The sequence below is a fragment of the Microcaecilia unicolor genome, chromosome 3 (genome assembly GCF_901765095.1).
Source record: "Microcaecilia unicolor chromosome 3, aMicUni1.1, whole genome shotgun sequence".
Taxonomy (NCBI): Eukaryota; Metazoa; Chordata; class Amphibia; order Gymnophiona; family Siphonopidae; genus Microcaecilia; species Microcaecilia unicolor.
In genome coordinates this window covers 409,963,851-410,035,939 of record NC_044033.1, presented here as the reverse complement: position 1 = coordinate 410,035,939, position 72,089 = coordinate 409,963,851, and positions in this window count along the sequence as shown.

Here is a 72,089-nt window from a genome sequence, read left to right as displayed (position 1 = left end):
TTTTTTTTTTGTTACATTTGTACCCCACGCTTTCCCACTCATGGCAGGCTCAATGTGGCTTACATGGGGCAATTGAGGGTTAAGTGACTTGCCCAGAGTCACAAGGAGCTGCCTGTGCCTGAAGTGGGAATTGAACTCAGTTCCTCAGGACCAAAGTCCACCACCTTAACCACTAGGCCATTCCTCCACTCTGTATTGCTTGTGCATTGGTGGGGTTGCTTTGTCTTCTTTCTTCTGGGGTGAGTGTATCTTACATAGCACATATTTTACAGGTGGGCATACACATAGGCAAACTGCTCTGTTGGCCATTGCTGGGATATAGCTGCTTGAAAGAATACTACTGCCATGCCAAAAGTCATTGAGAAATCCAAGGGGATGAACAATCACTCCCTGTGACTCATTTCAGTCTGAAATGTATCAGATATGGATAACAGAGCATGTAGAATTGCTAAGGATGGTCTGATTTCTCAGCTTATTAGCATTCTTGCACATATGCAAACTCATCAAATAACATATCCTATTTTTCACAAATGCATATTTGTGAATCCATTTAGGCAATAATATGTTGGGATCCTAGTCACATATAGGTTTATAAAGGAGTTTTAGAAAACAGTGTCCAATGTCTCTTCAGTGAAAAAATAATAATCTTCTCAAGGCATGGTAATCTTCCTCAGAATCAAACAAGGGACACACATTCTAGACATTCAGAAAGTAACAAATATACATTCAATCATCTGATTTTCACTCAGCTAGCTGTCTTCCTTAATTTCTCTTTTTAAATTTTTGCCTCTGTTGCTGGGAAACAACCTTCTCACCTCACATTTTTTTAAGTCCTAAAGCAGCCATTCTGCTGCTTTTTGTTTTCTTCTAAAGAATCTGCCCCTCCCTCCTTTTATATTCAGGTTTTCATCTCTTTCCTTAGTATTGCAGGTCATTGTGTGTTTCATTTCCACATTAAAGAGGCCTTGTCCTCACAGATCTCCATTTCATGCTTTCTTGGGGTTTTTTTTCCTTGTTTTTTTAACCACTCTCTGTGATATAGGAAGGCCTCTTAAAACATATTATATAGTTCCTTACTTCTGTCTTTGCAGGTTGTGATATATTTTGTTGATCCAATATAGGAATCAGAATCAGGATAATGCAGCTTTCTTCAAGCCAAATATGGCTGCTAGAATGATCCAGTCCCTGTGCAATTAAGAGTTTTGCCAAAAATGTAAAAAAAAAGAGTAAAATCCCCTTAGAAAAAAAAGCTGAAGAATCCCCAAGCCAGCATGAATACATCTTTTTGCAAGGTAAGATGCAATTTGGGGAATATGTATCTCCAGCTATTTGGTTGCTTATGTAGAATTCAGGCCATTGTTGTTTTACTCAATTAATAGGTACATGTAGAATAGATTACTAGGAGTGTACAGAGAGGCTACACCCTGGGATTGGTAGCAAGGAATGTTCTACTATTTGGATTTCTGCTAGGTACTTGTGACCTGGATTGGTCACAGTTGGAAGCAGGATACTGGGCTAGATGGACCATTAGTCTGACCCAGTATGGCTATTCTTATGTTCTTATTTAACTTTGGCCATTTAAATTGTCAAACAGTCAAGGTTTTCCATGTTAAAATGGGCCATGGTTTGGAGTGAGCTTGGGATGGTGTTAATTGTTGTCCTTTCAGCAGTAGAATTCAGCCTCTGAAAGAATAAGACATTGGTGTACAAACACATAAATAGCAGGTTTAACTTGAAAGTTACATGTGAATTTCCAGTAGTGCCGTCCGACACTTAGCTGAAAATCCACATAACTTTATTTATTTATTTAATTTATTTATAACATTTGTATCCCACATTTTCCCTCCTGTTTGCAGGCTCAATGTGGCTTACATTGTTCCGTAAGTGGTGATTACCAGTTCCGGAGAGGAGAAATACATAGTTGAGGAAGAGGAGACAGAATGCATTAGGTTATAGGAAGGAAAAGTTTGACTTGTGATAAGAACTGAAAGGTTTTAGGTTAAGCTTCATTCGTGACAGATTAACTTGATCAAATTAGGAATATTAAACTATAAATCCAGATAATTTAGGATAAACAATTAAAACACAAAGAATACATTTTGTATGGGTACGTTTTGTTAGTTGGCATTTAGGATGAATTGTTAATGTATGCTTTCTTAAATAGATAGGTTTTCATTAGTTTATGGAAGTTTACTGTGTCGTGGGTTATTTTTATAGATTTTGGTAATTCATTCCAGATTTGCATGCATATGTAGGAGAAGTTAGATGCATACGTTTGTCCTATCTTTTTAAAGATGTGAAGTTCATGAGCCACTCAAAAATTACTCTTTAAAAAGAATCCCCTGAATTCTATATAGGTCGCCAAATTTGGGAGCCAAAATTTGAGGGTGGATACCAGATCTGCGCACCAACAAATAATGAGTTCTTAATAATTAATGTTAATTGGCACTCATTTGGGTTTATGTGCAGATCTTCCCTGCACCCTATTTTGTAACATTTGCACATAATTTTTATAGCGTGTTACTCAAAAGGGGTGTGGCCATGGAAGGGGTATGGGCAGATCAAGGAGCATTCCCAGATTTAGGCACAATATTATAGAATAGAGTCATTTAAACACCCAACTGCCATTAGTTGTGCACCCCTAGAAGAAAAAGATAGAAATAACATCTATGATAAGTACAACACAGTCCAAGGAGGTAGAGGGGGACACGTGATTTCCACACATGTTTGGAGAACAGAAAGAATTATTTTAAGGCTTAAATAAAGACTTTCTGTTCTGCAAACACGTGTGGAAGTCATTTGTTCCCCTCTACTTCCTTGGACATTAGTTGTGGCCAACATTTACACCAGGCTTCAGCAGGCATAAGTGCAGTGCCCAAAGTTAGGTACGAGATCTACACTAAGCATGCACCCTTTGCCGAAAAGTTTCTTAGCATTGATCTTCCCAGTACCTTATTTTGGGTGCCATTTATAGAATTCCCCCCAATGCCCATATCCCATAAAATTATGTATGAAACATTGAGTCAAAATGGCATTTTGAAGATAAGTTTACAGGGTTCTCATGTGCAGGGCAATTCTGTAAAGTACATGCTAACAGTACACACTGATTGTGCACGTAATTCATTAAAATAATGGCATATACATACAAATATGTGGCCATACGTGTATAAATGTCAACATTCTGCTTAAACACTATTCTGTAAATTTTGCTTATATATTACATAGTGCATATTGGACAGGTGGGCATGTAAATAGACAGTCTGGGCAGGACTCACACTTATATAACCAGGCCCTGCCCAACCATTAGGCAAGGCTAGGCAGTTCCCTAAGGTAGTATTTTCTTCAGGGCAGCAAAGAGCAGCTGCAATCAAAGCAGGTCCTGACAGCCAAAAAAATTCAAAGAATGATTAGCGCCTTCTTTAATCTGAATTTCTATAGGATTTTTATGTGATGATTAATTATGATTGTTGAGTTCTGCAGTCTAGGTTCTTGAAAGTTAATTGAAGGGGGTTTAAGGCTTAAGGTTCACTTAGAGCAGCTGGCACCTTTACTACTACTACTTATTATTATTATTTTTATAGTGCTACTAGACATAAGCAACGCTGTACACTAAACATCCCTGCTTGACGAAGCTTACAAGACGGACAAACAGGACAAATAAGGGATAAGGGAATTATTTCAAATGGGAATGATAAAACAGACATGGGTACTGTACAATCGAATAGGAGTTAGGAGTTAAAACAGACTCAAAAAGTGGGCTTTTAGCCTAGATTTGAAGACGGCCAGAGCTGTATTTTGATGTACTGATTCAGGAAGTCTATTCTAGGCATATGGTGCAGCAAGATAAAAGGAATGGAGTCTGGAGTTGGCAGTGGAGGTGAAGGGCTCTATATAACAGAATGCTGTATGTTAGGTGGGTATCTGCAGCACTTAGGCACCCATGCTAGCCATAGAGCTGGTTTAAGTGTAAGTGCTCACCAAATTCTGTTATATAAAGGAAAGTAAGTACTCTTGGGTTGCATCTAGGTTTTCAGAATACCCACAATGAACATGGATGAGACAGATTTGCATAGAATGGAGGTAATGCATGCAAATGTATCTACTGCATATTCATTGTGGATATCCTGAAAACCTGACTGGCTAGGTGTGCCCTGAGGATTGGGTTGAGAATCCCTACTTTGTAGAATAGGATCCTATCAGGTCCCCTCCGAGCACCTATTTAAAGGTACCCAGTTTTAGAACTGCCCCCTTAAAATGCTGTTAAATGTACCTATTGTATAAAGAAAAGTAGGCACTCATTTTTCTTTATAAAGTTCTAGCTGCAGTGCATGGTCAAAAATGCACCTTAATTTAAGGTGTAATCATTTACACTAGCCCTATAGCTGCTATAAATGCCCACACCCACATGTGGGCCAGAACATACATATATGTATAGAACCTTACTAATCCACTGCTGAAAACCTACTGTTCACTATACCTAATAAACGCCTCCCTTCTACTCTCTACTTCTCCCTTAACTAACCTCTGTACTACAATAATTGTACCTGACATCCAAGAATAATTGTGTTACAAAACTATGTAAGCCACTTTGAGCCTGCAAATAGGTGGGAAAAGGTGGGATAGAAATGCAATAAATAAATAAATATATTATGGCATTTTCTAATTGAAGTATGTACATTTGGGCTCTGCCCATGCTCTGCTCAAACTCCACCAATGCAAGTACTCACTGGCAAATTGAACACCATCACATCATAGAGCGCACTTTCCTGCTAGTTGGTATTTTATGAAAAGTCATTTATACACATAATCTAAGCATCCACATTTATTTATTTATTTATTTATTAGGATTTATTTACTGCCTTTTTGAAGGAATTCACGCAAGGCGGTATACAGTAAGAATAAATCAAACATAAGCAACAGACAATTACAGCAGTAAAAATATTCAAATAACAATACAAACAATATGGCATATTATATACTACTTACAATGTTAACACAATATATAATAAAACATTTTCATAGACGGCGTAGGATATAAGCAAAGATAGAACAAATAGATAGGTAAGAGAGTAAGAGGAGTTAGAAAATAAGGGGACTAGTTTAAAGAAAGTTACACTTGAGCTCAGAGAGGTGATTAAATATTATCTCAGCTAGGGTAGGAGTGGATAAACATATCGTGCTGCAGTATGTGCAGTCCATGTACATTTATGCACCCCTTGTCCATTGTGTACTAGATTTGATAAGTGGCAGTGAAAAAATGAGTGCTGAGTGCTATTCTATAAATGGCATTCCGAGTTGGGCACTGTTTATAGACTAGCGCTTAGTACCGGGAGGTGTGGGTATTTACACAAACTGAAACCTGGTGTAAATCCTTCTACTTAAATTAGGGGAGGATCCCCAAAATTCTGTAATACTGCATGCAAAGTTAGTGAAAGCCCTTCTGCCTAAATTAGGTGAGGATTCCCCTAAATTCTGTAGTACTGCAAACAAAGTTAGTGAAAGCCCTCCATGGCCATGCCTTCTTTTTAATTGCACGCTAAAAACTTTATGTGAGCACCTAGCAAGATGTGCATGTAAATTTAAATTGTTGCCAATTAACACCAACAATTGATTCTTACTCATTACTCAATGAAATTGTATGCACACATTGAGAGCGCGCTCACATTTGCATGCACAGTTTTGAGCACCATTTATAGAATTGGGGAGTAAATGTTTGAACACTAGCATGTATGCATGTAGTTATACTCACCTGCGAATGTACAAGCTGGGCAATTCAGTTTACCTATAACGCATGTAGATATGATCATGGGCATCTCTCCTGTGTAAACAACAATGGCTGCCAATACAAACTGTCCTATAGTCACATAACTTTTGTTTCCTCATAAAATTTGCCGCAATTACTGAGCCAACCGACTTGGTGGGCACACAATGTGTTTGTAATCTTCCTCATTATCCGCTAGCCATTAACTGGCAATATTCAGTGGGGGATAGCCGGCCATCCCTCGCTGAATATTGCCGATAGCAGGTTATGGTGCCAGTTGATCCTGGCCAGTTAAATTCTTTTGAATATCGGGGGGGGGGGGGGGGGGATAGAATATTAGCATTTGTGCATGTATGTGTGCACATACCCATGTAAATGCCAACAGAATGCCTAGATGCTAGTCTGGAAATATTCTCTTAATTTACATAATATGTATTTGCAAGGGCGCTGTATACACAGGTGGAGCACAGAAACATATAGGCCTCGAAACATATGCCTCAGAATACAGTTGTGCAGCTCCATTCCTTTCTATGCAAACAATTGTTTTAACTTTCCCCCCTAAAACAGGCCTCAAAATATATTTTTTTTCAATATCAGAGTCTTTTCCATTCAACATTTTAATGGCCTCTGTTTTGCCACAGAATCCTCATTTTGTTTTTAATGGTCTTTTCACATAAAAACATAAGAATAACCATATTGGATAAGATCAATGGTCCATCTAGCCCAGTATCCTGCTTCCAACAGTGACGAATCAAGGTCACAAGTACCTGGTAATAGAAATATTCCATGCTACAAATCCTGGAGCATGCAGTGGCTTTCCCTATGTCCATCTCAATAACAGACTATGGACTTTTCCTCCAAGAACTTGTCCAAACCTTTTTGAAACCCAGATACACTAACCGCTGTTACCACATCCTCTGGCAGCAAGTTCCAGAGCTTATCTATCCATTGTGTGAACAAATATTTTCTCCTATTTGTTTTAAAATTATTTCCATGTAATTCCATTGATTGTCCCCTAGTCTTTGTATTTTTCGAAAGATCGAAAAATCGATTCATTTCTACCCGTCCTACACAACTCAGGATTTTATAGACCTCAATCATGTCTGTTTTCCAAGCTGAAGAGCCCTAACCCCTTTAGCCTTTCCTCATATTGGAGGAGTTGTATCCCTTTTATCATTTTGGTTGCTCTTCTTTGAACCTTTTCTAATTCTGATATATCTTTTTTGAGATACGGTGACCAGAATTGAGCGCAATACTCAAGGTGAGGTTACACCGTGGAGCGATACAGAGGCAGTATAATATTCCTGGTCTTATTTTGCATCCCTTTCCTAATAATTCCTAGCATCCTGTTTGCGTTTTTGGTCGTCGCCGCACACTGAGCATAAGATTTCAGTGTATTGTCTACAATGACACCTAGATCTTTTTCTTGTGTGCTGACTCCCAGGGCCGCCGAGAAGGGGGGACAGGGGGGACAAAAGTCCCCGGGCCTCCGGAGAGGGCCTAGCGCCACCGCAGTACGGCCCTCCCGCCCTCCGTCGCTCCCGGAACTAACCTTAAATGCCTCCTTTCACCACCTTCGCAGCAAGCAGCAGCAGGGCAGGCCACTCCTTCCTTCCGTGTCCTGCCTCGCCTGACATAACGTCCGTGAGGGCGGGGCATGGAAGGAAGGAGAGGTCTGCCCTGCTGCTGCTTGCTGCGAAGGTGGTGAATGTAGGCGTTTAAGGTTAGTTCCAGGCCCGGCCCGGTAGCGGGTGGAGGGGGGCCCGGCAGCGACGACGACGACCTCGGGTGGGGGGGGGGCCTGGGGGCGGCCTTGTCCAGGGCCCGGCTCTGGTTCTCGGTGGCCCTGCTGACTCCTTAGGTGGACCCTAGCATCACCTAAAGGATTTTCTCCTGAGGGCTTGCTATCTTATCATTCTATACCATTTGCATATCTATAAATAGTAGTGTTCTCATTTTCATGCAGCCCATACTTGGGGGGCTTCAACTTATTTGACATACTTTTGAAAGGCCTTATTTTAATGTGCATTCTTGGGAAACAAGCATAGATGAAATTTTGAAATCTTAATAAAGCTAGTTATGCAGTGAGGAAAACATTGCTTAGACAATGTCCATTGTAATGTTAATTAAATGATGTTCTTTCATGCAATCGAGATTCAAAATCATCTGTTAAACACTGCACATATAGTATTACTACTAATCATTTCTATTGTGCTACTAGATGTATGCAGTGCTGTACATATTATATGCAAGCACTTCCTCTGTCCCTAGTGGGCTCACAATCTAAGTTTTTGTACCTGGGGTAATGGAGGGTCAAGTTACTTGCCCAGGATCACAAGGAGCTGCAGTGGGAATTGAACCCAGTTCCCCAGGATCTCAGTCTGTGGCACTAATCATTACCATTAGGCTACCCCTCCACATATAGTTCAAAAGAGACCAGATTTGTGATGAGAATGTTGTGGATCTGATTTTCAAAGGACAGACAGGAAAGTGGTAAATGGAGTTCAGTCTGAGGGTAGGGGCATTACCAGTGGTGTGCCACAGGGATTGGTTTGTGATCCAATTGATTTCAACATTTTTGTAAGTGATATTGCAGAAGAGCTATTGGAACAGGTTTGTCTTTTTGTAGATGATACTAAATCTGCAACAGAGTAGTCATCTTGGAAGATGTGGATAACATGAGGAAGGATCTAGTGAAGGAATGGTTTAGAGTATGGCAACTAAAATTCAGCTAAAAAAACATAGGGCCATGCATTTGGGCTGCAAGAACCACAGGAAGCAGTACAATATATGGGGTGAACTAGTAAAAAAGGCCCGTTTCTGACACAAATGAAACGGGCGCTAGCAAGGTTTTCCTCGGAGTGTGTATGTTTAAGAGAGTGTGTGTGAGAGTGACTGTGCGAGAGAGAGTGAATGTGCAAGTGTGTGTATGTGACAGAGAGAGAGTGAGACTGGGTGCGAGTGTGTGTGTGTGAGCATGAGAGTGTGTGCCAGGGCCCCCTCCCTCCCAGTTCCAGGGTCCCCCTCCCTCCTGCCCTCTGAGTTCCAGGGTCGTCCCCCCTCCCTCCCTCCCTCCGAGTTCCAGGGTTGTTGTCCCCCTCCCTCCCTCTGAGTTCTAGAGTCGTCCCCTCCTTCCCTCCGAGTTCCAGGGTCACCCCCTCCCTGCCTCCCTCCGAGTTTCAGGGTCCCCTCCCTCCCCTGCATTATGCTCTCTCCCTTGCATTCATCCATATGCAGGCAACGTCCTCTCCATCCATCCATGTGCAGCATCTCTCCCCTGCCCCTCCCCCTCTGAGTTCCAGTGTCCCCCTCCCTCCCTCCCAGTTCCAGGGTCCCATGGAACTGGGAGGGAGGGGGGACGGAGAACGTTGGAGGAGTGATGTCAGCAGGTGGTTACAATCCCAGTGAGACACATTGGAATGTTGGAGGAGCAAATTATTATATTAGATAGCCCTTTGCTGCTGCCAGACATCCTGAGCACAGTCCAGTAGAGAAAGGGCATTAGTCTTCTAGACAATGTATCAGCTTCTGAATTGCTGTAAGTGTATTCTCTGATTCTATGTCTTTCTGTTATGGGGAACTAGCAGAAAATATCTTACAAGTAGTATGCACCTGATCATGCCACCTTACTTTTAGCACTGTCCAAGGTAAAGATACATTAGCATGGCTTACCAGATACTGAGTGGATGAAGGAAGGCTGAACATTAGGTATTGCTGGTATGGATCACACTTAAGTGAACATTAGTAATATGCCACAACAAATACATTCAGTGGAACAGCCAACCAATGAGGTTGAACAAAGACAAAGGGAAGGTGTGCAGCAATAGGCTTGCCACATGCCAATCTGGAGCTACCACCAATCTGGAGCCCGGCAGTAGTTCCCACCCCCAACACGCGCCATTTTTGGCGCTACAAAACTTTTTTTATTTTTGTAGTGCTGGTGCTTACCCAGTACTAATTGCTGCCTGGTTACCGCGGGGTTAGTATGGGAGCCCATACCACCACCTCAATGTGTGGTGGTAAGTGCTCCCCCCAGAAATGGCTGCATAGTAAGTGGTTCACTTACCTCACAGCCATTTTGTTTCCAGGAAAAAGGCAGCCTTTTACCTGCTATGGTAAAAGGGGGCCTCAGCGTGTGCCAAAAACACAAGCTGACGCTAGCGCAGGCCCCCTTATACCGCAACTTAATAAAAACACCCCTATCAGGCTTATTTTCGAAAGTGATCACCGGCGATCTTCTGACATAAATCGGGAGATGGGCGGCGATTTCGCAAAAGCGGCAAAATCGGTATAATCGAAAGCGGCATTTTTTACACCATCGCTGCTTTCCCATTCCTGCGCCAGCGAAAGTGCAAGGGGGCATGTCGGTGGCAAAGCGAAGGCGGGACCTGAACGGGCATGGGCGTGGCTACCAGATGGCCGGCTTTCACGGATAATGGAAAAAAAAGCGGCGTTCATCAGTATTTCGCCGGGTTTACTTAGTCCTTTAATTTTCACGACCAAGCCTCAAAAAGGTGCCCCAATTGACCAGATGACTACTGGAGGGAATGGGGATAACCTCCCCAAACTCCCCCAGTGGTCACCAACCCCCTCCCACACTAAAAAATTACAAATAAAAACCTTTTTTTACCAGTCTGTATGCCAGCCTCAAATGTCATACCCAGCTCCCTGACAGCAGTATGCAGGTCCCTGGAGCAGTTTTTAATGGGTGCAGTGCACTTCAGACAGGCAGACCCAGGTCCATCCCCCCCCCCCTACCTGTTACACTTGTGGTGCTAAGTGTTGAGCCCTCCAACCTCCCCCCCCAAAACCCACTGTACCCACATGTAGGTGCCCCCCTTCGCCCATAAGGGCTATGGTAATGGTGTAGAGTTGTGGGGAGTGGGTTTGGGGGGGATTTGGGGGGCTCAGCACCCAAGGTAAGGGAGCTATGGACCTAGGAGCTATTTGTATATATTTTTTTTAATTTTTAGAAGTGCCCCCTAGGGTACCCGGATGGTGTCCTGGCATGTCAGGGGGACCAGTGCACTACAAATGCTGGCTCCTCCCACGACCAAATGCCTTGGATTTCGCCGGGTTTGAGATGGTTGGCATTTTTTTACATTATCGCTGAAAAACAAAACCAGCGATCTCAAACCTGGCGAAATCCAAGGCATTTGGCCGGGCTAAACCATATTATCGAAAAAAAAAGATGGTTGGCCATCTTTTTTGAAAATACGGTTCCGGCCAGCTGTTGCACCGCTGCCAAAATAGATCGCCGGCGACCTATTTCGCTGGCGACGTTCGATTATGCCCCTCCACATGATTTAAGAAAATCTTCTATAAAATCAATACAAATTAAATATTAGATAAATTAAAGGAACCCTCAGAAGAATATATAACTTAATATCACTTATATCAATGTACAGGTGGCATGCAAAGGTGAATGATGAGCTATCTTTCATAGGGTACCTCTATAACACCCCAACATAAATTGTTCTTGGTACTCATAAATTAGAAAAGAATATCTACAACCAGGCAACCTCCCTGGGAGGCTGTTTTTAAAGATAGGTATGAAAAGAAAATGATCATGTACTACCTGCAAACCACACACATTGCCTAGAAAACAAAAAACAAATATCTTTGTTATAGAAAGGATTTGCTCTAGCAGATTCTGACTGTGAAAATAAGCAATGCAATATATTTACTGTGGGTTCTCTGAGTGCAGTTTGCTACAACCAAGGCTTGTGATCAATGTGTGTATTATAAAACAGCACCATTGTACTAGAGCATGTCCTTGAAAAAACTGCTGTTAGTGGATAAAGGAAATATGGAAAGTGATGTGATTCACCTACTGTTAAATTCTGTTAAAATAGCATAAGACCATTGCAATTCTGTTTTCATCTCTTTCCTCTGTCCAGAATATTTCATATTGCCTGTAAACTGAATTAATTTTTACAATGTGTTTGATATGCCATACAGTAATCAATCTATCACAGTGACAGGGCATTAATTTGTAGGTCACAACTGTAAAGGTAAGGTAGCGTTCAATTCTAGGGAATTTGATTTTCGTTTTACCTGCAGAATTCCTCCTCAGAGATTGTGGTTAAGATAAATGTAATCAAAATGCTTTGGGACAACTGAAAAAAAAGTGAATTTAAAGGATTGCTTGACTGGAATCTAAAGGCAAAGAAGGAAATAAAAATTTAATGTTATATTATTTTGATGAACAGATTTTATCTGCTTGTATAATCAAATTGTGGAGGCAATTTTAGAAGGGTTTACATGTGTAAAAAGTCAAGTAAAAAGCAATTTTAGAAGAACCACTGCATACATGTGTACGGCAGCATGGATTGATTTCCACAAGACAAGTTCTGGGCTTACTTTGGAGACATTGCATATGTGTATTCCATATTTTACAATGGAGGAGTAACATAATGGTTAGTGCAGGGGCCTGACAACTTAGGGAGCTGGGTTTGATTCCCACTGTAGTTCCTTGTAACACCTAGAGGGGCATAATCGAAAGTGGGTGCCCATCAACGTGGGCGGCCATGCGAAGGGGCGGGACAAACCGTATTTTCAAAAAAAGATGGGCGCCCATCTTTGTTGTGCGGGGCAATTGCCTAGGATTTGGGCATTTTTGAGCTGGGTGCTATCGGTTTTCAGCTATAATGGAAACCGAAGGCGCCCAGCTCAAAAACGAACAAATCAAAGGCATTGGGTCATGGGAGGGGCCAGGATTCGTAGTGCACTGGTCCCCCTCACATGCCAGGACACCAACTGGGCACCCTAGGGAGCACTTTTACAAATTAAAAAAAAAAATTAAAATAGCTCCCAGGTGCATAGCACCCTTCCCTTGTGTTCTGAGCCCCCCAAAACCCACTGCCTACAAGTCTACACCATTACCATAGCCCTAAGGGGTGCAGGGGGGCACCTACATGTGGGTACAGTGAGTTTTGGGGAGTTTTGGAGGACTCAGCATTAACCAGCACAAATGGAACAGGTGGGGGGGATGGGCCTGGGTCCGCCTGCCAGTATGCAGGTCCACTGCACCCACTAACAACTGCTCCAAGGGACCTGCATACTGCTGTCAGGGAGCTGAGGATGACATTTGAGGCTCGCATACAGGCTGTCAAAAAAAGTTTTTAAAATTCTTTTTTTGTGGTGGGAGGGGGTTAGTGACCACTGGGGGCGTCAGGGGAGGTCATCTCTGATTCCCTCCGGTGGTCATCTGGCCAGTTGGGGCACTTTTTTGGGACTTGGGTCGTGAAAAAAAGGGTCCAGCAAAAGCGACCCAAATTCTCGCTTCTGCCGTCCTTTTTTTTCAATTATCGGCTGAAGGCGCCCATCTCTCCTCGGCCGATAAACACGCCCCAGTCCCGCCTTCACCACGCCTGCAACATACCCCCATCAACTTTGTTCGTTCCCGCAATGGAGTGCAGTTGAAAACGCCCAAAATCGGCTTTCGATTATACCGATTTGGGCGCCTTTGTGAGGTGGGCGCCCATCTCCCGATTTGGGTCGAAATATTCTGCATTTTTGTGACACAGAGAAATATAGTTAGAACACATTACTGTTACACAAGGTTTGCTTAAGTGTTTCCCTTTAGAATTCAGATTCGCTTTATGCATCAAAGCAAAACTGCCTCAGCTATCAGGAAAACAAACCAAATACTGAGTGTAATCAGAGAAAAAAGCAAAGATTTCAAAATTGATGTGCTAATAATCCTGGGGACATAGGGGCCCTTTTACTAAGCTGCGTAGGCGCCTACATGCACCCAACGCACGCCAATTCGGAGCTACTGCCCAACTATTGCATGGCCTGTGCTGTAATTTCAGTTTTTATGCACGTCTGCTAAGCATGCCAGAAAATATATTTTATTTTCTGGTGCGCAGCAAAAATCAGGCGGTAACTCCGACTTGATGTGTGTAGGCGATTATCACACAGTTAACGCAAGAAATCTTACCGCTAAGTCAATGGCTGGCAGTAAGGTCTCAGACCCAAAATGGACACACAATTTTTTATTTTGCTGGGCGCCCATCACTTTCAAAATAAGGCTGCTAGTGAGTCACTTAACCCTCCATTGCCCCAGGTACTAAAACAAATAAACAAGAATTAAACTGTGAGTCCACTGTATATAATATGTAAACTGCTTTTATTGTAACCACAGGAAAACAGTATATTAAATCCTTTCTCTACTAATACATGTACCTCTGGAAAAACTTCCCCATCAGCATTTATACCTCCTCCAAATCACACATAAGTGTGAGTTAGCTGCTTGCTTTGCAGGAATCCTTGAGGGGAGAATTGTGCTTCCCTCTCAGGGTTACAAATCACCTCAAAATGAAAAAAAAACCTTTGCAATTTGGAGCTTAGTTTCTTAATTGGCTCCCATTGTAAGTGTAATATAGCCAATCAAGTGTGTAAGTGGTGGCATTTATATTTATAGTAAGCCCAAATGAGTGTTCTTACATGTAAATGCAACTACTTATATGTGTAAAGCCCCAGGTGATACTGCTCTTTCATTATATGTGTGTTGCTTGTTTTTTTAAAATGTAAAATGGCCATTCCCACTGTGTAAAGTTTGCATTCCACTCAGAATGGTTTTAGACTGCAGCATAGCACTGAGACCTTGCTGCTAACTTTGACATCTGAAGTTAGAAGTTGTTTGATCAAAGGACAGCAGGTTGCCTTCTTCAGTTTGATATTTTGGCACTGTTGTGTGCTGTTGATCATCTAAAATTACTGTACAGAATTAGGGCTCTATTTACTAAGCCACACTAGTGTTTTTAGCATGCGCTAAAATTTGCATGTGCTAAACGCTAGAGTCACCCATATGTTCCTATGAGCAACTTAGCGTTTAACATAGTAACATAGTAAATGATGACAGATAAAGACCTGAACGGTCCATCCAGTCTGCCCAACAAGATAAAGTCATTTACATGGTATGTGATACTTTATATGTATACCTGAGTTTGGTTTGTCCTTGCCTTTCTCAGGGCACAGACCATAGAAGTCTACCAGTACTAAGTTCTGAAGTTAACGTCGAGGCCCCTTAAAATTTACACTCCAGCCCATCCCTATCTATTCAGTCACAATCAGGGCGTAGACCATAGAAGTCTGCCCAGCTCCCATTTTGTTTTCCAATTACCAGCGTCGACACCCAATCTTCGTAAAGATTCCGCAGAACCATTCCTTCTAAACAGGATTCCTTTGTATTTATCCCACGCATGTTTGAATTCCATTACCGTTTTCATCTCCACCACCTCCCGTGGGAGGGCATTCCACATATCCACCACCCTCTCCGTGAAAAAATACTTCCAGACATTAGTCCTGAGTCTGCCCCCCCTTCAACCTCAATTCATGCCCTCTAATTCTACTGCCTTCCCGTCTCCAAAAAAAGGTTCATTTGCGGATTAATACCTTTCAAATATTTGAACGTCTGTAACATGTCACCCCTGTTTCTTTTTTCCTCTAAGGTATACATGTTCAGGTCAGCAAGTGTCTCCTCGTACGGTTTGCAATGCAAATCCCATACCATTTTTGTAGCTTTTCTTTGCACCACTTCCAGTCTTTTTACATCTTTAGCAAGATACGGCCTCCAAAACTGAACACAATACTCCAAGTGGGGCCTCACCAATGACTTGTAGAGGGGCATCAACACCTCCTTTTTTCTGCTGGTTATGCCCCTCTCTACGCAGCCTAGCATCCTTCTGGCCACAGCCGTCGCCTTGTCACATTGTTTCCTCACCTTTAGATCTTCAGACACCAACACCCCAAGGTCTCTCTACTGAGTCGAGCTTACTAATCTCTCCCCTCCTATTCGGTATCTCTTTCAGGTTTCTGCACCCCAAGTGCATCACTCTACGCTTCTTGGCATTAAATTTTAACTTTTTATTATGCAGTGCTCAGTGTGTTAGAGTGCCAAATTCTAGGTTCCACTGAACTGGCTTAAAGCACTACTAATAGTATATACATCATTGCATTGGGTCCTGCCTCCCTTCCACTGTGCTGATTCTTATGTATATGTCTTTATAAATCAGTTAAGACTTTCTTATCTTATCTTATCTTGTCCTATCGCAGGTCCTGGTGCTCTGTCTCTCTGTTAGTGCTGCAGGTGCTTTATATGAATCGGTGCTCAATCTGTGCTCTAAAATTCTGCTGAAAGGATCATGTTGTCAGTGGTTAAACTGATCTCTTATCTGGTCTCTACACGGTGCCATGTTTCGCCTCGTAGGCGTCCTCAGGAGAACATACTCTATAAATACAAGTAATCATTAACAAAATCTTAGTACGTAGACTTATCCACACTGTCCTATTATTATCATGCCATACCTTTATTCTGTTTTACCTTATGTGTGTGCTAACTGCTTCCTCTCGGTCTGCCCGTGGGAGTCTTGATGTTCAACCTCCTCCCTGTTCCTGAGATGCCGGCGCATGCTCAGAGATGCTGTATTTAAAAGTCTGCTTAATTAAACTGCCCTGCTCTCATTGGTTCTACCCCTTTTGTACTCAAATGAGCCACTCAATTTCTTTATTAAGCCCATTAGGGTAAATGGTCTCCCACTCATATATGAACCTTTGTTCCCTTTGTGTTAGAATTTTGGATATAACTCCTCCTCTTGGTAAATGTATATGCATCAGCACTACATATTTCAGATCCTGATAATTGTGTGCATATTGGGTCCAATGATCCTTTAGTGGGACATTGCGCTTTTGAATCCGTAGATTGCTCATATTCTCCGCTAAGCGTTGCTTTATTTTTCGTTTTGTTTCTCCTATATACCACTTGCGGCAAGGACATTGTATTGCATACACTACTTGTGAGGTGTTACAGTCTGTGTATTTGTCTGTTTGGAGAACCATATAGGCTTCCTGCTTCTCTTGTTTTTGTTTACTTTCCTCACAAAAAGATCAGTCGCCATATTAGAGCAGCCTTTAGCTTCCACCACTGTTTTTCCACATCTTCTGCACCTTCCCATGCCAAAGTCTGCACTCCGCCTTCGCTCTTATTTCAAACCATACGGTGTGATGATCACTATTACATAGGTGGGCACCCACCCGGATATTGGAAACACTACCCCCCATTTTTGAGCTCTAGATCCAACATCAATCCTTCCCTCGTGGGTTCCGTCACCATTTGTCTGAGCAAGGCACATATTGTCTGAATTTCTCTCCAAGAATCCTTTTTCCCATCACAGAAAGATGTAGCCCATCATTACAGTACAGCCTGTTAGTTTTGCATGTATTACCCCATGCTCCTATGTATCTAAAACCTTCTTCTTTACACCCTCAAGCCACTTATTGAATTCCTCTGTTTTGCGTAGCCTTTCCTCTCCCCTCCCCTAAGTAGGAATTACCTCAGAAAAAGCCACAGTCTGAACCAAAGATTTCAGGTTTTTTTGTTGCAATCTACTTAGAATTTTTAAATGAAAGAAATGGAGTATAAGACTATAGATAATATAACATGGGATAGTACAAGTTTACACAATGACAAGCGTGCATGCACTTGCACAAGACATTGGTGTAGGTATGTTCTGGGGAGAGTTTGGGTGATGCATGGATAGAATCACAATTTACGCATGTAATTTATAAAATTAGCATGTGCACGTATTGTACATGAGTACATTTATACCTGCTCTTCAGCTTGTGTAAATGTTCACAGGTTCATTTTACCCCCCCCCCCCCCCCCCCCACTTTATGCAGGATTTGTGCTGTTATTTTATAAAGACACAAAGAGGGGCATTTTTGATATGATGTCTAAGTCCGACTTTGGACGTTTTGCAAAAAATGTCCAAAATCTGAATAGGAAAGAAGATAATTTTCAAATAACGTTTTCGAAAATACTGTTTTGAACAATGTTTTGTGATTTGGACATTTTGTTTTTTGGTCCCTTTTCAAACAAAAAAATGTCCAAGTGCAAAACGCACAAAATCAAGCCATTGGGATGTAGGAGGAGCCATCATTTTTAGTAGACTGGTCCCTTAGACATCCCAGGAAAGCAATAGGGTACCCTAGGGGTCACTGCAGTGGACTTCATAAAATGCACCCAGGTACACATCTCACCATTGCTCCCTTATCTTGTCTGCTGAGCCCCCCAAAACCCAACACCCCAAACTATACACCACTACCATAGCCCTTACGGGTGAAGGGGGCACCTATATGTGGGTACAGTGGGTTTCTGGTGAGTTTTGGAGGGTTCACAGTTTCCTCCACAAGTGTAACAGGTAGGGAGAGGTATGAGCCTGGGTCCACCTGTCTACAGTGCACTGCACCCACCACTAGACTATTCCAGGGACCTGCATGCTGTTCTAATGGACCTGAGTATAACATCTGAGGTTGGCAAGTAATGTTTTTAATCACATTTTTCAGGGATGGGAGGGAGTTAGTTACCACTGGAGGAGTATGGGGAAGTCACCCTTGATTGCCTCCAGTGGTCATCTGGTCGTTTAGGGCACCTATTCGTTATAAAAACAGGTCTAGCTCAAAACATCTTCGTGTGAGTCTTGGACGGTTTTGTTCTGGTCCATTACGGCTGAAAAACGTCCAAGTGTTAGGAAGTGTTTTGGAGGAAACGTATCTTTATTCCTTCCTCCTTTTCTGCCTCCCAACAGCAGGTTGAGTGCTGAGCAGCCAAGGGGGTTCAGGCCTTCAGAACAGTGGATCCCAAGCACTCATCCAGTGTTGGCATAAGTGAAAAAAGAATTATCTAAGGAGGATTCAAGAGTGACATACTATAGCTAAGGACAAGTCCAGTGCAACAAAACCTATCTCATTGTGCTGATAAGGGACCCACTTCTGCAAACTGCCATTGTTCTTAAAAGAGACCCATTAGTAAGTGTTCAACTTTGCTACTTCAAAGTTCATTATGGCAGATGTATTTAAAACTTCACAGGGGATAAATGGAAATGGCCTTCATTTCATGATCTGCATGGTCTGGAATTTAAAGATGTCAAAAATCTGGATAAGGCACGAACACTGAACATTGCATATACGAGTACTGTCCAGCTGTCAAAGATTTCTTGAAAGCAGAGATTTTTTTTAGATAATTCTGCAGTAAGTACCCTGTGCCAGTACCTTCACTGTTAAATATGAATATATAGCAGGAGATTGTGGAACATAGTATAGATTACAAGTTCTTGAGGTGAAACAAATGAATTAATGGTGTTTTATACTTAGAAGGTAATTTTATAACAGGGTGCTTAGGATAAGAGGAGCAAGCAGGTGCCTTATAAAATACTAGCATTAAGTGGCAGGGATTAAACCTTAAATGTAGGCACGGACATTTACACCTGCGCTACGTACACAAATGTTCTTTAAATTATTTTCTATAGGAATATAGCATTTCCCTCCTTGCTGAAGGAAACTCCCAACTTCTTTCTTCTTCTGAGAAATCTTCTCTTGCAGTTTATCTGTCATCCCCAAATGTTTCCTTTGTCCCCTAGATTCAATGGTTTCTGTGACAAGAGAAACTAAGACAAAACAAATGCTATCTTGAAAGTTCCTATTGTTAGTCTACCTTTACTCAACAGCCAGTTCTGCTTCACTGTTACCAGTAGGAAAAATGTGCAATAATGGACCTGAGAAAAATATGATATGTTTTTTTTTCAATTTGATAACTTCTTGCAAATGTATCGTGTGTCTGCTAGGAATTCTTACATTTCACATTTCTTCCACACAGAAGAGTGTCATCCCTAAGGTAAAGGTAAATTCTTACATGCTAGTCATCCTTTCAATGGAATAGAAGCTTTGTCTGGTTGTTTGTGGTTTAGATACTGCTCAGGAATCTGTGAGCAGCTGGGGAGGACTGGGGAAGATGATATACAGTAACTTCTGAATCTAAAGGAAGACAGCCTAGTTACTAATGTGCATTAAGGGAATACCACAGAATTTTTGCCATTTAGGGCCCTATTCTATATATATGACACCTAAAATTAATGCGCATTGGGCAATTACGCCTAAGTGTATTCTAAATACTGCATGTAAATCTACACATGATATTTAGAATATGCTTAGGTGTAGTTCATGCAGCTAAATCTATACACATCGATTTACGCCAACATAGATTTACATGCACTGGCCCATATTTTATAACAATGCATGTAGATTTTGGAATGCCCATGAAACGCCCATTTCCACACCCCCCTAAGCTTGTCCCTTTTTGCCTGTGCACGTTAGAATTTAGGCACAGTATGTTACAGAATACGCTTAGCAATGTGCGTGCATAAACTCTCATTTTTGCCAATTAGTTCTCATTATTGCTTGTTAAGAGCTGTTAACAATGCTTAACAGCTTGTTAAAACATTCTACATGCATAGTTATAGAATACGCGCTTCGCGCATAACTCTAGCACTGTATAGAATCTGGGAGTTAATACATGTTAAATGGTAAAATCATTTATTATTTGCCCTTAACACACGCTGGTTTACTGTAATGTGGGCAACATAATAACGAGATGCAAAGCATCTCATTATTATGCAAATGTAATCACACAGCTTATGTTTAACTTCACCAGCTGAGTTATTTGTTGAAAAATAATGCCAGCTGAGATAAGTCAACAATTTTCTTTGGTTGCAATGTCTCTGTGAGCAGCTTGAACTTTCTAAGATCAGAGCATTTGGAACATTAGCATTTTCTATGGAAACAGAGTTTGCATATTGGACTTTTTTGAAATTTGGAATGATAATATATGGATTTGACATCAAGAATGTAATATTACAAAACACACACACACACTGCGAGGAGGTCTTCTTGACCTGTGGTGTTAACAGCAGCATAAGAGATTGTTATATTCAACTCCCTTTGTCACATTTGAGGTCTTTTTTCCTCTTTTTTAAATAAATTAATGAGAACAAAGAAGTAGAAAAGAAAACCCTTTGTTTTTTTCAATATTATTTTGGTTTGTTTGATTGTTTTTTTTCCTAATAGCAGTTATCACAATCCAAACCTTTTTTGTAGCCTTTATGAAAGAGGCATAAAATAGATGTTTTTGTAACTTTAACAGTGCTCCAAGGTATATAATTACCCTCACTGGGGGAAATTCTATAACTGGGTACCACAATTTAGAAAATCCAGTGCTATGCACTAAGTGCTAATTCTATAATTCTTTGACACCCAGATTCCACTATAGAATATTAACCTAAGTTGACATTAGCACACCTAAATGTAGGCGCTAACAGTTAAGCTATGTCTACAGCAGGTGTAACTGTTGGGACCTAAATGTGGCACTTTACATGTGACTATACTGTAAGTTGCGAGTGTGACTGGGAGACCTACCTATGCCCCAACCATATGTATGCTCCCTTGTACTTATGCACTCATTCTGTTAAATCATCTCAAGTTAGGCACCAAGATGATACACTTAATAAGGGCCCCTTTTACTAAGCAGCGGTAAGTCGAATGCAGGCTTAATGGTCGCTAAACAGGAAGTACTGCCAGGCTACTGCAGCAGCCTGGCGGTACTTCCCACCCCTAGTGCACCATCATAACCGGCACTACAAAAATATATTTTTGTAGTGCCGGGGTATACCCTGCGGTAATCCGGTTACCACCAGGTTGATGCGGGAGACCCTACCACCACCCAAGGGCTCCCCCCGAAATGGCCACGCAGAAATTGCTTTATTTGCTGCATGACCATTTCCTACAGTAAAAGAGGGCCTCGGTGCGTGTGAAAGACATGCGCTGTCACCAGCGCAGGCCCCCTTTTGACGCAGCTTGGTAAAAGGGACCCTAAGGACCTTATTCATAAAGGTTATGCTCCTAAATTTATGAGCATAATTTATGCACCTAAGTTTAAGCTCATAAATTTAGAAGCATAATTTAAGCTCCTAAATGCATGCTAAATCAATGAGCATAATAGGACCTAAATTAGGAGCATAAATTTAGGAACATAGATTACACTCATAATTTAGGATTGTAAATTTAGGAGCATAATATTTATAAAGTAAGGCCCTAAACACAAAATCAATAACAGCAGTTGTGCATGCAACTGCCGTTATAAAATACAAGTATAAGTCCGCATTAACACGCATAACTTTAGGTGTGAGCCCTTCCACTAGCTCAATGCCTGTCTTAAATGCTCACAACTAACTGTTGGCAGTTAGGCAGGTAAATCCTAGTATTTAGTAAACCAAACTGTCTGACATGCCTCCAGAGTGCCCATGCCCCTCCCAGATCAATGCGCCCCCCCCCCCCTTGAAGTTGCGTGCTCTGGAGTTTGAGTGTGTTACTTATAGAATACTGACTAAGGGCCAATTAGCACCAATTAGGGCCAATTATAGGCTTTCATTACATATTAACATAAATTATTGGCTCATTATTAAATTACGCATGAAACATGCATGTTAGTAGCAAATTTGGGCGCACTACTTTCTGTAATTAGGGAGTAATCGACTTGTGCACGTAAGTTATAGAATTCTGCCTAGCATTAGATATATTAGATATAAACGATGTTTTATAACGAGTGATAGTGTAAAGAATGCACTGTGAAAATCAATTAGACCGTGCAGCTCTTCCCAAATGGTATTAACATGAAACATTTGAAGAGAGCTATAAAAATTGCCCATGTGGCAGCCCAAATCAAGTTAAAGGAGAAATAACAAAACATGGGGCCCTTTTACAAAGGCACGCTGAAAAATGGCCTGCGGCAGTGTAGATGCATGTTTTGGGCATGTGCGGACTCATTTTTCAGCACACCTATAAATAATGCCTTTTTACAATTTTTCCTGAAAATGGCCGTGTGGCAAAATGAAAATTGCCGTGCATGCATTTTGGGTCTGAGACCTTACTGCCAGCCATTGACCCTGCAGTAAAGTCTCACACTGTAACTGGGCGGTAATGACCTATGCGCATCAAATTCCACTTGGGGTGCATCCAATATGCTTATGCGGTTTAGTGGGGCCCCCATGTGAGGTAAAAGTATAAAAAAGGGGTAATTTGGAGAGATTGCTTACCTGCTGCAAAATAGGAAATGCAAACTCCAGTGTAACAATTTTGTAGTATATGTTCAAATAAATCCGCAGTCAAGCGGAGAACTCGAACGCCCCACGAGAGAACACAGGTATAGAAGAAAGTGGGATGTTTGACCACGGCAAAACAAAACCTGGAGAGATGGATCTTACAAATACTTATTTATTGATGAAATAAAGGACTCAGTAAACAAGTATTTTTAAGATCCATCTCTCCAGGTTTTGTTTTGCAGTGGTCAAACATCCCACTTTCTTCTATAACCATAACAATTTTGTAGCTCACTTGTCTTTTAGCATACATACACCGTGAACCATTCTGCATTCTTCACTTGCATCTTTTTCACATGATACCGCGATATTTTTCTGTACCGACTGAGGGAGCTCAATCACACAATCATACATTCACGCATAGTTTCTCAGGATTGCTGCACTGGCAAAAGGAGTTTCATCATTCATACACATGACCCATATTCTCCACTGTATTCATCTTTTTGTTTTTATCCCATTTCATTCAATAAACTGTTCCATTTTTCATACTGTATCACTGTATCCATCACCATACTCATTAAAATATTATCACACATATCAATGTTCAGGCTTTTTTAATGATGGATGGTACATTCACACATTTCTTAGCAGCACTTTGCATTCTCACTTCTAGTTTGTTTCATTGCACCCACTTTCTACACCACATTATACAATGTATTAAGGAAATTAAGGCCTTATTCTTACTTTTTCTTTTTAGACCAGCTAATGTTTATTTCACAATCATATCTATACTTCTTGTGAAATAAACATTAGCTGTCTTTCGAAGGCAATTACCCAAGAGCCTACAAATAGGTGGGAAAATGTGGGATACAAATGTAACAAACAAATAAATAAAGATAGGAAAACATTATTAGATTCAAGGAAAAGTCGTGATACACCTGACATTGTGTGCACCATGAGATTTTCACAGTACTCTTGCAATATTCAAAAAATAATATTGAAAACTTGGCGTATTTTGAAAGTTCTCCATGTTTTAAAAACATTAAACCAATAATAGCCTATTCTAGGAATAGAAATCTCAGAGAAAAACTCGTGCCCACACCACTACCGGATTTAGAGGCTGTGGACATGATGACTTTTAGCCATTCGAGCTGTGGAAAATGTACAGTTTGCAAGCACAGCCTCACTATTGATAATTTTGAACACCCAAGCGCAAAAGAAACATATACACTGAGACACAACACTGACTGTAATTCGATCAATGACATCTATGTAATAATCTGTCCCTGCAAACTGCTCTATGTCAGAAAAACTAAACGCAAGATCAAGATGAGGATCATGGAACACAGGAGTTGTGTCAGTCGGAATATTCAGTCCGCACCATTAGTAACACATTGGCTAAATTATAATCATACAATTGAAGATATCAAGTTTTTTGTTATAAAACAAATACAGCCAAATGGAGAGGTGGTGACCTTGAAAACACACGTCTTAGAGAGGAACAATGCTTAATTTTTAAAATGAACAGGGTTCAACCCCATTGTTTAAATATTGATCTGGACTTAACACCATTCCTCTAGTTCTAGATTTTAGCATTATACACATTCTTTTATTTATATTTTAGAATTATATGTATTCTTTTTATTTATGTTTGACCATATCATGCGTACTTTTGTCTATTTATAATGTATGATTTTGATACAATGGGCTACATATCCTTTATACTATTTATATACATCAATATGCTTTCAAACATTTTTTAACATCATCTTGGATTTGTATAACACAATTTATATGCAATATTGCACCATCCAATGGCCTGTAGTGCCAAAAAAATAAGTTGATAAATAAAAGACTTATCAACTTATTTTTTGGCACTACAGGCCATATCCTTACAAACACACATACCATGCTACATTTTACTGATTTCACTATGATCATTATATTTTTCATTCTTGATACTACTACTACTAACATTTCTAAAGCGCTACTAGGGTTACGCAGCGCTGTACAATTTAAACATAGAAGGACAGTCCCTGCTCAAAGAGCTTACAATCTAAAAGACAAGAGAACAATCTAAAGACAAGTGAACAGTTAATCTGATAGGGTGGATAGATTGGGGCATTCTATATTTCTCAAGCGGTTAGGCGCCGAAGGCAGCATTGAAGAGGTGAGTTTGATAATTGATATTACACATCCATATCCCTATGCCATGGAACCAGTCTTTATTTCATCATTTTTTTTCATAGAAGTACAATTTTTTATGGTCTTTGAAGACATATGGATATTCTTTTCTATTTTACAGCGGTGCACTTCTCAATGCTGTTTTTAAGTGGACAGCTTTCGGTTTTCCTCTTTGAGTACACCATCATTCTGAATCAGTGACATCACTTACACCAGTAGTGACATTTCATCTACCAATAGTCTTTAAACGTTTGTTTTGTTTTGTGGTTCTTTTCTGTAGTTTCTACTCATCAGAGTCCAAGCGTTTTTTTGAAGTGTCCTCCAGATAAACTACAAGGTATTGTAATCTTGTCATTTTCCTCCTTTCCTCAGCTAGTATACATTTTTTATTTTTATTTTCCCACATTTTATTTTCTGGTGCTTTTACTATTGGTCTATCGGTATACCTGTGACTTTATTTTACTTGTCACTTGTACATCTGCAGGGTCTAACCAATCTTTTTGTTTGTGGGGTTGTGGTCTGTTTTTGAACTTTATTACTCATGCACTGTTCGGCAATTTTTTTTCTATGCCATCGGCCGATTTCTTCTATGCCAGCGGCATACTTAAGTCCCTTTGTTTATCATTATATCCTTGCTTTATCAGACTTTCTATATCTCTTGGTTTTATATGTATTTCCTTGACTAAGCGCAATATAATATGTTTATTTTACCTCTGCAATTTAACACCGTGATGCACACTGTGATTGTCTGATAGACACTGTTTTGCAGTCTCATTCGCCTGGTTTTCACAATTGATTTTTGATTTATTGTGTGCTTAGACACATTTATGCTATTGACTTTTGGTTTAGCTGTTTCGTAATTAAGTAACTTTGTGGAACGTTTTATATACATACTTCCCCCCTTTCCTCTCCCCATATACAGTTTCTTTTTACGTTCATCGGTTGGGTTCTTCTCAGTACATATATTTTATTTTTACACTCATTATATATGCTACTGATGTCTTTCAGTTATCCATATAGTCAATAGAAGTTTGAGACTATCAGCTTTTGGCATGACCAAATTAAGACCAAACGTTACTTTTTACAATTCACACGTATAAACAGACATTGTTTTTATCTGTTTTGCAATGCAGGACTTACCCTTGATTCAGACATTGAGCATAGCTCTAATTTTCTAGTTTCGTCAATACACATCCTAATTCAAGATATGGTTTTGTATATTTGTATTTTTATGCATACCATGGGTTAACTTTTTATTATTTTTTATGTTTGTATTTTCCTTTTACCATGTTATTAATTTATTGTACTTAACTGTTATTTTCTTATGATATACATACTATTATCATTTTTAGCACTTTTATTGTTGTTACTTTTTCATATTCTTAATACACTTTTACTGTGTCTTAGTAATTTGATTTTTATACATGATTTTTATATGTGCTTTTAGTGACTCCTGAGGAAGGCCCTTATGGACCGAAACATGGCTCGTGTCGAGTCCTGGATGTTTAAATAAAATGCAAGTTTTTGGATCATCTGCTGTCCCCCCTTCTTTTCTTTGTCCTTGTTGTGACTGGTGTGTTTGTACGGCTACAAGGGTTTCTGTTCTTTTGTTTACCGGTTGTGCTTAGAATTTAGGCACATCACATTGCAGAATACACTTCGGGCCCTTTTTACTAAGCTTCGTAGACGCGTACACGCTCCCAACATGCTTCAATTTGGAGTTACCGCCTGGCTACCGCAATGCCCGTGCGGTAATATCATTTTTTATGCACGTCCACTACACACGCCAGAAAATATATTTTATTTTCTGGGACATGGTGAAAATCAGGCGGTAACTCTGACTTGATACGTGTAGGCAATTAAAGCACGATTAATGCGAGAGACCATTTCGGCAACAATTTAAAAAGGCATTTTTTACAGGCGTGCTGAAAAATGAATCTGTGCACGCCCACAAAATGTGCCTACACTAGTGCAGCCAATTTTCAGCACACCTTAGTAAAAGGACCCATGTAGAGAATTGTTCACATAAATCTTAATGCCAATTAGTGTTGATCATTGCTTGTTAACCTCCAATTAACAGTGCTGATTAGCTAGTCAACCAATTAACTTGCGTGCATTGTTATAGAATACATTTCGATTTCTGCACAAAAATTAAAGTGCCATATATAAAATCCTGGGGTAACTGGATAACACTTCCATGCTCACTCTGCCTATGACATGCTCCCTCTAAAAAATATTTTTAAAAAATAGCACCACACAGTTTACTGTACGCTAACAGGCAAAATACCTGTTGGTTGTCAAAAATTGTATGTGCAAATTTGGGTTCATGTGCAATTTAATTGAATAATGAGCCAATTAGTGCCAATAATTGGCTTAACAAGCAATTACTGGCACTAATTGAAATCAATTAATATATATGCACATAATTTTATGCATACGATCTGCATCTAAATTTTACATATGTCCTGGAAAAAGGGTGCAGAAATGGGAGGGTCATAAGCATTTTGGGATGGAGCATGGGCTTGTATTTGAGTTATTTGTGCAATCATAGAATAAGGGGGTTCTATGTGTAAATTTAGGCAGGGGCATTTGCACCATGTTTTCATCGGTGCAAATGGACACGCTTAAATTTACACGTGACTCCCTATAAACTGCACCTAACGTTAGGCACATCTTATAGAATAGCACTTTAACGGGGTTTTTCCACACCGATCTATTAGGCATGATTTCTAGAATTCACCCCTAAAGGCTTAACACCCTTTAGTTAAAGGGCCTCTTAATGCATTTCTACCTACAAATTCACACATATTGAGTCAATCAGCATGCATTAAAAAGTTTTAGCAGACACTGCATTTTTTATTAAAATATATGTGTGCATTGAACTGACCGTAAATTGGAGAATAAAATCCAAATGACCTGAAAGTTTTGCCTTGTCTACATCCCTAATGTGCACACTTCCAAAAATAGGCATGTATGCACAGAAATTCACGCAGGAAGTTTGTGCATGCCAGAAAGAAGGTGGCATTTTTTATTTGAAACTTAGCAGGTACCTGCAAATGATACATATGCATATACTATTTGTGCAGTGAAGCAGTAATAAAACTACCCCTTCTTTTGTGCAAGTGATTGATTTCTTTTGATACTGTAGCTGAAAGCATTGTAAGTCCTTACCATATTTCCAGAAGGATATTTGCTGATCTGCAATGAAAATAATGAACAAGGCTCTTTAATCACTGCAGACATTCTTGGCTAGCCACCTGGAAAAAATACTATTCAAGAAGAAGGACTCTTGGTTCTTGGCATTTTCCTTTTACCACAAATTGTGCTGCATTCTAATCAATTCTCATTCACTTGTGTTTAAAATAGAAGAAATATTACCTCCATTTGTTTTTCAAATTGAGGCTTAAATATTGCTAAAAAAAGAACCTGAACCTAGAATTTTCCAATCTAAAACTACGTGGATATGGTCTTTAGTCCACTGATAAAACCATATAACACATTCTCACAGAGCATCATCGCTGCAATTCTATTGCTTATTCAATAGAACAAAAAGATGTGCTGTGTTAGCATTCAGTAATGATCTGGCCTTCAGGGAGATAAATACATAAGCATGTTGGGCATCATTTTATATGCTCAGAGAGTCACTTATAAAATCACAAGGGAGTACATGTGCTTAAAAATAGGCACTCAGAAAACATAGCACCTATTTTTATGTGATATAAGAATAGGTGTTTCTGGGAAAAAAGAATAGGCAGAGTGTGGGTGGGACTGACATATACATGCCCCAAAGTGATGTCTACCAAGGAGCAGATGTAACTTTGTGTGGGAGTGTTTCTAATTCTGCATCTCAAAAAAGATATAGTGGAATTAGAAAAGGTACAGAAAAGGGCAATGAAAATGATAAAGGAGATGGGATGACTTTCCTATGAGGAAAGACTACAGAAGCTAGGGCTCTTCAGCTTAGAGATGAGACGACTGAGGGAAGATATGATAGAGGTCTATAAAATACTGAGTGGAGTTCAAAGGGTAGTCATGAATAGCTTGTTTACTCTTTCCAAAATTACTAGAACTAGGGGGAACACAATGAAGCTGCTGAGTATTAAATTTAAAGTAAACCAGTAAAATATGTCTTCACTCAACAGATATTAAACTCTGGAATTCATTTCCGGAGAATGTGGCAAAAGTAGTTAGCACAGCAGAGTTTTAAAAAGGTTTGGATACATTTCTAAAAGAAAAGTTCATAAAGCATTCTTAAGATGAACTTGGGAAAATCCACTCTTATTCGTGGGATAAGTAGCATCAAATCTATTTTTCTCTTTTGATATCCTGCCAGGTACTTATAACCTGGATTGGCCACTTTTAGAAACAGGATACTGGGGTGATGGACCTTTGGTCTGCCCCACTATGGTGACACTTATGTATTTATCGTATAAAGGCACATAGGTGCACGTACACCTTTCCTGCCTAGGCACCCTCTTATCATACCTTACTTTAATATAGGATGTCCATATGTGAAGTACAAAAAGGTGCCAATTTAAAACTTAGGGGTCCTTTTACTAAGGTGCTCTGAAAAATGGCCTGCGGTACTATAGACGTGTGTTTTGGGTGTGTGCAGAATTATCTTTTTAGTCACCTATAAAATATGCTTTTTTAAAATTTTTGCCGAAAATGGACATGTAGCAAAATGAAAATTGCCACGCACCCATTTTGGGTCTGAGACCTTACCATAAGCCATTGACCTAGTGGTAAGATCTCACACAGTGATCGGGCAGTAATGGTCTATGCGTGTCAAATTCCACATGATGCGCGTAGCTGCCACGTGTTAGTAAATAAAAAATATTTTTCAGACCTGCGAAGCGGACGTGTGCCAAAATTGAAATTACGACACGGGCCACACAGTAACTGGGCGGTAACTCCAATTTGGCATGCTTTGGGCGCACGTAGGCGCCTATCAGGCTTACTTTCGAAAGTGATCGCCAGCCATTTCCCGACATAAATCAGGAGATGGCCGGCGATCTCTCAAAAGCAGCAAAATCGGTATAATTGAAGGCGGCTTTTTTGACAGCATCACCACTTTCCTGTCGCCTCGCCAGCGAAAGTTCAAGGGGGCATGTCGGCGGTGTAGCAAAGGCAGTACATGGGCAGGCATGGGCGTGGCTACCAGATGGCCGGCTTTCGCGGATAATGGAAAAAAAGCGGCATTAAGCAGTATTTTGCCGGGTTTACTTGGTCCTTTTATTTTCACGACCAAGCCTCAAAAAGGTGCCCAATTGACCAGATGACCACCGGAGGGAATGGGGGATGACCTCCCCGTAGTCCCCCAGTGGTCACCAACCCTCTCCCACACTAAAAAATAAAAATAAAAACCTTTTTTTACCAGCCTGTATGCCAGCCTCAAATGTCATACCCAGCTCCCTGACAGCAGTATGCAAGTCCCTGGAGCAGTTTTTAATGGGTGCAGTGCACTTCAGGCAGGCAGACCCAGGTCCATCCCCCCCCCCCCTACCTGTTACACTTGTGGTGGTAAATGTTAAGCCCTCCAAACCCCCCCCCAAACCCACTGTACCCACATGTAGGTGCCCCCCTTCACCCATAAGGGCTATGGTAATGGTGTAGAGTTGTGGGGAGTGGGTTTGGGGGGTGTTTGGGGGGGCTCAGCACCCAAGGTAAGGGAGCTATGCACCTGGGAGCTTTTTTTGTATTTTTTAAACATTTTTAGAAGTGCCCCCCTAGGGTGCCTGGTTGGTGTCCTGGCATGTCAGGGGGACCAGTGCACTACAAATGCTGGCTCCTCCCATGACCAAATGCCTGCCCCGAAGAATTTGATGGCCAAGGTAGGGTCGGTGAGGGACCGGATCGGGAGGGAGGGAGGGAGGGTGGAAGCAGGAGAATTTGCGGAACAAGTCGGGAGGGGGGGGCAGGGGAGAGAAGGGAGCTGCTGGCCATGGGTGGATGGAGGGCAGGGGAGAGAAGGGTCGCTGGCCATGGGTGGATGGAGGGCAGGGGAGAGAAGGGTCGCTGGCCATGGGTGCATGCAGGGCAGGGGAGAGAAGGGTCGCTGGCCATGGGTGCATGCAGTGCAGGGGAGAGGAGGGTCACTGCTGGACATGGGTGGATGGAGGGCAGGGAAGAGAAGGGTCGCTGGCCATGGGTGCATGCAGGGCAGGGGAGAGAAGGGTCGCTGGCCATGGGTAGATGGAGGGCAGGGGAGAGAAGGGTCGCTGGCCATGGGTGGATGGAGAGCAGGGGGAGAGGAGGGGAGAGAGAATAAATGCTGGACATGGATGGAGGGGAGGGAAGAGTGAGGAAGGAGATAAGATAAGGGAAAAGGAAGAGAGGAGAAAAACTGCACATGGATGAAGAAAATAGGCAGAAGCTGAGGACCAGAAATGAAGAAGAAAGGAGGAAAGGAAAGAAATAAATGGAAAGGAAGCCCTGGAAACGGAGTTAAGAGGACAGATAGCAGCAGAATCGGATACTGGGCCAGCATGATCAGAAACAACAGTCACCAAACAACAAAGGTAGAAAAAATCATTTTTTTTTCATTATAGTGTTTGGAATATGTTCCCTTTGAGAATCAGGTGCTCAACATTAAAAGTTCATATTTATTTACTTATTTATGGCATTTTATCCCACATTAAACATGAATTAGATTGGAACCTGGGATCATTTAATTTTTTTTTCCTGGAGAGAGTAATGCATTGCCCCCCCCCCCCCCCCACCCACTGGCTATAGCCAGCTCTGCAATTTTGGGGGGCGCAGAGGTGGACGGGGGGGCGCTGAGGTGGACGGGGGGGGGGGCGCAGTGGTGGACGGGGGGGGGGGGCGCCGAGGTGGACTGGGGAGAGAGCCTGTTGTTAAAAATTTACCAGCACACCACTGCTTCAGACGTTTCCCTTCTGCCAAATTTTGGTAAAAGAAGGTAGCCGTTAAAGTTGTCACAGCAGAACCAATATCGATTAGACAGCGGACCGGGACACCACCGATCCAAACCTCCATTACCGGTTTGGGACCAACTGCATTTTTTCTCAATCCATTCAGAGAGGAAATTTCATCTATAACCACCACCTTAACTCCCCCTCTGGAGGTAGAAGGCCTCAGGGACTCTGCTCTTACTCTCTTCCTTCCAAACCCCCATACACTCTGAAGCGTCCATCACATTTTCCTCTCGGCCCCTTGGCATCTTTCCTTTTCCACTCTTCACTATTCTTTCACTCTGACAGAAGCGGTTAATATGCCCTTGCTCTTGACACTTAAAGCAATTATGTCCTCCTTAGTATTTCTTCTAGATCCCCTCCAATCAGTGGGTCTATAACTTCCGCTCTGGTGGTTATCAATTCCTCTCCATCTGAAGGACTCTCGCCCTGGATCTTCTTCTCTATACCGTATTTCTTGGAGTAGTTCTTGCAGTTGTAAATTCAGGCCTGTACCCATCTTCTCTACAGCTCTAGTGAGCTGTTGAATAGCCAGCAGGGTCTGGTTCTGCTATAGTGGCTCTCACCACACCCTCATTTCTTCGTGGCAAAATCCGTATCCTATCACAATCCCCAACCCTGAAAATTTTCTCCTCCTCAGAACCTTCAATAGCCGCGGCTAGTAATTCCTGAAAAGTAAAATTTGGCTTTTCTTTATTTTTCCTTTTCATCTCACGATGTAGACTGTCACTTTTTAAGCCCATTATTAGTTGGTCCTTATGTGCATCTTTCACATCCAGGATTGCTTGTGGCTTTCTGGCCAAACTTCTATTCATCCTCTCAAAACAGGTCAGAGCCAAAAGTAAGCACCGACTCCCCGGGTAGTTGCTTCCAACCATAAAATTCGTGTTTCCTCAAGTTCAAAGGTGCTCTTTCTCCAAATGCCTTCAATAGACTCTGAAACATATCTTCCACATTTCTCTGGTTCCCCGTGTACAGCTTCATCACATCGCTTGCTGCTCCTTTCAAGTGATCCTGTACCACTTCCCACTGGTCTTCTGATGGCACACTCAGAATTTTTAACGCCGATTTAGTCATTTTAATCCATTCTTCTACTGTTGGTTCTCCCACTTTCAAAGGCTGACCTGAGAAATCCAATATTCGTTTGTCCCGAGGTATATACAAGACAGGGAAACGCATACTTTCTTCTGGACGTGAAATGCTAGATTCTCCTTGACCTCCCTGAAACGTTCGAATTAATTATTATTATTTGTATAGCGCTACCAGACACACACAGCGCTGAACACCTGACATAGAGAAACAGTCCCTGCTCAAAAGAGCTTACAATCTAAATAATACAGACAAGACAATTAAGGGTGAGGGAAGTACTGGGTGAGAAGGAACAAGGGGTGGGGGAGGCAAATGAGTAGTGGCTAGGAGTCAAAAGCAGCAGTGAAAAGGTGGGTTTTCAGCATAGATTTGAAGACATAGATTTGAAGAATTAATTCTGCCTGTTCCCGAGTCAGTCTCTCCTGCTCCACCAAGCGTTGACGCAAGCTCTCCATCTCAGCAACTTCCGCTACCACATCTTCCCCCCCCCCCCCCACTGCCACTGAGGTACCTTGGCTGGCGGGGATCCCCAATCCCCGCCAGCTAAAGCATTTGTCCCATGCTGGTCTCACATTACTTGGTGCCCTGTTCTGTTTTCAGTCACTGTGCATGCTTGTTTTAATGAAACTGAGCATGTGCGAGCATGCCAGGTAATGTGAGACCAGTGCGGGACAAATGCTTTAGCTGGCGGGGGTTGGGGACCCCCACCAGCCAAACCGGGGGCCCCAGAGACAATTTTGGGGGCCCAGGCCCCCGTGGCCCCCCGTAGATATGCCACTGGTTCCACCATGTTCACTATTTCTCCTCCCTCCCTTCTCTGTCCCTTTTTCTTCACACCCCTATTGTCTTCCTGTCCCATCTCTCACCATTCCTGCCCCCCCCCCATAGTCAATCATCTCTCTTCCTCTCTCTTCCCTCCCCTATCCCATATAAGCCAGCATCTCTCCCTACCTCCTCCCCTCCCATTGTTCAACACCTGCCTCTCTCTCCCTTCCTTGCCTGGGTACAACATCTTTCTCTTTCTTCCCAAATGCCCTCCCATCTAGCATCTCTCCCTCCCTCCCCACCACTCCTGAGTCCAACTTATTTCCCTATTTCTTCCTTCCCTCCACCCCATTGACATCTCTCTCTCCTCCTCCCCCTGTTCCCAGACCCATAATTGCTTCTTCACCACCCCCCCTCCTCCAGCTTTAAAATAGCTCCAGGGGGCCCCCACAGTTACCCATCTCTTCCCCTTTCTTTTCACCCCAATCTGAGGTCTCTCTCTCTCTTCCCTGTCTACCTTACAGTGTGGTTTTGTTGACAGGGGATCGTTGGCGGAGAAGCAATTCTGATATGCTTCCAGTGACTGCCCTAGTGCTGTTCCTCTGCTGCCTTTGCTGCATTCCAGACAGGAAGTTGCATCAGAAGGGTGTGGTATGCAGCAGAGGAGCACCACTGGGGCAGTCAAAGGCAGTGTACCAAAATCACTGCTGTGCTGACGATCGGGGGGGAGGGGGGGGAGGGAGGAAGACTTTGGATTGGGGTGGCAAGAAGGGGGAACAGATGGCAGACCGCTGGAGCCCCCTGGAGCTGTGGGGCCCAGGGCAGCTGCCTTGTTTGCTACCCCCCACTAACACCATCCCCCATGCCTAATCTTGTCTAATGGTTGGGCTAGCCCTATATGTGGTACCTTTATTATAAAGGAAAATAGGCACTACTTTCCTTTGCAGAATACTAGCTTAACTGGGTATATATTTAGGCTCCTGCACTTATGCCAGCCTAGGGGTGGACTGACCATTCGGGCAATCAGGCAGTGCCCGAGGGCCCATAGTAGATGGGGGGCCCAGTACCCTCTCCCCACATGACCAACATCTTTTTCCCCTCTGTCCCAAGGTCTGGCACTCCCCTATCTCTCACTCCCTCCGCATTCTGGCATCTCCCCTGTCTCTGACACCTCCCCCCCCCCCCCCACACACACATCCCTGCATTTACCTCAAAAGTTCCTTTCTCCATACAATGTCCCAGCATAGGCTGTCTGCTGCTGACTGGAATCTTTTCTATGCCATTGCCCACCCCTTTCTGTTGTAACTTCCTGCTTCTGCAAAGGTGGGTCGTGGCACAGAGAATGTTCCGGTCAGTGGCAAGGTCAGTGGCACACAGCCTATGGAGAAAGGAACTGTTAAGGTAAATGTGTGTGTGTGTGGGGGGGGGGGGGGTGTAAAGCTGAACCTGGGGACAGAGGGGAGAGAGGGAGATGTTGGACCTGGGGAAGGGAGGGAGGGAGGTAGAGATGGTGGAGCTGGAGGACGAAGAAAGAATGAGAGGGAGAGATGTTCCATCTGGGGTAATGGGGAGAAAGATGTTGGATCTGGTGAGGGGGGGGGGGAGGAGGAGAACTGGAGATGGAGATGTGGGCCCCCGGGGGGGGGGGTCTATGACCCTTATTGTCCAGGGGCCCCAGATCCCTGTCAGTCCGCCCCTGTACCAGCCATAGAGCTGATGTAAGTACTCATGCCTAAATGCTGGAAATATACATGTAACTTATAGTATTCTATAGGTTGTATGCATGCACATCCTGACCAGACTCCACCTGTGTGTGTATGTCTACCTATGAAATATGCACTGTGTAAAACTTGTGGATTTGAGGCATTTGCATGTGTATGTGCACACCTACATAAGTGCATGCCATTATTTTAAACATTTGCACATGTAATTAGCACGTAAATATTAGCACCCACTTTGTAGAATTCCCCCCCTTGATCCTCCCTAGCCAACGCAGGTGTGTGGCAAGATTACACACCAGATATATTTGACTGCACTTATGCTTTAGCTCTATTGAAATTGGCTTGTCTTGGTTTTTTGTTCCTTTTTTACATTTTTATCAGTGGAATAGAGAACAGATACAAGCATTTATAATCCTAATAGCCATGACAACAGAAATAATGCATACATAGAGAATCTAATACGGGTTCCAAAAGAGAGCCATTGTAGCAATGGAACTAGCTTGTCTTTTGCTACTGTTAATACAAATGTTTAGAGCATATACATTAATGTTATAAACTGGAAATGTCAGATACCTAATAGTGCAGTGTATGAACATAGTATATTATTTCATTGATCCAGGTCTCTGAAAAGTAATTCAGAAGAGTAGCTGAAAATAACACATTTCATTAAAGGAGAAAAAGGAACTCATAAAACCCCACACAGCTTCTCAGCTTTATGGGAATTATACAATCATTTGTCCTCAAAACACTCCTTCATATATCACAGCTTTTATATCACTATTTTCACAGTTGGAAGAGAAAATTGGTACAACATTTTCTGAGGCATCTGGTGAGTTGACATTGTGGAAAACCCAGAATGATAAGAGAATTGGAGATGGAAGGGTGCACATAAGGCTTTTATATATAAGTTTTTGTTCATGTTTAATTTAACACAGCACAGTTTAAATGGGAATCTGAAATATGACTCCACCTGTTCACTTCAGTAGGTGGTTTTCTACAATTTTGAATTCATATTTGACTATATACATTTTTATGTGAAGTATTTTTGACCGGTGATTATATGTGAAAGCCTGTAATATTGAAAATGATCAGCTTGTTTTAGCAGGTAATCAGATCTTTTTCTCCACTGTTTTGAAATATATTACTGTGAAACAGTCACTTGTTGAGTAAACAAGAAATCAACAGAATTTATTTCTTTAATAGGAGAGTTCCAGAATAATATGAAATCAGTAATTAAAGAATACTTTCAGTTTAATGATTCTAGTGAATTACCCTTTCATAACGTGGGATGCCTGTAAAGCTATCTTAAGAGATAACCTAATAACAAATTCAGCTAAGCAGCATTAAAAGTGAAAACTTGAAATCGCTTGCAGGTATCCCTCTGTTTACCACATTATTAGAGACTTTTATTAGCAGACAGTTATCCCAATATTGTTGTTTCCTCTCTTCACAGTTTGGATTTAGATCTCAACATAGTACAGAATCTTTACTGTTGACCTTGACCACCGAAGTCAAAAGTTACTTGAGTAGGGGTAAACAGATACTTTTGCACCAGTATCAGCTGCATTTGACTCAGTGGATCATGGCCTGTTGTGTAAATTTAGTGAAATTGGAATGGTTGGTCTAGTCTTGAATTGGTTCAAGGAGTTTTTACTTACCTCCATCTTCATTACCCCACCTGTAGGCATGTAAAATACAAGACTCTTTATGCTTCGTCCTTCACCTAAATCAGCATGCAATCCTGGAATGTCCTGCCACGACAGCTTAAGGAGCTTATTGACCATCAGCAGTTCAAGAAGTCCTTAAAGACCTTCTTATTCGCCAAGGCTTATTCCCCTGGCTACTCCACTGTTTAAGCTCTGCCACTTGTTGGCTCTTCACCCCTATCATTTGCCCGTGTTATCCCGTGTACCTTCCCCTCCTGTCACATTCTGTTTCTGTGCCACTTCTATATTGAATTGTATACTCTTGACTTAATGTAAGCCGCATTGTGCCTGCTTATGTGGGAAAATGTGGGGTAAAAGTGCACCAAATAAATAAATAGAACCTATAGAGCCAGATTCTATATATATGGCACCTAAAAAATACATGTAGAATTAAACATGGTCTATAAAATGTAGGCACTGTGTATAGAATACACTTAGTCAATACCTCCACTGCATGCAAATCTCTTTCATGAATATTCATTGTAGATATCCTGAAAACCTGACTGACTGGGGTGCCTCCAGGACCAGATTTGGGAGCCACTGGCTTAAGTTAAATCCAAATAAAACAAAGTTCTTTGATTTCAGAATCCATCAGAGTCAGTTCCTTCAATGATATCATTGCCTGGTGGTAAAATCCTACAGGTTAGTGATAATTCCAGGGTTCTTGGAGTTAATTTAGATTACACTCTTACTTTTGAATCTCAAATTAACAATGTATGGAAAAGAACTCTCTATCACAGAAGACAGTTAAGTTTGTTTAGACACTATTTGCATGAATCTCATTTTGCTCTTTTGGTCCAACTGCTGGTGTTAACCCATTTGGACTACTGCAATTCTCTATATATTGGGCTGCGTGCTAAATTGTTACATTAATTATAATCGATACAAAACATGGTGGTGCGACTAGTATTTCTAAATATTTTTGGAGACTTCATTGGCTTTTTTTTAAGCATGTATTACTTTTAAAGTTATCTGATCTTTCATATATTGCATGGTAGTTCCTCGGAATTATTAATTCAGTTTTTTTCACATTCTTTTTATTTCTCTACTCGGATTCATGATAGCCTTCTACTAAAATTCTCCAGTCTTAAAGGTTCTATGTTATAGGAGTCAACTGGATTCCATGTTTCCCTTTCAGGCTGTTGCTATCTGGAATACATTTACTTTAAAAATCAGATTAGAGTTAAATCAAATGAGATTGCAAAGGAAGTTGAAAACCTTCTTGTTTCATAAATTTTAATGTGCTTATTTAGTTTTTATCTTCTTATTTTATGTTGATGTAATTCCCCATATTGTTGTTTGGGCTTCTTATGATGTTAACCACTTTGACCCTCTCCTGTGATTTGTGCAGTATAGAAATTCTGTATTAGATTAGATAAGAAAATAAAGGGGGTTGTTTACTAAAGTTTAGCTTGAGTTATCTGCAGCAGGGCCCATTTTGTTCCTATGGGCCCTGCTGCAGATAACTCGAGCTAAGCTTTAGAAAACAAACCCCAAATGTAGTTAGGTTCAAATGGACATACATCCATAAAATGACATATTGCTTAAATTGTGTAAGTTGAAGTTCCAATATAAAGAGCTCTTAAGCCAAAAAACTAGGTAGGAGGTCTTTATTCAAAAGCCAGCGGAGTGGAGGAGTAGCCTAATGGTTAGTGTAGTAGGCTGAGAACCTAGGGAATTGGGTTTGATTCCCACTGTGTCTCCTTGTGTCTCCTGGGAAAGTCATTTAACTCTTCATTGCCTCAGGTACAAAAACAGGGGCCCTTTTACAAAGGCGCGGTAGGTTTTACACGTATGCAGCAAGCGCCAAAATGAGACTACCAGCAGGCTGGCACACCCCCCTGGTGGTAATTTTGAATTTGGCTATTTCCTACTCTGTGCGGCATTTCCCGTGTTAATCAGCAGTTGGCGCATGCCGACTATTCACCATGTATGTAGCGTATGAGTCTTTACCACTAGATCAATAGGTGGCATTAAGGGCTCAGGCCATAAATAGGCACATAGTGGTTTCAATTTTACCACAGGCCCCTTTTCTGTCCATTGAAAAAAAAAGCCCTTTTTCCCAGATGCGGTAAAAATTGGCCCGGAGTGTGTCCAAAACATGCAGACAAACAAAAAAAGCAAACACTGGGCCTTCAGGATTGGGAAAAATGTAATCCTTTATTACAATGAAGACCCGACACGGGCCGTGTTTCGGCATACAAATGCCTGCATCAGGGGTCAAAAAACTCCTATAGGTCAGCTTATGGACTAGTAAGCAAGGATGTGAAAAGAACAATCAGGAAATATTCCCCGTTGTTGAAACAACTTGTATATGGTCAGAAAAACGCCTTCAATGTCGTAAAACATGCACCCACACTACCGCAGGCCACTTTTTGCCGCTCCCTAGATTGTGAATCCACTAGGTAGAGAGGAAAGTACCTATATATAATGTATGTAAACTGCTTTGGATGTAACACACATTTGTCAGTATATTAAATCCATGACCCTTTACTTAAACTACTATGCCTATAGCAACAAATTGGAGAGTACTCTAATGCAGTATTTAAAAGGAATAGACCCAGAATAAATGCCTGAAAGGACAAGAAATTGTTGTTCTGACCCAAGGTGCAGATATGGCTCAGGAGCTCTTGACAAGAGCTTTATACATCAGAATACCTAAGCAGGGATTTCATGACAATGCTAAAAAGGGCCTAAATACTAGGCAAGCACAAAGAGTCACTGGATCAAGCCATTCCTCAACAAGAGATCTTTGATACTATTAGAACTTTGCAGACCTATAAATCCCCGGAATGGGTGGGTATATAGCAGAGACGTTTTAAACATTTGCACCTGATCTATCTCCTAAAGTGCAATACTTATATCTAGAATTCGCAGAGGCAATATCTATGGAGGATTCATTTGGGGAGACCTTAATAATGTTATTGAAGAAGTCTGATTGAGATCCAGCATTGATGCAAATTTAGTGATCCATTTCTTTGATAAATTTGGACTATGAGATCTATGCAAAAATCTTGACCAATAGATTAGCCCTGTCACTAGGTCCAGTGAGTCACCCTGATTAAACAGGCTTTAGACATAATAGGTATTAGTCATATAATACTGGGCTATTCTGCCATCTTGGTGTAGTGGTAAATCTCTAGACTGTCGTGCTTTCTCAGCATCATTAGATGCTTAGGTGCTCATTTTCAAAACTGAAAAACAAAGTGGCAGAAGAACATTTTTCTCGCAAAAACATCTAAGTTGAGATTTTTGAAATTCTGATCTAAGATGTTTTTCTCTGCAGTTCATCCAAATTTCAAGGGGGCATGTTGGAGGTATGTTTTGAGTGGGACTTGGGTGTTTCCAAAAGTTAGACATTTTTCTGCCATAATGGAACAAAATCACAATGTCTGGGGCAAAAATTGAGACGGTTTTGTCTACACTTGTTTCAAAGACAACTAAGGTATAAAAAGGTGCCATAAATGAATTATATGACCACTGGAGAGATTAAGGCATGACCCCCATTTAATCCTCCAGTGGTCAGTGGCGTAGTTAGGGGGGTGCAGAGGGAACGGTTGCTCCCTCAAACAGATTTTCAGAGAAAATGGTGCCTTTGCACCAAAGGCGCCTCATGCAACTAACTTTTCCTCCTGGCTGCTGCCTTCTTCAGTCTGCGGCAGCCTGGAGGAATCATGAGCTTCCCTTCCCTTCCCTTCCCTGCCCCTCATGATGACTGACTCACCCTGCTCCCTCCCTGACTTGGCTGCAACAAAATGAAGCCTTGCACCAGGCCGTAGCCCTATGCGCACCACTGCTGCCTCTGCCGATTTCCCCCTCCACCCATCCAAATGTAATTTCCTGTTTCGAAGGGGGCAGACCGGAAGAAGGAAACTGGCAGAGGCACCAGTGACACGCATAGGGCTATGGCCCATGCACGGCTTAATTTTTGTTGCAGCCAAGTTGGGGAGGCAGCGGTGCGAACAGGCAGGTTGACATCAAAAAGTTGAACAGCACAACAAAGCACAAAGGGGCCCCCAGAACTGGAACAATGGTAAAATCTTTAATAAAATGGACTCGACACGGGCCATGTTTTGGTGCTCAACTGCACCTGCCTCAAGGGTCTAAAAATAAAAATACATAATAAATATAAAATTTATACAAAGTCATCATATCCAATGGTGACATATATATTTGACATATAAAAGATGTATAGATAAAATATCCAGATAAAATACATACATATACTTTTAAAATTAAGGTAGAAAACAAATATCATGCATATGATCATTCTGTGTTTGTGAATGAGTAAATAAATAAGGAAACTAAATCCATGCAAATAAGATCATATGTATGTGTGAAGTAAGTAAGCAATTTTTGAAGTCCATTGCTCGAGTTATCACATGCCCGGTTACTGTCCTGGCATGTGAGGGGGACCAGTGCACTACAAATGCTGGCTCCTCCCATGACCAAAGGGCTTGCTTTTTGCCGGGTTTGAGATGGCCGGGCCCGGTTTCCATTATGGCTGAAATCCGAACCCGGCGATCTCAACATTTGACCTAAATGTTCAGATTTAGCCAGCGCCAACCATATTATCAAAAGAAAAGATGGCCGGCCATCTTTTTCGATAATACGGTTGGCTCCGTCCCTTTACGGCGCCGGCCACATAGTTGGCCGGCCAGCTATTTGGCCAGCGCCGTTCGATTATGCCCCTCCACATGTAATAGAACACAAACGTGCCTTAGGGCATAACTGCAAGGGGGTGCATATGTGAGCAGAGCATGGAAGGGGCACGGGCATGTCTCTAACTTACCCACATAATTTATAGAGTGCCATAAGTTATATGTGCGGCTTGTCACACTTAGGCATGCCTATCTATGCCTGTCATTGACATGGATGAAGCAGGCAGGCCAAAATCTAGGCATACTGATGCCAACTTACTACTACTACTCATCATTTCTATAGCGCTACTAGACGTACGCAGCACTGTACACCTGAACATGAAGAGACAGTCCCTGTTCGACAGAGCTTACAATCTAATTAGAACAAACAGGACAAACAAGAGATAAGGGAATATTAAAGTGTGGATGATGAAATAAGGGTTCTGAACAAGTGAGCAAGGGTCAGGAGTTATAAGCAGCATCAAAAAGGTGGGCTTTTAGCTTAGATTTGAAGACAGCCAGAGATGGAGCTTGACGTACCGGCTCATGAAGTCTATTCCAGGCATATAGTTCAGCAAGATAAAAGGAACGGAGTCTGGAGTTAGCGGTGGAGGAGAAGGGTGCAGATAAGAGAGATTTACCTAGTGAATGGAGTTCCCGGGGAGGAATGTAGGGAGAGATGAGAGTGGAGAGGTACTGAGGAGCTGCAGAGTGAATGCACTTATAAGTCAACAAGAGGAGTTTGAACTGTATGCGGAAACGGATAGGAAGTTAGTGAAGTGACTTGAGGAGAGGGCTAATATGAGCATAACGACACTGGTGGAATATTAGTCGTGCAGCAGAATTTTGAACAGATTGAAGATGAGCGAGATGGCTAAGTGGGAGACCTGTGAGAAGCAAGTTGCAATAGTCTAAGTGAGAGGTGATAAGAGTGTGGATGAGGGTTCTGGTAGTGTGCTCAGAAAGGAAAGGGCGAATTTTGGTGATATTATAGAGAGAGAAACGACAGGTTTTAGCAGTCTGCTGAATACGTGCAGAGAAGGAGAGGGAGGAGTCGAAGATGACCCCAAGGTTACGAGCTGATGAGACAGGAAGGATGAGAGTGTTATCCACAGAAATAGAGAATGAGGGAGGAGGAGAGGTTGGTTTAGGGGGAAAGATAAGAAGCTCAGTCTTGGTCATGCTTAGTTTCAGATGGCGCTGAGACATCCAAGCAGCAATGTCAGACAGGCCAGCTGATACTTTGGCCTGGATTTCGGCTGAGATTTCTGGTGTGGAGAGGTAGATCTGGGAGTCATCAGCGTAAAGATGATACTGAAAACCGTGGGATGAGATCAGAATACCTAGGGAAGAAGTATAGATGGAGAAAAGAAGAGGTCCAAGGACAGATCCCTGAGGTACACCAATTGACAGTGGGATAGAAGTAGAGAAGGATCCACTTATGCTAGTATCCTTTAATGGCATCGTGGCACCCAGATGCTGTTATAGAGTTAGTGCTCAGCACTCAGGTTCAAGGCACCTATATATATTGGTGCCCAGTATAAAATTGGACCCCTAGAGTTTTTCAGGTGTGACCTTTGATTCATACTAGAGTAGGACACAGGAATGGGGACATGCAGTAACAGGAAACTTTTTGGAGGATTTCCAATGGATGCAGGGGCAAAACATTTTACCGCCCCATGGAAATGGTAAAAAACCTTGTTCCTGCAGTAACCCCCACACATGATTACACCTCTCATGGGTCAGGCACCACGCTACCTTCCCTTAGCTCCCACCCCTGTCCTGCAGGCCCATCCACCCTCCCTCCCACTGCCCAACATTGATTCCTACAGGCCTGTTCTGGGGCCCTCCCTCTGCCAGATCCTGCTGCAACTTCTTGTTTCACAAAGGTGGGACCTGGTAGAGAGAAGGCCCCAGAGCAGACCTGTGGGAATCGTTGTTGGGCAATAATGGGAGATAGAAGCACCGGGGGGGGGGGGATTGGAGATAAGGGAGGGAGGTGCTGGACCCATGTAAGTGGGACTGGAGGGAAGGAAGTGCTGGGTCTGCTGAAGGGAAGGCAGAGAGATACTGGACCCGTGAGAGGGAGTTGCTGGAGGGAAGGCAGAGAGCTCCTGGACCCATGGGGGGGGGGGGCTGGAGAAAAGGGACAGAAGTGCTGGACTTGTAGGGGGAGGGAGAGAAGGGAAGAGAAGGAAAAGAGATAAGGCTAACCAAGGGGATGAAAGTCAAATACTGAACACATAGTAGAAGTGAGAAAGTGAGTCAAATGCTTGGGGGGGGGGGGGGGAAGAGAGAGGGAAAGAAACTGGATGGGTGGGGTCAGAGAGGAAAGAGACACTGGTGTGGGGGAGGAAGAACAGGGAGAAACTGGACACAGAGGTATACAGAAACAGAGGGGAGACAATGGGCATGAAGGGCAGCATAGAGACAGGGATACAAAGGAGAGATGCTGAATGGGGATGGCATATGGACACAGAGGGGTAATGCTGGACATGGGAGGGGGTATATGGACACAGAAGGAAGATGTTAGACAGGGGGGAGAACAGGAACACAGAAGGAAGATGCAGGACTTGGGGGGCATTGGGACACAGAGGAGTGATGCTAGACACAGGGGGAGGGGATAGGGATATAAAGTGGTGATAATGGATGTGGGGATATAGACACCAGGAAGATGCTGGGCAGGGATGTATAGAGGACAAAAAGAAGAGAGATGCTGAACAAAGAAGTGGAGGAGTGGCCTAGTGGTTAGGGTGGTGGACTTTGGTCCTGGGGAACTGAGTTCAATTCCCACTTCAGGCACAGGCAGCTCCTTGTGACTCTGGGCAAGTCACTTAACCCTCCATTGCCCCATGTAAGCCACATTGAGCCTGCCATGAGTGGGAAAGCGCGGGGTACAAATGTAACAAAAATAAAAGACTGGGACACAGAGATGGAAGATGCACGGTAAGCATGGAGAGAAAAGAAGTGTCAAATAGACAGGACACCATGGAGAATGAGTTAAGAGAAGACAGAAGAAAACAGAAACCACAGCCTGGGACCAACATGATTTGAAAAATAAAATGACCAGACAACAAAAGGTAGAACGATAGTTTTATTTTCTATTAGAATATATCAGATTTGAAATGTGTATCCTACCAAAGCTGGTGTTAAACATGGATTTGGCCTAAGGCAGAAATTTGAGAAGGGACCCCAAAGCCCACTACCAGGCTGTACCTTCTTCAGTTTCCAGCAGGCGTAGGGCTCTCTCTGGCCAGAGGGTGGTTGCCCTAGTTGCACTCCCCTAACACCATCCCTGGCATATACAATCATTATATTTTGCACAGTAAAGGAGTTAATGCATCTCTTTCTATTTCTTTGGTGCTGTACTATGTGCAAGGTGTGGCTTTTTGTGATTTTGGTTTATGTTTATCATTTTTGGTCTACTAGACTGGCAGTTGTTTTCTGTGTGTGTGACTGAGGTATTCTATTAGTATGAATTTTCTATATAGCATTGTGTAGTAATTTGACTTGTTCAGTTTTTCCGATAGTGGAGGGAAAGTTTGTGAAGGGGAGGTGAGACGGGGGAGGGGTTGTTGATCCTTATTCTTTATTATTGTTTGTGATTTATAAATGACAGTTGTACAAAATATTGTTCCTTTTTTAAATTTAATAAAACGATGTAAATAAAAAAATCATAAATGTTCAAGCCTTGTGTGGATGGGGTAAGACGTGTGGGGACGGGGAAAGAGCTCACTGGGATAGGGCAGGAATAGGGACAGAACTTGTGGGGATGGCAGCAAACTTTGCCCCCTTGTCATTCACTACTTCATATGTATAGTAAAGATTTTATACAGTAATCCTAGGACTAGATTACTTACTAATGGAATATATACACTGTGATTCTGATTAATGAGACATAAAAGACAAGACTACCCATTTTCCCCTCTGCTTTTCAATATAGCTTTAGAACCCTCAGCAATAGCTATCAGGCAGCAACCACAAATGAAGGTTGTTTAGAGAGAACATAAAATTTCTGTTTGTGTAGATGATGTGCTACCAGTACTCTGCGTAACTAATCCTGACACCTCGATTCCTCCTTTGCTGCACATAATTGACCAGTTTGGTAGCTTTCCAGGATATAAAATCAATTGGTCAAAGACTGAAATATTGCCACTAAATATGCATTGTACAAAGGGTTGGTTTGATTTATTTGCTTTTTGATGGTCAGCATTTCACTTGCTCTCGGAATTGGAAAGGTTATGTCTCAAAAGGACCCCACTCAGTCTCTACTGGTGGGAAAGGTTGGAAACTATGAAGATGAACATAACACTTAAGATACTATAAGATATGTTTCCTGTATTTTCCCCACCTCAGTTATATAAGGGAATAAATGCAATTTCCTCTAATTTTTATGATGGAGTAAGATGCCAAGTTTAGCTTTAAGTTAAAGCTATTTAAGGGAGGTAGAGAGTGAGTGTCGCAGATTTTATTTTTTTTATACTCTTTATTCAACAGCCAAAACCAGAGAAGAACTATTGTCTCTTTTATTTTGTGCCCATAGAATATAAATTATCATCACACATATATTTTGAGCCATGTCTGCTTGTGTATGAGAAATATTTAGAAGTTGTCCCCAGCTAATATCAGTCCTTGGTGGATCATGTGCCTTTGTGTCAAATCCCTGAATCAGCTCTTTCTGCTGCTGTAAGACACAACCTGCTTTTCCAATCATCTTTGAAAGCCTATCAAACCTTGGAGAAGACGTTTAACAACGCATAGCCCTACTCTAGTCAGATTGCTCTTTGGTTCAATCTTCTGCTGTGCATTGCTCATCGGAGAATATTTTGGTCCTCTTGGGTGAACAAAGGGATTTTAACTCTGAAGCACGTGATACTGATTAATGACATTTCAGGAACTGAGGGAAACATTTCAAATTCCATTCTTCCAATGTTTAAAGTATAAACATAGAAACATAGAAAATGAAGGCAGATAGAGACCACATGGCCAATCCAGTATGCCCATCTATTTCATCTGCAATCCCTTAGAGATCCTATGTGCTTGTCTCAAGCTTTTTTGAATTCAGATACAGTCTTCATCGCCACCACCTCTACTGGAAGGTTGTTCTATTTATTCACCACCCTTTCCATGAAGAAGTATTTCATTAGGCTACTCCTGAGTTTGTCCTCTTTCACCTTCATCCTATGCCCTTTCATTCCCGAGCTTCCTTTCAATTGAAAGGGACTTGCCTCCTCTGCATTTATGCCACAGAGGTATTTAAGTGTCTGTATCATATATCCCCTCTCCCACCTTTCTTTCAAAGTATACATATTGAGGTCTTTAAGTCTGTCTCTATACAATTTATGACAAAGATCACTGACCATTTTAGTAGCCACCCTCTGGACCGACTTCATCCTGTTTATATATTTTTGAAGGTTTGTTCTCCAGAATTGTATGCAGTACGCTCTAAATGAGTCGACAAACACAGAAGAACAAAAGACCCTTGCACAGGTCAAAGCAAGCAGGCAAACACAGCAAAGGTGACACCAAAGATGATAGAAAAACGAAACATCCAACAGTGAGTTCACATCAGAAGTTTTATTCAGTGCAGTTGCTGCGACTTTGGAAGTGAGTGCTCCTGTGCTGACACATCTGTGATTAGGTGTGTTGTTTTCAGATGTTATAGAGAGCTGAGAAGTTAAATACTTGCACACTACAGGGACTCCTGAGGCAGGCGTCTGTGGCTGAAACACGATTCATGTTGAGTCCATTGCATAGAGTTCGCTGTGTTTGCCTGTGTACTCTAAATGAGGTTTCACCAGAGACTTATACAGAGGAATTATCACTTCTTTATTCCTGCTGGCCATTCCTGCTGGCTCTTGCTGCCAGCTTTTCTACCGGTTTGGCCAGCTTAAGATCATCACATATGATCATTCCCAAGCCCCTCTCTTCTTTCATGCACATAAATGCTTCACCCTCTAAACTATACTCCCTCAGGTGCTTGTAGCTCAAATACATGACCCTGTAGTTTTAAGCATTAAATCTTAGCTGACAAATTCTGGACCAGATTTTGGTATCACCCACAAAGACGAAAACCTTACCAGACAGTCCTTCCACAATATTACTTATAAAAATGTTAAAAAGAAACCAGGCAATTTTCAGCTGGCACTGGGCAGCATGCTGTCCACCTGATGCCAGTACGCAACCCAGATATTCAATGCTGGGCTGTTTCCAGCGACCGATATTGAATATTCAGGGCGTTTTTTGGCCGACTCTAACTTAACCAGTTAAGCGAATATTCAGCATTGGATGGTTAAGTTAATAGCAGACAAAGATAGGATTGCTATTTATGCGGTCTGAATTGCTTGCTAAACTTAGCCAGCTAGCGCTGAATATTTGTGACATAGCCATAGGCGACCGGTATCAGAGGCTTGGGGAGGCTAAGCCTCCCCAGCCGCAGGATCGGATCCTGATGACGTCACCTGTAGTTTCACGCGACGACGCCCACAAGACACAGTTCCACCCGCCCGGGGTTTGCCACTCGTCCCAACTGCCCGCCCTCTTCTCTCCCCCAAGATCCCTTTCCTTTTTTTTCTTTTAAATTTACCTCCACTGTCCGGCAGCGCAGCGACAGCATCAGTGAAAGCGCTCCCAGTAAAAGCGCTTTCCTTCGCTCGGTGTCCTGCCTTCTTCTGACATCATGATGTCAGAAGAAGGCGGGTCACTGTGTGAAGAGAAGCGCTTTCACTAGGAGCACTTTCACTGACGCTGCGCTGCCAGACTTCGGAGGTAAATTTAAAAGAAAAAAAAAGGAAAGGGATCTTGGAGGGGAGAAGAGGGTGGGCAGTTGGGGCAGGGGAGAGAGGGACATGGATGGGATGGCAGGGCTCATGGAGAGAGGGGAATTGCTGGATATGGATGAATGGAGGGAGCAGGGGAGAGAGGAGCATGGATGGACATGGATGGGAGGACTGGGCCCAGGGAGAGAGGAGAAATTGCTGGACATAGAGGGGAGGGGAGGGAAGAGAGAGGAAGGAGATGAGATGAGGGAAAAGGAAAAGAGGAGAAAAACTACACATGGATGGAGAAAATAGGCAGAAGCTGGATCCACTGGACTGTCAAGTCTGCGGAGGACCCAGCTTTTACTTACGGATGTAGGACAAGAAATGAAGAAGAAAGGCGGAAAGTAAAGAAATAAATGGAAAGGAAGCCCTGGAAACGGAGTTAAGAGGACAGATAGCAACAGAATCGGATACTGGGCCAGCATGATCAGAAAAACAAAGTCACCAGACAACAAAGGTATAAAAGATCATTTTATTTCATTATAGTGTTTGGAATATGTCCACTTTGAGAATCAGGTGCTCAGCATTAAAAGTTTATATTTATTTACTTATTTATGGCATTTTATCCCACATTAAACATGAATTAGGGTGTTTTGTGGCTGTACATGAGAATTGTGATATTATGATCCCTTGTTTCATATTGTTGACGGTCTGCATTTTCCGTATGGGTGGTATATTGGTGTATTAGGTTCTGCCCAGTGAAATATTTATGGTACAGTAAGGTTCTGAGTGTGTTTTTGCACAAAGTTGTGCATAGTGTTTTGCAGTTGAGCGATTGTGGTTAATATATGCTTTGAGTAATCACTTTATTCTTTGACATATGATACATATCTAATATCTAAATTTAATAAAAGGTATTAATTGTGACTTTTATTTTTTTTCTGTGTGTTATCAGACAATTATGGATTTAAGTTCCACCCCTGGCCCCACCCATAACCCTGCCCCCTTTAGCCTCCCCAAACAGTTGGGCCACCAACCGCCTATGGACATAGCCAATTAGCAGCTAGCTGCTAACCATGAATATTCAGTGGAGATAACTGGTTAAACACTATTTAAATGGCCAGGAGCTGTTTCTGGCCAGTTAAGTAGCACTGAATAACCGGTTGGATGGGGGAGGGGGGGAACGGGACACAGAAATCAAGAACTGATCCTTGTGGCACATCACTTGTAATATCACTTTCCTCAGAGTGAGTTTCATACAATTACAGTTACAGTTGTTGTGCCTTTTATATAGTGCTAATTCCTGTCAACAGTTCTAAGCAGAGTACAAACTACCCTTTGTTGCCTTCCCCCAAGGGCACTCAGTTTATTTATAAGCTGAACTGTGTCAAGGGCTTTGCTAAAATCTAGCATTCTCCCTCAATCCAATTCTCTGGTCACTAAGTCAAAGTAATTAATCAGATTTGTCTGACAAGACCTGCCTCTGGTAAAAACCATGCTGTCTCAGGTCCTGCAATACACTGGATTCCAGAAACTGCACTATTCTCTATTTTTAGTAACATAGTAAATGATGGCAGATAAAGACCTGAATGGTCCATCCAGTCTGCCCAACAAGATAAACTCATTTTACATGGCATATGATACTTTATATGTATACCCAAGTTTGATTTGTCCTTGCCATTCTCTGGGCACAGAATGTAGAAGTCTGCCCAGCACTGTTCTTGTACTAAAAGTTCTGAAGCTAACATCGAAGCCTCTAAAAATTTATTTTAGAAGTGTTTCCATTAATTTACTTACCACAAAAGTCATAGTAACCAGCCTGTTTTTCCCAACCTCTTTCTTACTTCTGCTTTTGTGGAGAGTTACCATATCTGTCTTCCAGGGCCACCGAGAGGGGGCGGGAAGGGAAGAAGTCCCCAAGGCCAAACCTCCAAGGGGGGCTCGGCGCTGGCATGGCTCTCCTGCTCCTGTGTGCTGCAGAGCAGAGTTATCACGTTATCGGCCCTGGGTCCTGCTGTCCTCCTGTCTTCTAAGACCACTCTGAGTTTAAACAAGCATTGAAAAGGTCAAATAGATAGGGCAAGATGGCTGCGGTCCTGATAAGTTAGCAGGCAGCATTTGTTCTACTCTCTGAAACCTTTCTCTTACCGAGATGCCAAAGAGACGGGGTCGTTCAGCCTCCAATGCCCCACAACGGCAGACTCTTTCTTCTCAAGACATTCGAACTTTGCTTCAGACTGCAATTGTTCCATCAACACCGGTATTAAATATGTCAGAAGGCAGCCCGCTGACTCGCTCCAGAGCAAATGAAGGCCTGGAAGCGTCTCCTGGGCTAGAGCTGACGCTCAGCCCCGACACAAGGGAACCGCCCCCTCAACCAGCGAGTTGCAGCACACCGACAGGGGCGTCTCTGAACTTGCTTCCTGAGAGTGGTGCAAGTGAACAAAGATGGGAGGCTTTAGAGCAGACTGCTGGTGAGCTGGAAGCCTTGATGGGAGCATCGACACCAGTTACAACTAAGATGGGAGAAACTGCTATTCTGATCCGGGAGACAACAATCAAAAAAGAGGTATTACCCACTCAATTCTTTTTTGATATGAATAAACCCACTGAAGTGACGCTAGATTCTCTTTGGACCCTAATAGTGGGCCTTGGGAAATCGCTTTTCCCACAGATACAGAAATTAAATCAAGATATGATGATTCATGAAGAGAATATAAAAACTTTGGACCTCAAAGTAGAAAAATTAGAACAGTCAGATATAAAAATGGAATTGGAAGTGAAAAAAAATGCAAATTTAACAGGAATCTATGATAAAGGACTTGGTTTCACTGAGAAGAAAAACCGAAATCCTTGAGAACTCTGTTAGAAGTAACAATCTTCGTTTTTTGAACTTTCCTAAGCAGCTTACTAAATCTCCTAGGGAGATGTTAAAAAAATACCTTATTGAGGTTCTCGGAGTAAAGGAAGAAATTATTCCTCCCTTTTCTCAGGTCTATTACCTGCCATTTTTAGACCAGAGTGATCAGAAAAAACAAGAATGAGAACAAGCTTTGAATATTTCTGAATTACTTGAACCATCAGATACTGATCCTGTTACTTTAACAACATTAATCGCAACAGTAGCATTGGCTCCAGACAAGTCTTGGCTAATGACAATGTACTTTAAAAATAAAGATAAATTGTTTCTTGGTCAAAAAGTGCAAATATTTCCGGATATTTCTAGGGATACGCAAAAGCGTAGTAAACAATTTCTACTGATGGGGTCCTTCAACTGGGTGCTACTTTTTATCTGAGATACCCATGTAAATGTGTGGTGAAATACCAATCGACTAAATATGTTTATTTATTTATTATTTATTTATTGCATTTGTATCTCACATTTTCCCACCTATTTGCGGGTTCAGTGTGGCTTACAATACATTGTGAATGGTGGAAATACAATTTGTTACAACTCGGTTATGGATTACATTGTGAGGAGTTATGCGAAAACAAAGTCAAATTTCGTTAAGGGAATAGAACAATGGAGAAGAACAATGGAACAATGGAAAGAAACAACGGGAAACTGATAGGGCAACTAAACAATAGTAGGAGAACAATTCGGTATAACATTTTTCTGTGAGTAGAGGTATAAATGTGGTAAAATTACGGGGGATGGGAATTCAGAAGAGAATATATTGTTGCATTACTAACAGTGTGTGTGGGTGGACTTCATGTGTTTTGATCCTTTCAGTAAATTTTATCAAAGAGATGGGTTTTCAATGATTTGCGGAAGTTGGTTAGTTCGTAGATCGTTTTCAGGTTGCGTGGTAGTGTATTCCAGAATTGCGTGCTCATATAAGAAAAGGTTGATGTGTGTAGCGTTTTGTATTTTTTGCCTTTGCAATTAGGGAAGTGAAGGTTGAGGAAAGTTCGGGATGATCTTTTAGCGTTTCTGGGTGGTAGGTCTATTAAGTCAGACATATAAGCTGGGGCTTCACCGTGAATGATTTTGTGGACTAATGTGCATACTTTAAAAGTAATGCGTTCCTTGAGTGGGAGCCAGTGTAGCTTCTCTCGTAAGGGTTTGGCACTTTCGTATTTTGGTTTTCCGAAGATGAGTCTGGCTGCTGTGTTCTGGGCTGTTTGAAGTTTCCTCAGTATTTGATCTTTACAACCTGCATATAGTGAGTTGCAGTAATCCAGATGGCTGAGTACGAGGGATTGCACTAGGCTGCGAAAGACGGATCTTGGGAAGAATGGTCTTATTCTTTTCAGTTTCCACATGCAGTAGAACATTTTCTTGGTTGTGTTGTTTGCATGAGTTTCAAGTGTTAAGTGGCGGTCAATAGTAACTCCAAGGATTTTTAAAGTTTCTGAGATTGGAAGGTTTAGCTTTGGTGTGTTTATAGCGGTAAATTCATTCGTGTTGTACTGGGAGGTGAGTATCAAGCATTGAGTTTTTTCTGCGTTTAGTTTCAATCGAAATGCATCTGCCCAGGAGTTCATGATGTGTAGACTTTGGTTGATTTCATTGAAGACTTCTTTAATGTCTTGTTTGAAAGGGATGTATATTGTTACATCATCGGCGTATATATATGGGTTGAGGTTATGGTTTGATAGAAGTTTTGCCAAGGGGATCATCATTAGGTTGAAAATAGTTGGTGAGAGGGGTGATCCTTGCGCTACTCCACATTCAGGTGTCCATGTAGCAGACGTAGTAGAATTTGATGTGACTTGATAGGAGCGCAGGGTTAGGAACCCCTTGAACCAGTTTAGGACATTTCCTCCGATGCCAAAATATTCATGTATGTGTAATAGGATTCCGTGGTCAACCATATCAAAGGCACTTGACATGTCAAATTGTAGGAGGACTATGTTGTTGCCGGTTGCAATCATTTGTTTAAATTTTGTCATTAGGGTAATTAATACTGTTTCTGTGCTGTGATTCGACCGGAATCCTGATTGGGCATCATGCAGTATTGAGAACTTATTTAGATAGTTTTTGAGTTGTTTTGTTACCATCCCTTCAGTTATTTTGGTTATTAGTGGTATAGATGCTACTGGTCTGTAATTGGTTATTTCACTTGCGCTTTTCTTTGTATCTTTAGGTATTGGGGTGAGTAGAATTTTTCCTTTTTCCTTTGGGAAAAGTCCGTTTTGTAACATGAAGTTTACGTGGTTCGTTAGGTCTATTATGAATTGTTGAGGAGCTAATTTCATGAGGTTGTTTGGGCATATATCTAGTTTACAGTGGGATTTGGCAAATCTTTTGAGTGTTTCAGAGATGAGGTCTTCTGATAGTAATTCGAAATCAGTCCAGGTTCTGTCTGCTGGGTATATTCCGTCTTCTGGGTCTAGACAGTCTAGAAGTGTGGCGTATTCAATAGGGCTGGCGGGTATTTTAAGTCGTAATTGTATAATTTTCTCCTTGAAGTATTTCGCAAGGTTGTCGACACCTGGTATGTCTTTGCTGTTGGTTGTAACTGGTGTGGTGTCTAACAATTTATTCACGAGGTAGAAGAGTTTGTGTGTGTCTTTGTAGTTTGGTCCTATCATTGTTTTGTAATGTAGTCTTTTAGTCTGTTTTATGGTATATTTGTATTTCCTCCAAAGTAGTTTCCAGGCATTTAGTATTTGTTCATCTTTCTTTTTGTTCCATGCGTGTTCTAGTTTCCTGACTTGTGTTTTAAGTTTTTTCAGCTCTTCGGTGAACCATGGATTTGATTTCTTCCTATGTGATGTTCTGGTTTGGATTGGGGCGATTTTATCTAATGTTGTTGTGCATATATCGTCCCATTCTTTGAGGAATTGGATGGTGTCAGCATTTGTTGACCATTCGTTCTGGTAGATCTGTTGCCAGAATATTTGACCCAGCTCAGTTAACAGTATTTCTAGCATCTAGGCAGAATAGGGTGGCTTAAATTGTCACGTTCCCTGTTTAATAGGTAAATAATACTGTATAATGTGACCTGTAAAAATTATCAGACCTAACCTTAAAAATTTGTTGTAATGAATATATACTCCATTTCTTAACACCTTGCACTATATATGTGGACTTGAGCGAGAATTTTCACCCTTTTTTGCTTCTTTAGTTTTGTATTCTTAAAATTAAAATGGGAAATGTATCGCTTTTCAAACAAGTTATGCTTGATTATAATTGTAAAATTGCTATAAATAAATAATAAAAATATAAAAAAAGAAAAGGTCAAATAGCAGAACCATCAGAACTTTCCTAAGTTTCTTCAGTATCCTCAGAAGTATGCCATCTGGCCCCTTTATTTATTTATTTCAGCATTTGTATCCCACATTTTCCAATACAGCAGTTTTCAATGTGGCTTACAATAAAACAAATGAAACGGTTACATCTTGTGTTGCTAACGTGATAGTATGGGCTAACATTAGACTCTACTATGCGTGGAGGGGCATAATCGAAAGGGGCTCCCAAGTTTTCTTGAGTACGTTCTCGCAGGACGTCCCGGCGAAGGGGTGGGGAAACCCGTATTAACGAAACAAGGCGTGTGTCCATCTTTTGTTTGGATAATAAGGTCGGGGACGCCCAAATAGTGAAATTTAGGTCGACCTTAGAGACTTTCAGCCATAATGGAAACCGAGGACGCTCATCTCAGAAATGACCAAATCCAAGCCATTTGGTCATTGGAGGAGCCAGCATTCGTAGTGCACTGGTCCCCCTGACATGCCAGGACACCAACTGAGCACCCTAGGGGGCACTGCAGTGGACTTCACAAATTGCTCCCAGGTGCATAGCTCCCTTACCTTGTGTGCTGAGCCCCCCAAAACCCACTTCCCACAACTGTACACCACTACCATAGCCCTAAGAGGTGAAGGGGCACCTAGATGTGGGTACAGTGGGTTTCGGGTGGGTTTTGAAGGGCTCACATTTACCACCACAAGTGTAACAGGTAGGGGGGGGGATGAGCCTGGGTATGCCTGCCTGAAGTGCACTGCACCCACTAAAAACTGCTCCAAGGACCTGCATACTGCTGTGATGGAGCTGGGTCTGACATTTGAGGCTGGCATAGAGGCTGGCAAAAAAGATTTTAAAAGATTATTTTAAGGGTGGGAGGGAGGTTGGTGACCACTGGGGGAATAAGGGGAGGTCATCCCCGATTCCCTCCGGTGGTCATCTGGTCAGTTCGGGCACCTTTTTGAGACTTGGTCGTAAAAACAAAATGGACCAAGTAAAGTCGCCCAAGTGCTCGTCAGGGATGCCCTTCTTTTTTCCATTATTGGTAGAGGACACCCATGTGTTAGGCATGCCCCAGTCCCACCTTCGTTACACTTTCAACACACCCCCATGAACTTTGGTCATCCCCGCGATGGAAAGCAGTTGAGGACGCCCAAAATCAGCTTTCAATAATGCCGATTTGGGCGACCCTGGGAGAAGGACGCCCATCTTGTGATTTGTGTCGAAAGATGGGCGCCCTTCTCTTTCGAAAATAAGCCTGATAGTGGACTAAGGTAATGAATGGGGTGTTGCTGGTGTAGCTTTGTCACTACAGTTTGTCTTCATAGGAGAACTTCTTTAGAAAGAAGACTTTTAGGTGTTTGAGGAAGATCAAATAGTTGTTTATTCGTCTGATATCATTGGGAAGCATGTTTCAGCTTTTCATGCAGATATATGGGAAACCCGATGTGAGGACTGATTTGTATCTCAGGCCCTGACATTTGTGGTAGTGGAATGTGAAGTAGTTTCTCATTTCTGGGCTTATGTTTCATGTGATAACACCAGTGTTTGGATCAGCATGCAGAATACGTCAACATCATTCAGAACATTTTCAAAGTGACATTGGACGCCTGTTCTTCGAATATCATTGTAACTCTGAGGACTTTCAAATTGTTAGTGATCAGGTAGGTAATCCCTTCGATGTTGATGCTGGGAAAATCATCCTTACAGTAGTTTGATGTCATAACCAGAAATTGTGTTTTCTCCATATTAAGTTTTAGTTTAAACGCAGTGGCCCAGTATTCTAGGATGTTGACCCCCTGGCTTTGATTTCTTCCAGCCTCTTTTCAAACGAGATGTGTATTGACACATCATCAGCGTATATGAATGGGTTGAAGTCACTTTTAGCCAGCAATGTAGCTAGGGGTATCTTCATAATATTGAATATTGCAGGTGAGATTGGGGATTGGGGATCCCTACAGTACTTTGCAGTTGCCCATCTTGACCTGTTATGACCTAGAGGTCAGGAATTCTTCAAACTAGTTAAGCACTTTGCCTCCAATGCCAATCTTGCCCAGTAGCCTTAGTAGAATCTGGTTTAATGAGACAAAGTTAACATGGATTTAGTGAAGGGAAATCTTGCCTCACCAATCTACTACATTTCTTTGAAGGGGTGAAAAAACATGTGGATAAAGGTGAGCCAGTTGATATTGTGTATCTGGATTTTCAGAAGGTGTTTGACAAAGTGCCTCATGAAAGACTCCAGAGGAAATTGGAGAGTCATGGGATAGGAGGTAGTGTTTTATTGTGGATTAAAAACTGGTTAAAAGATAGCAAACAGAGAGTAGGGTTAAATGGTCAGTATTCTCAATGGAGAAGGGTAGTTAGTGGGGTTCCCCAGGGCTCTGTGCTGGGACCGCTGCTTTTTAACATATTTATAAATGACCTAGAGATGGGAGTAACTAGGGAGGTAAATAAATTTGCTGATGACACAAAATTATTCAAAGTTATTAAATCGCGGGAGGATTGTGAAAAATTACAAGAGAACCTTACGAGACTGGGAGACTGGGAGACTGGGCGTCTAAATGGCAGATGATGAGCAAGTGGAAAGTGATGCATGTGGGAAAGAGGAACCCAAATTATAGCTACGTCATGCAAGGTTCCACGTTAGGAGTCACAGACCAAGAAAGGGATCTAGGTGTCGTCGATGATGATACGTTGAAAACTTCTGCTCAGTGTGCTGCTGCAGCTAAGAAAGCAAATAGAATGTTAGGTATTATTAGGAAAGGAATGGAAAACAAAAATTAGGATGTTATAAAACCTTTGTATCGCTCCATGGTGCGACCGCACCTCGAATATTGTGTTGAATTCTGGTCGCCGCATCTCAAAAAAGATATAGTGAAATTAGAAAAGGTGCAGAGAAGGGCGACGAAAATGATAAAGGGGATGGGACGACTTCCCTACGAGGAAAGGCTAAAGTGGCTAGGGCTCTTCAGCTTGAAGAAAAGGCAGCTGAGGGGAGATATGATAGAGGTCTATAAATAATGAGTGGAGTTGAACGGGTAGATGTGAAGCGTCTGTTCACACTTTCCAAAAATACTAGGACTAGGGGGCATACGATGAAGCTATTTAAAACAAATCAGAGAAAATGTTTCTTCACTCAATGTGCAATTAAACTCTGGAATTCGTTGCCAGAGAATGTGGTAAAGGCAGTTAGCTTAGCGGAGTTTAAAAAAAGGTTTGGGTGGCTTCCTAAAGGAAAAGTCCATAGACTGTTATTAAATGGACTTGGGGAAAATTCACTATTTCTGGGATAAGCAGTATAAAATGTTTTGTAAATTTTTGGGATCTTGCCAGGTATTTGTGACCTGGATTGGCCAATGTTGGAAACAGGATGCTGGGCTCAATGGACCTTTGGTCTTTCCCAGTATGGCAATACTTATGTACTTATGAAACATTATTACAAAAATACACATTTAACAGCACTGTAGGTCATCATATAACATAAATATGACAAAGGTCATACAAATACAAATGATACCATAATAGACAGCATAGAAGAATATTCAAATGATATAGAGATAATACAAAATCAGCATAATACCAATGAAACGCCTAATAAACATGCATTAGAACATCCAAATAACATAGATACAATGCCAATGCTGTTTTAGTACAATGAAACATCTTACTATGTAGCAGAGGAGCCAAGTGCAAAAATATAGATAGGGACAAGATGGGTAATACAAAAACAATTGGGATAAATAGATGGGTGACTAAAGTCAAGGTAAGTTATTGATTTCCCATTCTCTCTTTCCAGATTAACCCACAATGTCACTTCCTCTACCCCGTAAGCCCTGCAATTAACATACAACACCACTCCTCCTCCCTATCTTCTTCTTCCTGATCAGATTATAGCTTGGTATAACTATATCCCAGTCATGGTTCTCCATGAAATATGTATCTGTGATCACCACTAAATCTATGACAGCCTCTAGATCCAGAATCTTATTTCTCATACTATGGACATTAGTATGCATGGTTTTCCAGATGTTGCCCCTTTTTCCCATTTCTAGAGCTATCTAATGTTTCACTTACCTGAGGGCTTTTACTTTTCTGGGGGCTTTGATCACCCAACCCCAACAATTCTAATTTAAAGCCATCTTTAATAGGTTAGCCAGTCTGTTCCTGAAGACACTTCTTCTCTTCTTTGATAAATGGACACCATCTCTGCTCAGCAGCCTTTGGAAAGGGTCCAGCTTCCTTATAGATTGAGATGGACTGACATATCTACTTTCAAAGAATAAATCAGATGCGTCTGTTGTATGACTTCGTATCTGTTTTAATGGATGTGTGGTGGCAGACTTCTATAAATGTTGAATGAGCAACTAGACTGGACTAGGTTCTGGCAGAAATATAATATGATATTCATTGTCAGCGTCAGTCATCCAAGGTATGTGTTTTCTGGCATACTGCTCATTATGGACTCCTGTCAAAATACACAGGATTAATAATCCCTAGCATCCTTCTGCTGGTAGTTGTCAGGCAGAGCAGATGGATCATATATTACACCATTGTGCTAAAGTGCGTAATGGCAAAACATTTGGAGTACTGTTTCTCAAATATTGCATTGGTCCTTTCCGATTTCTTTTCCACTCATTGCACAGAAATCATCCTATTCAGATGAGCCATTATCCAAGCATCATAAACTTTTAAACATAGAAACAGAAAAATGAAGGGAGATAAAGACCATATGGCCTATCTCAGTGCTTCCCAAGTCTAGTCGTGGAGTACCCCTTTGCCAGTCAGGTTTTCAGGATATCCACAATGAATATGCATAAAAGAGATTTGCATATAATGGAGGCAGTGTATGCAAATCAAATTCATACATATTCATTGTGGATATTCTGAAAACCTGACTGACAAGAGGTACTCCAGGACTGGACTTGGGAAACACTGGCCTATCAAGTCTGTCCATCCATGTCATCTACTATCCCTTCCTCTCTCTTAGAGATTCTAGGTACTTGCCCCTGCCTTGCTTGAATTTAGATAGCCTTTGTTTCTATCACCTCCTCTGGGAGGCCATTCCATGAATTCAGCACCCTTTCCATGAAGAAGTATTTCCTCGGGTTACTTCTGAGTGTGCCCTCTTTCACCTTCATCCTATGCCCCCTCATTCCAGAGCTTCTTTTTAATTGAAAGAGACTTGCTTCTAGTGTATTTAAATGTGTCTATCATATCTCCCCTCTCCCACCTTTCTTCCAAAGTATCATATTGAGCTCTTTAACTCTGTTCCCAAACTCTTTATGATAAAGATCACTGACCATTTTAGTAGCTGTGCTCTGGACTGACTTCATTCTGTTTTTATTTTGTTGGATATATTCCTCTCTTCATCTTGTCAATGTGTTCTTGGCGCTTGGAAAATTTGTTCGCAGTTAAATCCTTTTTTTTTTTTTTTTTTTACTGGAACTCAATATATGAGATAGTAAAATACAAAAATACTGCAGCAGAATGCAATAATCAAGGTGTGGCTAGGGATCAACTTTGGCAACCTCTATAGGCCTGCTTAAAGACTAATAGTTGTAAAGTGTAGTATATTAGCAAGTCCACCCTAACTTTTCACTGGTTTGCTCTATTTCATTCTTCCCTTTTGTTTTATTAATTTAATTTCTATGTTAAAACAATTTTATTTGTGGAAATGACAATAAAGAGTTTGAAGCTAAAAAAAAAGTCTGCGGCATCAAGTCATCACGTGTACTTATACATGCATATACCATGGTCAGCTTATTAAAAGGCCTTTTTTTTATATATATAAAACAGGTTTTACACACAGAACCACTATTATAAAATTACCCCTTATGTGTCTTTGTTTGAGCTGAGAGAATCTGAATGAATTTTCCCCTTTAAAAATAATGCAACTCTTTAGGCCTCTGACTGATGGCTGCTCCGAAACTCTCCGGCACAGTTTCATGGTTCTACAGCAATTCTTCGGCATGTTTGCGCATAGCTTTACAGCATCTAAAATGCAAGTGGATAGTCATTTTGGAACAGGTCACCTAGGTCAGGTGCTTATGGAGGTCATTTAGATTGTAAGTCCTCCAGGGACAGGAAAATACACAGTGTAGCTGAATGTAACTCACCTTAAGCTACTACTGAAAAAGGTGTGAGAAAAATCAAAATAAATAAATACTTTTAGAAGCATCTAGACATGTAAATGGAAACATTTTCATGTGTAGACTGAATGCACACAGGACCGCAAAGAGACAGAGCAGGGGCAGGGCTGCCACAGCACATTAAAAAATTTTTGTTATATGGCTTTATCTAACATTTTAAGCATTGAGAACCACCTACAAGGGATATGAAATATGAAAATTTAAGATCTATGATTGTGTATGACATCAACAGTATTGAATAGTAATTTGAGAAGATAGTAGTAGTAAATTTTTAAGAGTCTGCAGCAGCGTATAATTTGAAAGGAAAGGAGGGACTGGTTCTCTGATGCAATGGCGGCACAATTGGAGTGCATTGAATGACTTTTATGCCTTCATTCAGTGAAAGATCAATGCAAGAAAAGAAATCCGTGGGAGAGACACTAGTCAAAATCTATATCAAATCAAGTCAATCCCTCAAAAAGGTTACAGGGGCATTCACCAAAATACTTATAAAGCAGGCTACACCGTATAAAATACAACAAATAATTTGTGTGGGGGTACACAGAGAGTTCAGTATAGGCTGTTCCCACAGCCGAGTTATTTCTCAGTGAGTCTAGCAACAAAGCAGCTCAGTACCAAGTTCTATACATCATATTTTACTCCCTATAAATGTTTCCCTCGTTTTATGTGAATACGCCCTTAAGTGAATTTAAAGTGAATAAATTAAATAATGCTGCAAGTTTTTTTTGTGAGTGCTCTTGTAAAATAACTGGACCCACTCATAAGGGGAAAATGAACAAACTTTACACCCCTGTATATTATAGCTAAAAATGCTGTAGCCTATCACAGAAACAAATAAATGCACTGGAAAAATAAAGACTGCCAGGAGCAAACTTATCTGAATCTAAAATTCAGTTGCTATTTCCTGAGAAGTCCACGTCCTTTACAGAAATTTCCATTTCAAATAGTCTTCATCAGGGATGCCAGTGCTACTGAATATCAGAGGTCCCTATGAATTATGCTATGAGTTTATCTTGTGGGGCAGACTGGATGGACCGCACGGGTTTTTATCTGCTGTCATCAACTATGTTACTATGTAAGATGGAATAAATGTTCAGGAAGATCTATGGACAGAGTCACAGAAACCAGTTCTGTGGGAGTATGGGTGCATGAGCACCCCCAATATTGAGCAAACTTCTTGATTATGTCCATGGAGGGGTTATTTCTGTTGGGTTTAGCACACCTAATCATTTTGAAACGTTGGCTCCTATGAACAGAGTAAATGCATGCTGAAGATGAATTGGTGTTTAGGATGATCTGTGGACAGAATGAAGTGATTTGATGGAGCGTCTATCAGGGTTTCTACTTCTGTACACTCAAATATATTTCATTTCCTGTTGGGACAAACATATTATTTTGACAAGTACCTGCCAAATATCTTCTTTTATGACAGTTGTTCAGGAAATCCAGAATACTTGCCAAAATGTGTCCTCCAGAGTCTGGCTGGGTAAATCAACCCTAATGTTATTATCCACCATGCAAAACAAGAATAATAATTTTATAGGTACAATCAATAAACATTGTGACAATAAATAAAAATCCACAGATTTAATAAACCTGCTCTCCAGACATTTAGGGGCTCACTGTGTTCACTTATAAACTGCTTACAGAAGGAAAGCAATATACTGTATGTCCCAAAGAAAATCTCCTAAGAAAGCATAAAATGAAAATGAATCTAACCAAGCAGAAAGATGACCGAGTATCACATTGCTATATCACGGTAAAGTCTGTTTCCTCAAGGGCATCACACCTTACTTGACTATAAATAAATCAAGAATCTAAATAGTGCTAGTGCTCTTGAATGATTTTTTAGAGGACAGAGGATCACTCAGCAGCACAGTCAAAAGTTATACCAGCCCCATCTAAAATAAATCGTATTTGGCTTTGTTCTTATACCGCCTCCTTTCCCTCTCCTTTTTTCTCCCACTCGCTAGTTAATTTGGATTGGTTCTTTGCTTTCCAGGTACATGTACTCAGTCTTTGATACTGCTTACAAGGAAGTAGATATATATATGGGGGCAATTCTACAAAGGGTGCAAAAAGTTAGGCGCCTGAAATCTAGGCACTTAGCTAGTATCGTATTACAGCATATTTGTGCACCTAATGCTTTATAAACTACTAGTATAAGACAGCAGTTAGGGGCCACCGTTTACACCTACTCTATAGCAGATGTAAATGTGAGCACCCAATGCAGAAGTTAGGCGCCTGACAGAATTCAATAAAGCACACACTGAAATAGTCAGAATGCCCATGGCCTGACCCATGCTCCTCCCATGTGAGCGCCCAGTTACATGCTAGAACACTTACGGGCCCTTTTACTAAAGGGTTGCTGCTCGGCAACGGGCTTGCCATGCGGCAATCTGGAACTACTGCTGGCCCAACGCAGTAGTTCCACCACCAGCACGCGCCATTTCCAGTGCTAGCAGAAATATGTTAAAAATATTTCCGTAGGGTGGTTACCACCTCAATGGGTGGCAATAAGTGCTTCTCTCCAAATGGCCATGGGGCAAGTGTGAATTTACCATATGGCCATTTCTTTTTTCAGCCTTTTTACCCACTGCAGTAAAAGGGGCCCTGGCATGCAGCAAAAAAGGCCACTGCTGCTAGCGCAGGGACCCTTTTAATGCAGCTTAGTAAAAGGGCTCCTTAGATACCTAGTTATAGAATAGCACTTAAGTACACTTAGGGGCTCATTTTAAAAGCATTTAGACTTACAAAGTTGGATAGGTTACTATGAAAGTTTGTAAGTAACATAAAGGGGCATTTTCGATAGAACATCTAAATCAGAATTTGGACGTTTTACAAAAACGTCCAAATTCTGAACAGGAAAGAAGGTCATTTTTGAAAAAGATAGACGTCTATCTTTTGTGTTCGAAAATACTATGGACGTCTTGTGATTTGGCCATTGGAGGGGGGGGGGGGGGGTTGTCCCTTTTTTGAACAAAAAATGTTCAAAATGCAAAATGTCCAAAACAGAGGAAGAACGGCTTAATGGCTAGTGCAGCAGGCTTTGATCCTGGCAACACGGGTTCAATTTCCACTGCTGCTCCTTGTGACTTTGGGCAAGTCAAATGCACAAGGGGCATTTTTGGATATGACATCTAAGTCTGAATTTGGACGTTTTTTTTGTAAAACATCCGAATTCAGAACAGGAAAGGTAATTTTCTACCAAAAAAAAAAGTCTATCTTTTCCTTTTGAAAATGCTGTTTGGAAAAACATTTTGTGATTTGGATGTTTTATTGTTTGGTCTATTTTCAAACAAAAAAACGTCCAAATGCAAAATATGCAAAATACACAAGATAATCCACAATAGAGTGAAACCATTCTTATGCTGTAAAAGCTTTGGTTGCAATGTAAATCTCAAAGCACATCAGAAAGTCCACATGGGAAAGAAACCATTTGCATGTATAGAGTCTGGTAAAAGCTTTGGTCAGAAGGTAAAAGCGTTGGTCAGAAGGTAAACCTCACAATACACCAGAGAATACACACAGGAGTGAAAACCATTTACATGCACTGAGGAGGTAAAAGCTTCAGTTGCATTGGGACAGTCAGTTAGGGAATATACACTCTTGCTATGAAGTATGGAAAAATAGCACTCTGGTATTTAGATATATATAATGAGACCTCCTTTTTATCTATAGATCTGAACTCAAAGCACAAATGTACTGATAAACAATAGACTCAAGACTCAGATATTATAAAAAAAAAAATAGAAAGCTTGGCATCAGGTAGAATAGTGGAAAAGTGACATCCCAGGAAAGCAATAGGGCATCCTTGGGGGCACTGCAGTGGACTTTATAAAATGCCCCCACGTACACATCTCACCATTGCTCCCTTACTTTGTCTGCTGAGCCCCCCAAAACCCACTACCCCAACTACACCACTACCATAGCCCTTACAGGTGAAGGGAGCACCGGTATGTGGGTATAGTGGGTTTCTGGTGGGTTTTGGAAGACTCGCAGTTTCCTCCACAAGTGTAACAGGTAGGGGGAGGTAGAAGCCTGGGTCCACCTGTCTGCAGTGCACTGCACCACTACTAGACTACTCCAGGGACCTGCATACTATTCTAATGGACCTGAGTATAACATCTGAGGCTGGCAAGTAATATTTTTAATCACATTTTTGGGGGGTAGGAGAGGGTTAGTGACCACTGGGAGAGTAAGGGCATCTTTTGTGTCGAGTGCAGGAGTAGCCTAGTGGTTAGTGCAGTGGACTTTGATCTTGGGGTAGTGGGTTCAATTCTCACTGCAACACTTTGTTATAAAAAAACAGGTCTAGCTCAATATGTCCTAAAACTTATAGTCCTGGACGTTTTTGTTTTGTTCCATTATGGTTGAAAGACGTCTAAGTCTTAGGACTACCCAAGTCCCACCTTCAACATGCCCATGGCATGCCACTTGAGATTCAGACAGCCTTCTGATGGACTCCAGAGAAAAACATCTAAAAATAGGTTTTGAAAATACTGATTTGGACATTTTTGTGAGATAAATGTCCAAATGCAGACGTATGTCACTTTTTGGACGTTTTTCTCTTTTGAAAATGAGCCCTATAATAACATAGTAAATGACGGCAGATAAAGACCTGAATGGTCCATCTAGTCTGCCCAACAAGATAAACTCATTTTACGTGATATGTGATACTTTATATGTATACCCGAGTTTGATTTGTCCTTGCCATTCTCAGGGCACAGACCATAGAAGTCTGCCCAGCACTGTTCTTGTACTAAAGTTCTGAAGCTAATGTCGAAGCCCCTTAAAATTTACACTCCAGCCCATCCATATCTATTCAGTTACGATCAGGGCATAGTCCATAGAAGCAAAAGAAGCAAATTGTCACAGAAATTTCATAAAAAAACAAATTTAAGTGCTCTGAAAATACGACTCCTCCTAACTGCCCCCCCACCCCCATTTTGATGCTTAACTAGTGTTAACTCCCATTTAAAAATTAAAACTTTGGTGCCTAACTTTTGGGTCACTGTATAGAATTACTCTGATAACAACCATGTTATATACATTTAATTGCTGGAAAAATCGGAATCTGCCATCAGACCTCAGCAGATGTGCCACAGGAAAATCAGCACTGCCTAGGGCTCAGGTCCAGACCAGAACATAGGCATGCAGCCCAAATACATTTGTTTCATATCATTTCTTATATTGTTTATGAAAACTTTTGTTGTTGGGGTGTTCAATTTTTGGATTAGAGGAGCGCTATCTTTGGTAGTGTGCCTCTTTCAGAAGAGTGTGAACTATTAATGATACATTTTTAAAAAAAAACAACTAAATTTGGGTTTTTCTTCTTGTTGTTTCATGATTAAAATGACACAAAACAAGATGGGAAACGTCCCATGTTATTTCAAACAAATGCACATCCCTATTGCTTTTGGCACCTTGCAGCAAGAAGACATATAAGCACTCAGCAGTGGCTCTTAAATATGCAGAGACTCCTTTTTGAACATATGCACAGTTCTATATGCTTAGTCTTCTAACTATAACATGAATCCTGGAGTATGGCAATTAACAAGCATCTCAGTCTCTGGCTGTCTTCAAGTCTAGGCTTAAAGCCCACCTCTTTGCTACTGCTTTCGACTCCTAACCATGACTCTCTTACTCAACACCCTCACTTATCACCCCTACCACTGCAATTTCCCCACCCCTAGCTGTCTGTTCGTCTGTCCAATTTAGATTGTAAGCTCTGTTGAGCAGGGGCTGTCTTTTTCATGTTGATTTGTACAGCGCTGCGTAAGTCTAGTAGCACTATAGAAATGTTTAATACTACTACTACTACTATTTAGCATTTCTATAGCGCTACAAGGCATACGCAGCGCTGCACAAACAGTAGTAGTAGTAGAACACTGGGCCCCACTTCATACAGCACATCCATCTCTTCCCCCTCCTAAGCTTCATACTTTGAGTATCTGTCTTATCCTCAGGCTGTATGAAATGAAAAACCTGACCCCTTGTGGTAATACTATTGCACTACATTTTGAACCTTCGCCGGTAATTGGGCAGCAGCATCTGGGCATCACTTGTGCCCCCCACTAACCCACTAGTGACAGTAAAATCTGGAGGGGGCAGAACAGGAAGAAGGCAGATGAACAGGTTAATCAGGATGATGGAAAGGAGTATTAGAAGATGTGGATAAGGGGTGGCATTTCTGAATGCAGATCAGGGTGGGGGTTGGTAGATATGTATATAAAACAAATAACTCAACATAAAGCAAAACAATTTTGCAGACTGCTACTTTATGGGTAAATGTTCACTTATTTGTCAGGCTGACCTCTAGTGGTGTGTCACAACATACACGTTTTGCCATTTTTCCAAAGATGGAAGTGGGAAGAACAGGATGTCTCCCTGGACCAGCTAAGTATTAGTGGTTCAAGGGGATGCTGCAGCATGGAGGTCCTCTGGTTGAGGATCTCCATGTGCTGGGTATTGATTATGGGCAGCCCTGGATCAGATAGCTCCAGGAGGAGGGAAGGAGGGGTCCAGTGCTCACTGAGCCACGACAGAATCTTTGTTGGGTCAAGATTGAGCATCAGTGGATCCCAGGACCAATGGACCACCAAGAAATATTTGCATGGTTGGGGTCAGGTGTCAGAGTCCAAGTCACATTGGGCCATGAGAGATTTTTGAATGGTTTTTGTTTTGTTTGCTTCCCTTCCTGTCAGTGTGTGAGCCAATTCCAGTTCATGCACTAATAGGGAGACAAAGTGCCTGAAGCAGTAAACCTCAGCAGATTTTATAGAAGTGTGAAATGATTTTTCTGTCAGCACTCATTTTTTTAACCCCTCAGTTATTTGCATGCCATTAGTTTACTGCAGTGGTTCTAAAAGATTCAGTGCCAGCCTTAGAACATTGTGCACTGAAGCTCAGCACACTATCCTAACTCACTGCTTACTATCTCAGCCCCTCTGTTAGGTCTATTTACTAAAGTACACTTAATGCTCTTTTATTACCTTGGTATTCACTGAACTGTTAATAATGTGGTACTGTTATTGCAGATAGGAAAATATTCCCAGTAGCAGTGGCTTGCATGCATTCTCATTCATGGGTACAGTCCTGTAGCCTGGCCATTCTTCCAGTTTGGTCCTAAGGTGGCCTGAAATTGACATAGAATCAATCCTTTCCTTTGTACTAGAACATAGCTCATAGCCCTTGCATATCCCTCCAAAGTGTTAGGTTATATGTGCTCTATCCCTTACAAAATTCTTTTCCTACTCTTATTGCACCACAAAGGAAGGAAGGAAGGAAATTGACCCAACAACAGTACTCCCATACCCTGAGCATGATGATGTTAACAAAGGGTCATTTCATCTGTTACTTCACAGACATACAACAACCTACAAAGAAGACAACAATAACAACAAAAAGAAAGCCACAAAAAGGAATAATTTTATAAAGATCTCTTTGGGTATATAGCCTATTTTATATACAGAAGAGACTTGTATAAGCATTGATAAAATATACACCTGTTTTTAAATGAGCTGTACATACACATTCCCAGGAGTATAGTTTGGGCAGAGCAGAGACAATGTGGCGATGGACTCCTGTGTTTCAAAAATATGCTGTATACATGCAGACTACACACACACATTTACACCTTTTTCAGAGAAGGTATAAACTAGTGTAGTAGCTTTTATGGGCCTAATTCACAAAGGCATGTAGGTGCCTTCTTATAAAATGAAGTCCAAATTTAATGATGGGATTTCTTGCCTCATGAAGTCTTATTTATTCTCCTCTCACTTGGAAGCTATTTTCAAAGTACTTGGATTTACAAAGCTACGCTGAGGGGCATTTTCGATATGACATCTAAGTTCAACTTTGGATGTTTTGCTAAAAACATCCAAAATTCAAGTAGGGAATATAGCCATTTTCAAAACAGAAAAACGTCTATCTTTTTTTTTTTTTTTTTCAAAAATGGCTATTTGCTAGATGCTTTTGTGCTCTGTACATTTATCTTTTTAGTCCCATTAAAAAAAAATCCAAGTGAAAAACGCACAAAATCAAGCCATTGGGATGTAGGAGGATCCAGTATTCTTAGTAGACTGGCCACACAGACACCGCAGGAGAGCAACGGGGCACCCTAGAGGGCACTGTAGTTAACTTCAAATAAATGCTCCCAGGTACATATCTCACTGTTGCTCCCCTCTCTTGTCTGCTGAGCCCTGTAAGGTATGTTCTATACAAGAGGTACTTAGCTGATAGAACACTACTAAATAGCAATATCCTAGACTCGTGTCTAGGGGAGCGTACCTCTTTATCCGAATGACAAGCTAGCTGTGCTGGGAAAAGGAACCATGCTACAGAAGGAATATATATATTATTATGTAAAGAAAAATATATGTATAAAAATAGTTCTGCAGCAAAATGCCAAGCAAAATACAATAACTTGCTATACAAAGAGATTATAACCAAAATATAGGTAATGACATATGATTATCCTTATGGACTAACTAAATGAGTGATTACACAACCAATTACAGTACTGAAATCCTAATGATTAGCATCAGAAGTTATACCACACGTCTTATGCAAAATACCGTAGGAGCTAAATTCACAGACCATAAGTCATGACATAACCCATCTGTCACAGAATAAAGACAAGGACTAATTATCCCCCTGGCCATAGGAATAAATCCTGATCTCACCCTGCAGTCTGTGACAGACTTCCAATGGTTCCGAAGCGGATTTCTCCTCTAGACTCAAGCTGGATTCTCAGTGAGTCTCTCAGCCCAGGAATAAGGTCCGAGAATTGAATTCTGGATGCAAATGGTACAGTCTTAGATAAGGCCTGATATTGTAGCTGAGCAGGCTTTGTCAGTTGGTTACAAGGCACGCAGTTCACTGGTGTTAGGAAAATCAGTCTCTGGCTCTTTTGAGCGTTCTGTTCACTACTACTACTTACTATAAATCACTTCTATAGCGCTACCAGTCGTACACCTGCAAATCCTCCGGTCGTCTCCTTCTTCATCTCTCTTCAGTCCAAACTTCTGGTATCCAAGGGTCAGATGATACCTGTGGACCAATTACATATGATGACATAATGTCCAGCCAGCTTCATGGTCAAGAAGCGAGCCTTTGTTGTATGTAGCCATGAAACTGTTCTGTTATCGATGGCAAGCAAACCTCCCTGTCTGCTCAGATATGCCTGGAGCCATGTGTGACTCTCTCCTCCAATCTTCCCAGGAGATAGCAGGCAAGTCTGCAACACAGAATATGTCCTTGGATGAAGTCATTTTACAATGCTCAGCAGTAATGTTTCTTTGTAACCAAACTGGTTTCTGATGGTTACAGGCACAGGATAAATCCATATTGTTATATAGGCCAAGACCAGCAAAGGTGAGATCTCAGGTAAATACCCCTACAGCTCCACTATAACCCACTACCCCCAACTGTACACCACAACAATAGACCTTGTGGGTGAAGGGGGGTACCTATATTTGAGTAAAGTGGGTTTCTGGTGAGTTTTGGAGGGCTCACAGCTTCCACCAAATGTGTAAAAGGTAAGGGGAGGTATTGGGTCTACCTGCCTGCAGTGCACTGTACCCACCACAAGACTATGCCAGGGACCTGCATGCTGTCATAGAGGCTGGTAATGTTTTTAATTACATTTTGGGGGTGGGGTGGGGGTAGGAGGGTGGTTATTGACCACTGGGGGAGTAAGGAGAGGTCATCCCTGATTCCCTCCAGTGGCCATCTGGTAATGTACGGCATTTTTTGTGGCTTATTCATTAATAAAACAGGCCTAGACCAAAATATCCAACTTAGCCCTGGATGTTTTTGTTTTGTTCCATTATGGCAGAAAAACATCCAAGTGTTAAGAACATACAGATCCTGCCCTTAACATGCCCCTGGCATGCCCCCTTGTGAGTTGAATGAACTTCTGATGGATTTCATAGAAAAACATCTAAAAATTGGTTTTGAAAATACCAATTTGTACATTTTTGTGAGAAAAACGTCCACATGCTGATTTATGTCACTTTTTGGACGTTTTTCTCTTTTGAAAATGAGCCCCATAGTAACTTATGGAACTTTGTAAGTCTAAGTGTTTTGAAAATAAGCCCCTTGGGCTCCTTCAGGAAAGATCATTAGTAGCATCTTTCCAGTCTGTGATTCTTGAATCTTTCTTCATCTTCTCTTGGAATCTGTGAATGACATTCCACCTCATTCACTTTTGGGCTCCCTGTAGTCAGGGAAGCAACATATTGGTGCTTTTCCCAAAAAACAAGCTTCACTAAAAATTTGTAAGAACTGGCTCATCCCTTCAAATTATGGAAGCCCTCACAGTTAAGCTGTGAGGGTGTTAACATTGGCTGAAGCCAAGGCAGCCAGAATAAGTAAAGAAAGGGGGGGGGGGGGTTGCAGGAGGGAGTAAGTTTAGAAGTAGTTAGTGGTGAGGTTAGCAACAGGAAGGGGAGGAAGGGGATTGGGTAGGAAAACAGGGATAGGATTGGCTGAAAGGGAAGTGTTAGGATAGGGTGAAGATTTGGAGCTTAGAAGTAGTTTTTAGTTAGGTAGGTGAGGGCTAGGGTGAGTAGAAGGGAGTTTAAAGAGAATTTTGAGGGGAAAAGGGGCATAAAACGAAAGAATTTCTTGGTTACCTGAGGTGGGGGAGGCTGGTGCTTTGTATTTGCGTCGAAGAAAACATCGCAGCGGCACTTCCGGTTTCGCGGAGGTGAGGGGGTTGGGAAACGGAGCGCTTTTATTTTTATTTTAATGAGTTGGCGGTTTGGTGACTGAGGGACGGAAAAGTGGGATTTGAGAGGTGTTTGTGACAGGGAGGGGGCGGGTGAGTGAAACGAGGGTTTTTGAGTGCACTTCCGGTTTCGCGGAGGTGGGGGGGGAAGAAAACGGAGGCGAATTGGGAGTTTATTTGGCGTTATTGAAGGGTAATGCGGCGGTTTTAATTGCGAGTGTGGGGTTGTGTGAAGGAAGAGTGACGGGTGTGTTACGTTGAGGGGTGGGTGAGGACACGTGTGTGAGCGGGGTGTCAGTGGGAAATGGCGATATGAGGGGCTGGATGGTTTGAGGATGTCAGTGAGGTGTTTTACAGAGTAAGAAAGTGGGAAATCGGAAGGTAATAGGGGAGGAAGTTTGTGAGAGGAATTTTGGATGGATTAAAGCGTTTTTGACAGAATTTTGGGATGTTGGTGAAGTTTTAAGGTTGGGGTTATCTAAAGGGGTGGCTGAATTGTGGGTTATTAGGGGGGGTTGG